The sequence below is a fragment of the Triticum aestivum genome, chromosome 3A, assembly GCF_018294505.1.
Source record: "Triticum aestivum cultivar Chinese Spring chromosome 3A, IWGSC CS RefSeq v2.1, whole genome shotgun sequence".
NCBI lineage: Eukaryota > Viridiplantae > Streptophyta > Magnoliopsida > Poales > Poaceae > Triticum > Triticum aestivum.
In genome coordinates, this window is record NC_057800.1 from 625,213,819 (window position 1) to 625,285,907 (window position 72,089).

Sequence of the window (72,089 nt, forward strand, 5' to 3'; positions counted from 1 at the left end):
GCAAAAATATCTACTGCCCTAGACGGTGGTACAGTGTAATCCAAGAGCTAGCTGGCCTGTGAGAAGAAAATACAGCTAACCTTACTGAGCTAGTCGGCAGGCTACGTACATGCATTACGGCAACGGTGACTAGATGGATGCATGCAATGCGTTGAGTACAGACCATGGATGTGGTGCATGCCATGCATTGATGCATGCATGTAAGTGTACGTGGATTGCTCAAGCAAATGCAATACTCCACCATCTTCTAATACAAAGAAAATCTACTAATGATTGGGATGCACCTATTGGTCTTAAGATATTTATCTCAAAAATTATTTATAAATACTAGCATGCCTGAGTTATTAGAAAAATGATAGTTAAGCAAAATTTAATTCTAAATGACAATCGATGCATTTTAATTATCCTTAAGTAACACACGGGTGTTACAGTATAGATGAAGACACCGGATCCCCATCCTTAGCCAAACCTTCAATTCAATCTAGGGCAACAAAGGTTTCATCAGAAAGGGATGGATGGCCTCCACTCACAGATCCACTTTCTTTCGGGGCCATCAATACAATAGAATAGTTATGTTCTTTAGCCGAAGTTTTTCCTTGCCGTCTATATCCGAGCGGTTCCCTTTGGCATATTGCACTTGCTTTGCTACTACGGTACCCGATCCCTGTAAAAATTGTGACGACATAATAAAGCTTACATGTTTGCCTAAAAAACAGGTGAATAGTAAATTAAAAAAATGCTAGAAAAAAGTAAAAATCTGAAAGTTTGGAATATCAAACTTGGTCGCCCATTCTACTTGTGTATGAAATTTTCGTGAAGGAATAACACCGGGGTATTCCATGGTGAAGAAAATACAATTCGACCTCACTATTCCTTCAAGCGGTGTTTCCGAATATAGCTTCCATGTTATCATTTTTGCCTAGAATGCCATGGGCTTCATTTCTTTGTGAAACTTCATACATGAGGAAAATGGTTGACAGTGTAACCAAAAAGAAAATCAAATTTTTTTGAATTTTTTCAAATTTACTATTCATAACGGGTGCATGTGAAACCATGTTTCATAATTCATGTTCGCCAAGTGTTTCTCAAAAGATAAATGAGCTGAACCAAATGAAAGAACCGTTCGGCAACATAAGCATATGCTGTGAGAGATGTGTTTTCTTTGGCTCATCGTCTACGCTTAAATAAATTCGTAATTCAGTGAGATAATGTGCATGTCATTGATACTGTGAAGGATGGAGGGCTTTCAGGTAGATCTGTTGCGGATGTCTTCTATATGACTATACAATACATGCTTCAGGTTGGTCCCGCATTGAGTTCAAACATTGTCCTAGGGAATGTAATTTTTAGAATTTTGTAACTGATGTGTGGGATGATGATCCACCTAGTTTAGTCCTGCCAGCAATGATAAACGATGTAATTGCGTTTATTGATCAATAAAGCTAGCCCAATGGCATTCCCACGGAAAAAGAGAGCCGGACTTTCCTATCCCTATACATACACTTTTTTACGGCGACCCTATAAATACATTTGTTCATGGAAAATTCCAATTAACTTTGTTTCCATTGTATCCCGGGACAACCGGGAACAACTACAAGCACCTAATCACAGAAGCAAATATGATTGAATTGGGAAGCTAGTTAGCAATTTCTCATTCTTTTTCTATGTTCAACATGTAAGTCGATCAACACATGTCCTAGCGCATTTACCCCTAGTGTCAACTGTGCTTGCACATTGAACATTACTGAGAGCTGACTCGATGAGACTCCTAACTTCCTAGTGTCGAGCCTTCTGGCTGATTGTCTTAAGAATGTCTTCGTTTAATAAAAGCTCTCTGAATTGCAAAAAAAAAAACAAATCTCATGACATGTGGTGAAATTCTGAGCAGGAACTTGAGAGGACTTGTACCGCCAATGCCGGCCTCACTATTCGCTAACAGGGTTTGCACACGCGTGGCCTCACTGTTGCAGGCTGTTCCCGGTCGATTCGCCGTGGACTCGCACCACGCCGCCGAAGACCGAGCACACCGACGACAGTGTTCCCGGTCGGCTCGCCGTGGATTCGCGCCACGCCGCCGAACACGCCGAGGACAAGCTGTCGGGCCGCGAACATCGGATCACCTGTCTTGTCGCCGGCCTGCCTCCATTCCTACTTTCGTCTTGCAAGCGGCGCCTACCGGAGCTGTAGATGGACTGAACTGGACGGAACGATGGTAGCAGCACAGTGGCCCTTGTGCGGTTGTAGCCTATGGAGATGGAGCAACCGCTCCCAGCCCATTTTGGGTCTAGCGCCAACCCGTCTCCATCACCTGAAAATCCCTTCCGCTCTCGTACGGATCACTGCCCGAAACCGGCCAAGTTTTCATGATTTGCACCGCGTCCACCATTTTTGGCTCATCTCTGGCTGGCCACTCCTCGGCGGTACCACCTGAAAAACTGTCATCTCGCTCGGCTTCCCCGAGGTACAAAGACTGCGATTGACAGGTACTCAGAGTTGTAACGAGTACCAAAAACATGTCGGCGTGCACATGTCATGACACATGCGTACATGCTGCATGCATCGGCATAGCTGTCCGTCAGCGCATGGCAGCAGCAGCAGGTCAAACCGGGTCCGGATGGCGCACATCGCCGGAGCCCCGGCCCCATCATGAGCCCTCTGCCTCGGCCCCGTCGGACGCCGCGCCGGCTATGATCGCTGATCAGGTGGCCGCAGCGGCAGCGCCGCTGTACTCGCGCAAGCAGCCGCATCGCCGCGTTCCTCGCGCCATGCAAAGCCGCAGAGCGTGCGACGAGCTAGGTGCCCGGCCGCGGCAGCCATGCGTGCGTGAAGAGCTCCTCGCTGCACGCACGCTCAGGCCTCCAGTGCCTTTTCGGGTTGTCCCTCTTGACCCGGCGCGCAGCGGCACAGCCACACGGCGCATGTGCACGCGCCATGGTTTTGGGGGTTTCCAACAGTACGTGCGTGGTAATTTTCTGTTTATCGCTCAGAGTCTCAGACGGCTGACAGTGTGTTCTGGCCCGTAGCAGCGGCGGGCGCTGGTCACGGTCATGGACAAATGTAATCATGTCCATGGCCGGAGAGTCAGTACCTCAGTGGCAGCATTCATGGAGATGGAGCCCCGGCGAGGATCGACCTTGCATGGGACGGCGCAAGAAAGCCTGCGCAGCTGCTGTTCCCTGGCCTCGCTTACTATACGAGACAAGCCTGGCCTCCGTGTGGACTGTGGCGATCTTTTTGGTGGATTTTGCGTCGGAACCCTGTGCTGGTTTCGCGTGGCCTGCCCTGCGGCTAAAAACTGCGGTTTAGTTCGAGGCTGTTTGTGACTAACTTTGCTAAATATTACCACATTTAAGGTTAGGCAAGTTTGATCAATTTAGGTGAGTGTTTGGTTCAAGCCACATCTTAGGCAAGCCACACTCGTACCCCACATGGCATACATACAAAAAATATGGTAAGATTCCCTTAGACTTGCCAACTTGTGGCTCTCATTTTGATGAACTAACCTTAGACAAATTTGGCAAAAATGTATGGTAAAATATGACAATGCTAGTCCTAGAACCAAACAGCCCCTTCATCTCCAACCTATCTAAGAACAACTACAGCCGGACGCCTTAAACACGTCTTAAATGAACGATTAGTGACCAGTCACAAAAACCCGACTTAGACGGGCTCCTCAAACGGGCCTCAAACGCTTGGGCTGACCGGCATCAAACATATCCAGCTCAAATCAAGGACCGTAGGGCGGATATGGGACGCCCGGGCGCGTCTGCCACGTCGGGCTGACAATAAGGTCCCACACGAAATCGTCCGAAAACCTGCCGGTATGGCGGACATCTCCTCCTTCGACGTCATTGACCTTAACCTCAACCTGTTAATAACCTTAACCTCGACAAGACCCCTCTCATGGTTACCACAAACCAATTACATCATTTACTGGGGAAGCCTTTAATCATGAGCATTGGGTGGACAAAAGGCCATTTTATTTTTTATCATAAGCCTTTTCAAAATATACTTTAAATAGCAAAGCATTGTGTTTCTTAAAACGAATGGAATTCATAGCTTCATGTAAAATAACTACACCTTCCATGATGATCTACCTTCCACAAAGGCAGTTTGAGTTAGAGAAATGACAGGATCAACCACCCTGCTTGATAGGTTCGTGAGCACCTTAGTGATAATCTTGAGACTAACATTCAGGAGATAAATAGGTCTAAAATTTTGAAATTTGTTTGGCATCATTAGTCTTTGGAACCGGAGTGCTAATGCCATAATTAAGCCTAGCAATATCTAAGGTCCAATTATGAAAATCATCAAGTAAACCTTTAAGGTCCCATTTTTACCACACCCCAAAATTCTGCCAAAAAATCGGCACAAAGTCCATCAGAACGTGGACTTTTATGTTTCTCAATCTAAAAGATTACACTATGTAGTTCTTCCAAGGAAAAAGTCTCAAATAAGCTTTTTAGCAAGACTGCGAGAGATTTGAGGCATGTCCTAATTTTGTAAAGGAATCTTAAAACTATCAGCTTGTACCATAAGACATACACAACTCCTATCCCTCAATTAACCCCTCCTCTTGTGTCAAATTAGCGATTCTATTATTTCTTCTCCAGCCATTTGCTACCTACTATTACATCTATCTTCCTTAATCTCTAGGCTCCTTCTATTCTTGTCTATCACAAGCATAAAGGCCAACAACTTAGCATTTTTTTATCAATGTTGCCTAATTTGGTCAGGATTTCAAGTTTAACCTTCCTATAACAAGTATCAACATTTCTATCCCACCCCTAACTTTTCCCTAAGTATTCCCAATATCTTTGCCATCTGTCTAGTTTAGATCCATAGTATTCATCACCTCAAATTTTGTGAAAAAATCCATAAGGCCATCCCCAAGCATCCAAGCATTCTCAAATCTGAAAATGCGTTGAGCAGTGTAACGATTTTTAGAGTCCTAAAACATAAGAGTATAGTCGGAGACTTCCCTAGTGAAGGCCTGCAGAATTAGATTGGACTATCTGTGCGTTGGTCAACTTTAAAAGGGGTTACAGTCAGATCCAACGGCCATGGGTTCTTCCTCTTCCCTTCGGTAGTGTTCATCATCCTCCTCGAGCCGTAGGTGTACCCCAGCCTTCCCGTGTGCCTCTGCAAACCAAGGCAGGCAAGCGCTGCTGCGCACCCTGCCCAAGTCGCTTCCTCCAACGGGTTGTCCCTACTCCCTACGTCGACCACCCCTCTAAGAGCATCTCTAGAAGGCCCCGTATAAATCACCGTAACGCCCGTTCCGTAAAACTTTTGCGGTGGCCCGAAAACGCGCCCCCTCGACCAGTATATGTGGGGGTTTGGCTGCTGGATACGGGCCGGAACCCTATCCCTTCGCCACCACAAAAATCCCCCAATCCCTCACCGCTGGTCCCTCAGATCTGTCGCCCACTCCTCAAATCCGCCACCGGCGATGGCCAAGTCCGCCCGCCATGCCAACAAGGACCCCGAGCGGGCGCGTCGCGTCAGATCTGAACGGGGCGCGGAAGCGTGTCGCCTTGCGGTACACACACCACGGGCGGTCGCTCCTCCGCCGCAAGGCGAAGGAGTACGACTGCGCACGCGGGCGCCTCTTCTCCAGCACCGGCAGCTCCTCCGGGGCGTCCAGCTCGCGCTCCTCTATCACTCTGGTGAAGAGGGAGCCGGAGGCTGAGGCGGGACCGGAGCAACGTGACGGTGGCGTCGTCGGGCCGGAGGACTTCCTTCCCTCGGCGCAGGCGGACGCCATTTTGCCCGCGATGCTAGCGCGCAGCGCGTGGGAGGAGTGGCGCCGCGAGGCCGCTGAGCAGGAGCGGATCTTCTTTGACGTCACCTCCGATGACGACTCCGATTGAGCGCCGCCGCTGGTCAGCTACTGCACGAGCTCCAACGAGCTCCATTTTGTCTAGTGCGAGGGTAGCGTAGCTCCGGTGAGCTTTTATGTAAATATATCTATGTTGTGTACGAACAATTTGCCCCTATATAAAGAATGATCTATGCTCCGGCGAGCTTTTGTGTTAAATTTCTCTATGCTCTGGCGAGCTTTTATGTAAATTTCTCAAAGTTTACGGTTTTGGATACAGATTCTGATCCGTCGCGGTGATTTTGAGCCTGTACAGACCCCACCGCGCGAGCTGTAAACTGCGTTTACAGTTTGACAGAATAGGGGGGCCGCTAGAGATGGTCTAAACTCCGCCCCGAACTGCAGTACCGATTACTTCCCCACACCCGAGCATTCAAGCTTCAATCGAAACCACCTTTATCTACGACGCCGCTACCACGTCGTCGTCGCCGCCCGTCTCAAGACTCGCTCTAGGCGAGACCTCTCCAGGGATACCGCGGGGTCCCGTCTCTCCCTCGGGGCTTCACTTGAAAATCGAAATAGACCGACGCGAATTTGATTTCGAGCCAACTAAGAAATACTATAGCAAAATCAGAAGTAGAAGCATGTAAAGAGAGATGTTTTGTGGAGCACAACTGATGAATTAAGGTGAAATTTGCGCCAACAAGTTACTACTTTCTCTGTTCCTAAATATAAGTCTTTGAAGAATTCCACTATAGACCACATACAAAATAAAATGAGTTACACTTAAAATGCATCTATATACTACATTTGTATGTAGTCCATAGTGGAATCTCTATAAAAACTTACATTTAGGAACGGAGGTAGTACAGCTTAATCATCATCATGCATCGTGACATCTAGCCAGAAAGGTCCATGCACTAATTAACGACGTACTGCAGCCCGTGGCTTGCGGTGAGGAGCTGTGTTTTCGTGCGAGGATAGTGCCAAAAGGACTCTCTGTCCAAAACAAGTCATTTTAGACCCCGAAAGATCGATGGTGCCAAGAGAGTCGGCTGACTTTTCAATGTTCAGCTGTCCCGTCTCAGCCATAGTCTGCACTCGAGTATGCACCGGACAGTAAAACTTCTGGCGGTGTGCGCTGAGCGGCCGTCGGTATATACGTATGTAAACGTTTTGCCGCAGATACGCCTTTTGACGGCTCGGAATGGAGAGGCACGCGCCAGCGCACAAGGCCAAACCGCGAAACCGAAAAAATGGGATGGTCCATCCAGACAAGAACGACAAACACGGCGCCGATGATGTGGGCAAAACAAAGCCCTCTCTTTGTCAGGGACGGCGACCATAAATGGAGGCATGAATGAGACGAGACACGTCGCCATCTTGAAATTTGAATGGGACGCATGCATGCATGCATGATGCGTCCTGAAGACCTGCAAGGCAGCGCTTGCATCTAATCTACTACTCCTCTCCCACCGGAGCGATGTCGAAGCGTGAAGGAAGATCATGGCGTCAAGGGACGAAGGGCGGGAGGCAGCGCCAGGGTGGGTGAGCTATCCATTTCACTTCACGTGCTCTCGCCTGAGCCAGGTCAGTCTGCCGGGGCCTGCACATACGTTTTGCCATGCACGGTTTTGCGGCGAGACTTGGCAGCGGCCAGCGGGCTAGGCTACGCTCTCGCCCTGACCGGTCCGGTTGCATCATGACCAATGCATCGCTGCTCCGACGTAACGTAGGCCACGTAGAGTACCTAGTGGCCCGCACGCCAAGCGATCCATCTTTTCACTCACGAATGGAGCCATCAGGTACAGTACAGGCCACACGTACTACGTGAGAGAACCAAAGTTGAAACAGTTGAGTTGCCCCCGCGGCGGCGCAGGAGGCAACGGGACAACGACGCAAGGGTACGAACGAGCTCACAAAAAAGGGCATGAAAGAGCAAGGCAGCCGGGGTCAAGCTTCTCCCATCTCTACGTACGACTGGCTACGAGGAGGGCCGGAAAACACTCGCCGGAAGGACGCGACCCTTTGCATGCTCCCGTGCTGAAAACCCCGGCCAGGTCGGGCTTCCATTTGCGAGGCGCGGTGGCCTTCCAGCTTTCGATGGCCGCGTATGTACCCGGGTTGTCATGTCCGGGTGTCCTGTCGCCGTTGCGTGCACATGTGTCGCGACGCCAATAGGCACGGGTTTTTCTAGTGCCACGCTTCTAGTATTTCATTTTGTCAGAAAGCTGAACTTGTTTTACTCTTCTAGAAAAATACCAGTACAAACATAGGCACACTTGTCATTATGAAAACACATGTACACCTTACCTTTGTTGGCATCTCTGAGAGATTGCGCCGATAAATTTTGAGATTGATGTTTGTAACCATGTATTTGTAGACAAGTTTCACATGAAATCATGCCAGAAACTGCATTTATGATTTTTTAATAAAAACATGAATGACCCATGCCTCACAAAACCTTGCAGGGCTCCACTTTCTCGTGGCGGACACCTATCTTCACGATTAGTCATGCCTATGTAATTCACCTATGCAAATCGTTTGTATGATGGTTACAGCTTTGAGTAATATATTAAGGTGGGAGAACCCCCCTCTCCCCTTGGATGATTCATGAAAAAAACATGCAGGGGTAAAATGATAGTTAGATGGTTAAGTGAGTCCATATATGTTTGGGAGAACAATGAACCAGGTTAGTAGTTTAGCAGGAAAAAAATGTATGTGTGTCTTCTGAATTTTGGCGGGGAGTCATCGGCATCTCCACATGGCTGTAGTGTAAGGAGATTGAAATGTTTCTGTAAGGAAAGAGGTTTGCGTGATAAAAGGTTAAAACCCTGCAAAAACGGTAATGTAGTTCTATGGTGGCTTAGTGTTGGTCCAAGATCCCCGCTTTGAAAGAAACAAGTCACGATATTGTTTAAAAATATGACGGGACGTTTTTTCTATTTGAAACTGAGCTAATATTTTCAAGGAAAGTGATTTTCTCGATGATTTTCATGGCAAACCATACAAGTCCTTACAAACAATGAAAATCGAACTAATGATGTGCTAGTGTTTTTCCATTTGAAATGGAAATGTGTATGTGTTCCAGTATTTTGTTTTAGGTGAAAAATACAGTGAAGCTCGAAAATTCTAATAGTGACCCGCTAGTGTTAGCGATTTGAAAAGAAATGAGCTAATTAGTGTTGAGTGTAGCTCTCTTAATATATAGATGGATGGGGTTTGTGATCTCCTTGCATGATTTTACGTATGTTAGCCACATGCATCATGCAAAATGATAATTTTACACTTACAATAGTGCACTACAAGAGAGACCTTGCGCCGAGTACTGCAAATACTCGACCAAGGCTGAAAAGAAATCGGCAAAATCTTCTCAAGTACTCCCTCTACAGTGATCTAAACGGTCTTATATTTCTTTACAGAGGTAATACTACACTCGGCAAAACCGTACTCAACATACACCCTTTCGGTAAAGCGAGCTGGTACCCGCTCCCATATATTCTGAAAGTTTGCATTTGTTGCATACGATATATGGAAACCAACAAAAAAATACTGTATATTAATTCTCCAAAGTCTTGACATAACCACGTAGGTAGGTGTATGCCAGTATGTGTAGGCCCTCTCCCCTCCCAGAGCTCATTTAAAACCAAACTACCACGGACGGCAGTCGGATATAATGGGTGCACCGGTTTTGAAAACACCATACGCACCAAAACCTTCCTTCATCCTCGCCAGTCGTCACTTGTCCTCCTCCGGGTCAGCTCCACTCCTGAGAGGCACAACAATGGTCATCGGGAAGCTGGGCCTGAGCTCCCTCTTCCACACGAAGCCCAAGGAGGAGGCCTCGCCGTCACCTCCTCGAGGCGACCCGGCCGCGGCGCCGGCGTGGGCATGGCCGTCCTGCAAGCACCCAAGAACGCGGTCCTTCCACGACGCGCCGCCACCGCCCGGCGCGAGAACGCTCGCCTCCATCTTCCTCGACTCCGCCGAGAGCTCCTTCACCAACTCCTCCGCGCGGCGCGACTGCTCCGACAGCCCCTCCACGGCGTCCGAGGCGTCGGCGGAGGGCGGGGGCGACGCCGTCACGGCCGCCGAGGACGCCGCCGTCGTGGGGCCGCTCCGCTCCTCCGACCGGCTCCTGTTCGACCCGGGGGCGTCGGGGACCACCAGCTCCATACTGGAGGAGAAGGTGCCGGCGGAGGCGTTCGTGGGCGGCCTGGCCGTGGCGTTCGAGTCGGCGGACCCATACGGGGACTTCCGGGCGTCGATGCAGGAGATGGTGGCCGCGCACGGGGCCGGCGGCTGGGGCTGTGGCTGGGGCTGGCTGGAGGAGATGCTGGGCTGGTACCTGCGCGCCAACGGCAAGGACACGCACGGCGCCATCGTGGCCGCCTTCGTCGACGTCGTCGTCTCCGTCGCCGACCCCGGCCGCGGCTCCTCCTGCTCGTCCCGGAGCTCCTCCTGCGCGTCCGTCGACGGGGATCAGTAAACTAACCTTACTTACTTCCGTGGCATGGTTAATGTGGTGAGGGTGTGGTAGATGAGTGAGTAGATCACGTACGTCGGTACGTGCCGAACACTTGGAGAACGTGCACGAGCATGAAAGTTAATTAATTTTAACTACTAGCTTCTTCGTGGTAGCTGAAATCTCGTGCCAACATGTGATGGGTCGATGTTTGCATTGCACGTATGGCAATGGGTTCACGACGTCGTCGTTCGAGATCGAGAGTACAGTAAAAGATCTTGTAGTTGTGCTCTACAGCATATACTTGGATTAGGTAGAACAAAAAGTTCATGCTCAAGACATAAATGTTGGTTGTTACAAAACCACACCAAAATAGAAATATAAAATTCGTCACTACAATTGAGACCAAACGTTAGATAAAAAAGTGAAAGTGAACATGGTTCAGGAAAAGTGAAAGATAATGTTCACTATTTGGGACAAAGTAAACTAGAGAAAAAGAGAAAGTTTGTCCTGAGAAGTTTATGCATATTTAAAATATAGAAAACGAAAACGAAATGGCATGGAAAATTGGATACAAAATCAATAGGTTAATTCTTCATGTAACAATACTGGAAAAAAAAGAGGAACATACTAACATATCAATGAAAGAACAGAGGAAAAAACATAGATGGATGAATAAAAAGAAAGAGGGAAATAAAAAATCATATATTATTTTTCTTTTGAAAAAAGTCAAGAATTTTTGTAGTAGATAAAAACAAGATGACCAATGTGATTCTTTTGGCAACTAATATGAAATACAACCGTTGGCTCTTAAATGTCCATGGGAGGTATGTCTCACTTTTTTTAGACAAGCTATATCCCGCTTAAAGTGAAACGTAGCTCCGGCACGCCCCTACGTTGAAGCTACTGGGCCAGCCCAGTGCTGTAGCTGCGGCTTGAGTTTTTTCTCTGTGCTTTCATTATTGGTTTTTTTCACTGTTTGAAGCTCTTTCCTTCTGTTATCTCTATTTTATGTTTTTATTTTTTCGTCAGTTTTCACCGGTTACCTTTGGGTTTCTTTCAACACATATCTATAAATTTTCTACACCAGGATTATTTTTTTACATGTTTAGCATTTTTCAAATACATGATTAATATTTTTTTCAAATTTATGATTTGATTTTTAATTTATTCATAGACGTGATTCATTTTGTCTGCATATAAATCATATTTTATACACGTTAAACATTTTTATCAAATCAACTTTTTGATAGTTTTCAGGAATACTTGTTAAGAATATTTAAATACTCATTTCAACAATTATTTCCATGATACCGACAATCTTGTAAACTATGCGAACGTTTCTTTTACATTGTATGAACATGTTATGATTTTTACCAACATTTGTTCGATGCGGCTAACATTTTTTTTAATTACACTAGGCAACATTTTACAATGCGGTAATTGTTTTCTAATTCACGGGGAATATTTTCTAAAAACTTAAGTTCGTGAATCTTTGAGGAATATATGTATTTATAATTCCAAAATATACATAAAATGAATAAAAAGAACAAAAACGGATGTCCTTGGTCCTGCTTGTTTATGGGCGGGCCCATTTACGGCTTCCTTGAGGTTAGATGTTCTTGTGGCTCGTTTCGGGCTGGCCAAACTAGCCCTATAAGCCCCTAAATACATTCCTGCCGGGGCCGTGATTATTCGATGATCCAACTTTAGAGCTTGCTTGCGGCATTTCCTAAACGGCGCCTTAAGCGCCCGGCTCTTTGAACCCCGCAAACGGGGCGCACACCCTCCCATCCACGCCGTGCCGGACCATCTTATTCTTTTTTTTTCTTTTTCTATAAGACCTTTCAAAAATTGAGCACCATGAAGATTCAAACACCGCACCCCACAGGCTATGTACAACCATGGTAACCACCCGGGAAAACTTTCCCTCTGTGCTTGTTTTCTTGTTTAAAAGAATAGAAAATTTTCAATATCGATGAATGTTTTTCAATTTGTGAACTTTTTTTAAGTCAATGATTTGGTTAAAGCAATTTCAAACAGACAGATTTTTAATACTACTAGAAAAACCGTTCTTGCTTTTCTCTCTGGACCAATAGATTTCTACATAACGAGCGAAAAAAGGGTGAGCTGTGCCGCTGTGCGAACGAACAAACGACAGGTGTCAGTCGTGTGAGGGAAGTCCTGCGAGGGAGGTACGAACTTGGCGATTCATAGGGGATCCGGCATGACTGCTCCTCCTCATGCTCCCATCCATGCTCCCACTTCATCCTATAGCTGTATTTTTTTTCTAATCTAATCATCTCCTCCCTGATTTGAAGGGAATGAGGCCGGACCTTATTTTGTTCCAATCAAATCAAGCCATGTACGCAGGAGCACGGATGAGCACACGCATAGGGAGTAGGCAAGTCTCATCCATTCATAGGCCGGCCCATGCCTGCACGCCCCGGTGCGTTGTACTCCCTCTGTTCAGAAATACCTATCATCAAAATGGGTAAAAGAGGATGTATCTAGACGTATTTTAGATCTAAATATATTTTTTTTATCTATTTTGATGACAAGTATCTTCAGACGAAGGGGCCGGTTAGGAGCTCCCATTGCTCGCGCTGGCAAACCGTGGGCCTGAGCATGCAGCGCGCAGACCATCAACGGCAAGCCTTTTCAATTCAGTATGTACGAGTTCGAAAAAGAATCACTACACATTAAAAAAGAGAATCAGTACTTATGCATGTCGTCCGAAAACTATTGAAAAATGGGGAAGAAAGGAGAACGAACGTAGCATCGTTAGATTTTATTAAAAATTGCGGGGTGTTTCATCTTGAGATTTACAACAGCGAGGAGTTGCTTACAGTTTGCCTCCGTTTAAACCAGAAACACTGAAACAGTGAGTAAGGAAAATGTTTCTAAGTAACATACGGGCAGTACATGGAAATCACTAATCAGTAAGTATATATTCATAACGCATAAGAGGAAAACGGGTCAACCTGACAGCAATCAGCAAAATTTCCCTAGTTGCAAACGGACGAAAGTCTCTACATCAGCACTTGCAAACAGTACATGTTGATGCTCATGCATGACTCTGTCAGGCCAATTAAATCACAGAACAACTCCACCCCGTGAACGAGACCATACCATTAGTGCACCCTGCTGCGTTCTTCAGTAAGGACAAGAAGAAACCCACAGCCACAGGAAAAAAAAAAACTGGACGGCGACGAGCCGCGGCCCATTAGGTCATTAAGATGCTCTCGGCGCGTGCCCTAGCCGTCACAGGATATGCCCGATCGGGATCAGCGCAGCGGGAAGTCTCCTCAACGGCACGGGTTACTCACTCGCCCCACAGTCACCCGGCGTGGTGGGCGGCGGCGGCCGGCGTACGCGCGCGTGTTGCCCGCCGCCCACTCCGGCGTCTCGTGGTCACGCGATTCGTAGCGTACGGCCGGGCCTCTCCCCGTGACCCCCCCGGCGTTAAGACCTTGTCAGCATTGATGGACGTGTTGCCTCCCCGCGCCGCTGCCCTGCCCCGTCGCGGCTGGACCGGACAAGGACGCCGCAGCGGGGAAAGAAAACCTTCCGGCTACGGCGGGATCCGGTGGGGCGCGCTCGCTCGGCGGCTTGCGCCGCCCACACTGACCGCTGTCAGGGTCCCGGACGACCGCCTGAGAGGAGCCGCCAGCCGGCCCGCCGGCCGGCCGACCGACCGGGCTGGCTCGCTTGCTGGCGGATGCGGACGAGGCGGCCTAGCAAGTTGCCATTCATTCATTCGCGGCCCAGCCTTGTCCCGTGATGGGGCGTACGCGTGCATGCATGCATGCATGGGCTCCACCGCCCGCTTGCGTGCTTCTTAACTTGGCCGCTGGTAAATCGTCGCCTGAGCTACGGCCCTACGTGTACGTGCACTTACTGGTAGTACATGTTACAAAGTGTACGCACGTTCGGTTCTGTACTGCACGTACGCGGACTTTTATACCTGGCGTACTGATATAGTACGGGGAAGATATTTGTATTGTACGCGCGCACATGTCGTGTCACGTCATGTCGTTCGCACGCACAAAGTTCAAGGCGGGCTGTTATACGACTACTATCACAAGGTTATGAACTTGACAGCGTAAATTTTCTGAAACATGGCAGGACGACAATGTTTCGTGTGGCGTAATGAACAATCTAATTTCCTCCGTGTCGCCTTGTCCTTGCTAAAAAAGAAAGCCCTCTGTTTTGAGTATACCTCAAGCATGCAAGAGTGGAAATAGTAGTATTTCGGCGGGTTCGTTTCATTTGTACTAAATAATAATAAAGTACGGATTGACTCCGTGGGTTCACCGTTACAATACGCTTCTTCCCGTGAATTTACACTTTCAGTTTTTTTTCACCTATAATATTTTCTACATCCGAAGTGGTACTATTGCTTCTTACCATCGAAAACTTAGTGCGGTACTGTCCAAACGAAAGCTGATACGCCACAACCAGCTAGCGTGGGCTCAGCCCATCAAACAAACCAACCAAACGCAATGGTCTTGGTGGGGATCGAACCCAGGACGTTTATTTCCATCTCTTGGCCTACAACCAATATCGCCATGTATTGCCTGTGCTAGGCCGTCCAGTTGTACGAGAATCAAGCAGCCAGTGGAAAAAAGGGACGGCCAATAAAAGAAGGACTCGGGGGACATGCATGGCTCTCCCTGCGAGAAGAGCAACTTAATTATATAGAGCCAAGAGCCATGCATGCCCACAATCACGTCCCAGCCACCTTGGAGTTTGACCAGGGAGTCACGATGTCCATGTCCGCCGTATAGAAGAGCTACGCAGCTGTAGTTAAACAGGATCAGCCACGAGATTTACCTATAAAAGAGCAGCTGAAACGACGCATCAATTCATCAGGACGACTAAACGAAGAAAGTCACTCACCTATAAAAGAGCAGCCGCATCAACAAACAAGCAAAGAGAGCCATATTATAAGAAAAAATCCGCTGCACAACACCGGCCGCTTGTAGGACATACGGGACTCCTTAAAAGAGCAAAAGGCGCAGCCCAGTCCCCGCGTGGGGGCGGGCACACGACGAGAAGACCTCATGCGGGCCGCTTGCTCAACATTTTTCTTGGTCACTGTCTCCCTCCAATCAGCAAGCAGTACATGTCTTAAGGAGTGCGGCGTTTCGGTGACCAGACTCATCTGCACCCCATTTCAAAAAAAAATTCAAAAAAAAATCAAAAGATTCCAATCTACTTTTGCGTGGTAGACAACTATCACATGAGGTCCGCTCCAAATTTTAGATCATTTGTACTTCTGAGAAGCTCTCAGCAAAAAGACAAATCGGGTCAGAACTCAGAACAATGCATGAACAGTAAATATTTTTACAGACTCTGAATTTGTCTTTTTTTGCCGAGAGCTGCTCAGATGTCCAAATGATTTGAAAATTAGAGCGGACCTCACGCATCAAATTGTCTACCACACACAAAAAAATTGGAAGCTTTTGAATTTTTTTAGTATTTGTTTTGATTTTTTCGTAAGGGCGGGTGCAACTGAGTCTAGGCTCAGAAGTGGATTACCGTGTCTTAAGTTACTTTTTTTTTTGCAGGAAACATGTCTTAGGTTACTATTTTTATTTGCCCCAATGACAGTGCCCTTAATATGCTACGTATATTGCCTCAGTGTCATGGAATTTCCTATTACGTGTGTGTATGCAGCGTGCTCCCATTAATTTGATCCATTATGCAATTTTTTCATGATTGATTCCGTAATGTACCTCTCCATACACAACAACAGGGCCGGGCCCTGGTGTATGGCCGAAGGGGCGACCGCCCAGGGCCCCGGCCGAAGGAGGGAACCATGATCTGGTATGCTTGTATAAATAGAAAAGAAAAAAATGGAGGAATCGAGATGGGCTAGGCCCAAAGAGTTGATTGCTAGGATAGGAAAACATGATTAGGTTTGGCTCAGAAAAAGAAAGAAAAGGAAAACGTGATTTGTTGGGAATAATTTAGGGTCTGTGGTCTACCCACTATTTCTCTGCGCTTATTCGCGGTGCCGCTCACACTTCGCATGTTTGCGGCTAGGGCCTCAAAAATCTTAGGACCGGCCCTGCACAACAAATAATAGCTTGTGAAAGTTCAAATTAAGTCCAAAAGTATTGAATTTTTTTACACTTGTCTTGCATAAGGAGAGTAGGTCGCTGAGTACGCAATATCAAATGGAAGGTATAAAGGAACAAATTAATTTGGTTGAGTTACGAGCTTGATCATGTGAATTTAAACAAGCGATGCGGATGTAGATTAAGTTTGAACTATATGACGTAAGGGTGAGAGCAGACTAAGTCTAACCTATATCTAGACTATATAAATGCATCAACCTCTTATTCATGAATCTCATGGTGTGTAGTTGGTAATAACGTTATTCCTCTCTTAAGTAAATGGTGTAGGTCTTGCCGTTTTAAAATGGAATTTTACTCCGCTTAACTACATCTTTTCCATTTACATCATGATTCCAACCATTTCGAAATGGCGCATCAACAATATAAACTCAAATTTCTTTGCCGATAAGTTATTTTGTGGCACAAACCAAATAAACTATAATTATCGAATACGCAACATTTTTCTTGGCAAAATTGAGTTGGACCGATGAGTACTTAATTTAACAAAAAAAAGACAAGTTAGCCATGAAGATTGAATGTTCACGTCCATCGTCAATATCGTGGAGGTTGTGTCTACGCCGGCGGCGACCATAGGTGATTAGGACTTCGATGGCTACGAGATCGGTCACTTGGATGATGGAAAACACTACGATGGATCAGAGCATATGCCATGAAGCACAAGAACAGGAAGTTCGTTCACAACACTGACCCACGCATCCATCAATGAAAAGGCCCTCAAGCCGACCTCGCCCATGCCACCATGTGTCGCATGCTATTCTTCGTGTCGCCAATGGGTCCATACGATTCATCATCAACGGCTACCTTCTCTTTGACCACACCTCCATCCACATCTCCATTGATTCACTTCGACCTTATTTGCACTTCTGTTGGCTCGTCGTTAACGATATCTATTCAGGTAAAGTTTGCTTTCTAGGCTGAGTTCCATAAGATCTCCACGGTTTGGATCGTTAGTGGTGTGTACGGATTTATTTCTCCCTTTGCAACACATAGTTTCTTTTACTATACCTACTAATATAGGGAGAAGTACTTTTGCCCATCCGTCGTAATTTTGCGGAAACCCCCCTGCCATTCTTTGAAATTAACCCGCGGTCCTATTTTAATCTATATCTACTCATAAAGGGAGAAGTGCATCTGCCCGTCAACGATTTGCTCTTCTTTTTAGAAAACCCTATAATCTTTTGGTTAATCAACCCACGGTCCATCCACTATTTTTGGGTAGATTCAAATGATTTTTAAAAATATCCATATATCTTTTAAACCTAACTCTAATTTTGCACGTTATATATAAAAATTGACTAGAAAAATATGTAGAATCTGAATATGATGTCGTTTTACCTGTTAAATATTTATTTAATGATATTTAGGATGCAATTTTAATCAACAGTGCACGATCCATCTTTCCTTCATACCGGCATATATCCGGATTGGAAATCAAAACCTCGGCAAAATAAATTTGGAGGCGAAAGAAATCATCTATTACCATGCATGCACGCCTTGGCAAACCTTCCAGGAAAAAAAAATAGATTCCTCATCTTATGCAGAGAGACAGACACCTTAGAATTGACCACATTCAAATGTGTTATGATTGTGTGAGCACAGCGGTCACCGTTGACAAGGGAAGAAAGAAGGATAAGTGGCAACACAGATGGGATGCACCGTGGATCTATTGGAGTCTTCAGCCATGGTTATTGTGTTAGGGAAGTGTAGTTTTTTTTCCTTGCAACGCACGGGCTCTTTTGCTAGTTTGTACTAAACGACAGCCTGACCAATGAATACGGTCATGCAGTCTGACATGTGTATGCATGCCAGTATGTATAACTTTGCTCCTGTGGCGGTCATAAACCAGAGACCGTCCATCGGTCGATCCACGCGTGCATGTGCAGCCAGCGCTATCCTACCAAGGACCCAGCGGAACACAGCGTCCAACTGTACGCACTTCACTATACGTATTCGTACGTACCTTCGGTTTTGTACGGCCTCACGTGGACTTTGATACCTGGAGAGCTACAGTACGCGGGTTCAAACGTATTCTCCGTACGCATGCACCACATGCGATGCACTTGTGCGTGTCCGTTTATCAGTCGGTCAAATCCCACAGCTCGCAGCTCCTTTTGAGCGAACACGGGCGAGGCGGGATGGGGATTCAGTTGCGCCGCGTCCTGTTACTGCCTCGGTACGTGCGAGTACGGCTACTTGGACCCTGAGTACCACGGTACTGCTGCTACTATAACTACTGTACCACGGGGTCGAAAGTTTTGCCTAGCGTAGTGAACAATCAAAATTCCTCTCTGCTCGCTTGAATCCGAAGCATCAAAAAATTTTGGCGTCCGGCTTTGGTTTGTAAATTGAATGATGGCCAATGAATACGATCATGCAATTTGACACGCATACGTATCGGAGTACTTGATAGTAGCAAAGTGTTCCTGTGGCGCCATAAATCAGAACCTAATGGTTCGATCGTCGACCGACCGACCGATGCCAGGAGCGGTTGGCATGCACCAGCATGCAGGCACAGTATTATCCTACTACTACTACTACTACGTAGCAAGGACCGCGAGAGAGCACGTACACGTAGACGCTTTATGACGGGGCCAATGAAAATTTACCCCCATGAATACGTTGAGACGAGCCGGCACTGTGGCTCCGTCGAGCTTTTGGGCAGCAGGCCTGCGGGCCGAGGCCCCGACGCAATGAAACCCACACAGTGCGAGGGCACTGTGGCGAGATCCAGCCGTTGATTCGCACGCCTGCTATCCACTCCAACCTCATCCAGGCCCCAACAGCGGCGCAGCTGCTTGTCGTTGCACCCGTCAGCTCGCCCGCACAGTGAAACAACTGGGCGCTGGAGCCAACGGAGGAGCCGGGGACACAAATCGGCCTCGGGCGCAGCAGCTTTTGCGCCTGGTTCACGGCGCGCGCGGTCGCACCAACCCACGCACGTACGCACGCATGCACGAGAGCGGAAAGGGCTTGGGCGGACGTGACAAGTGCGGCACGTAGTGGCACGTATATTTCACGAGTTGACAGGACGGTGAGCAAACGAATCGCAACAAAAGCGGCGGTAAAAATGGCTAGCTAGCAGCCCAGTGGCACTGTCGGTAAAAACAGTGAAAGATGACCGACAAGAAAAATGGTTGAGCAGTGAACGATTACATAGCTAGTAGTAGCACACGTACTACTTGATGCACAAACAACATGAGGAGTAGTGGTAGTTATATCATTACAACGCCATGCCGCCACGCGCACGCATCATTGCATTACATGCATGAATAATAACGGTTACATTGGCTTGGATTACACCATCATGCTTACTAGCTTGAGATGAAGACTAGGCGCATCTCGCCGGCCGGGATCTCCATTAATAACCTCCCCCGGCCGGCCATGGAGTGATGGACATGGAGGAGTACTACGGGTGGCTAGCTAGTTAACAGACTGACGGTCGATCAGGTGCTACTACTAGGAATTACAACACTAATGGTTACAGTAAAGAATAAACAGGAGTGGTACTGGTGGTAAGAGTGTGACGAGGGTGGGTGCGTGCGTGCATGGCGCCGTGGCGGTGTAATGCTGACCGGCGGCGGCTAGCTTTGAGCTAGGAGCAGGAGGGTAGCTAGAACTGGCACGGCGAGGGAGGGGAGAAGAGGCCGTTGCGGGTCCAGAGGTCGGCGAAGGCGTGGAGGATGAGCGGGTGGTGGCGCGGCGAGTTGAGGGTGAGGAACTGGGTGAGCAGGTCGTTGAGGTCGTCCCACGCGTAGATCTCCTTCTCCACCACCATCTGCACCATCGACTCCCGGAAGTCCTCGTACGGCTCCGCCGACTCCACCGCCACCGGCACGCTCTCCCGCGCCACGCGCCCGTGAGCCTCCGCCTCCTGCTCCCCGTGCCCAGCGCCGTCCCACGCGGCGCGCCTGCGACGCCGCCGCTGCCTCCGACGGCGCCGCGTGTCCTGCTCCGGCTCCTGGCCGCGGCGGCGCGCGGCGGCTGCCGGGTCCTCGTACAGCGAGTTGTTGGTGAAGGACGCGGGGCCCCAGGAGGCGGAGTCGGCGGAGGTGGCCGTGGTGCCGCTGCGGCCGCCGAGGGTGGTGGCCGTGAACGCCGTGGTGGTGGACGTGGAGGAGGCGTTGGGCGACTTGGGCTTGCCGCCCCGGCCGCCGCGGAACGGCAGGGAGGACGAGGAGAAGAGGCTGGAGAAGAGCTTCGGGCGGCGGCAGTTGCAGCCCACGTCCACCACCGGCGGCTGCCGCAGCGCGAAGCTGCCCCTCCTGGACGACGGCTTGCTCGACATGGCGTGCGTGGCAGCGCGCACCGCACCGCACGGCCCACCGGGCTAGCTCGCTTGGCTGGCGGCTGGCGGCTGGCTAGAGCGAGGAAGGTGCACCGTGCAGTGAGTGAGCTGGGAGTGCGGGTGGAGTTCTCGGAGCTTGGAGCGGGGGGCTGTGGCGCTATATATTAATGGGGCGCCATGTGAGGGCGTGAGCGAGGCCAGTAAACGGCGAGGGCGAGTAAAGAGAGGGTGACATGAACAGTGCGGCGAGCCCGGGGAGGAGGAGGACGAGCATGTGAAGAGGATAATTATAGTGGGACTGTCTATTCTACATCCGGATGAAATACAATTCGCTCTCATCCATATTTTCCATCCAACCGCAGGATGCCAACTGTCCCGTGTCCCCTGTTTGTCTTTTTTCTATTTTCTTTTCTGCCCCAACTTTTAAATAGACTAGCGGGTCCACATGCCCACTTTTCCAACCCAGAACAAACAGAAAAAAGCAGCTAAAAAAGCAAAACAAAGGGAGGAGATTAAAGGACCAGGATGAGGTCGCCTACAAAAATACATTGACAAAGAAGAGGTAAAATTAAAATCATATTACGACCTAGAAAATGAGTGTAAAATCACTAAATAGATACTAATTTCTACAAAGCCCCACTAAGAATTACAGTGTAAGATGCAATGAAAAAGACACTATAAAATCCACTAAAATGACACTGTAAATCCACTAAAATGACACTCCCAAACTTTACCAAAGTCAGTCAAAAAAGCAGCAGTAACAAAAAGGTGAAGAAGGGATAAATTGAGATACAAGGAACAAATGATCATTAACAAAAAATGGACCCTTGATATAGAATCAAAAATCTGCTCAAAATACGTACTGCAGAGTTACAGGCATAAAGACATGACACTACAATCAAAATGAAAAAACATACAGACCACTACTAAATCAAAAATACTGATATGCTCAGATTGCATGCTACTTTGTTCAGATTACATGCTACTAAAAAAAGAACTCAGCCACCATTTGTGCTAGGACCGCACACATGTTTAACCTCACCCGGCATTGCTTCTCCCTACACACAAATATTCAAAGAGACCCAGAATGTTAGTAAAAGAAACAAGAGGCTAAAAAGGAGAATAAGAAAATGTAACAAATGACAAGTAAAGAACATACATCACGATAGAAACCAGTTACGAAAGACTTGTCACAACTGTTCATGGGGCTGCAAAACATGTCATTCGCATATCTGATCCTAAGATTTGGAATGTCTGCACTGGAGAAAAAGTTTGCCATCTGAGTTCTTGGTGTGAATATCTCCATATACTTAAATGTGAAGACACCACATTCATGGCTGAAAAGATAAAAAGAACACAAATAAGAAAAATAAAGCTTTCATACAAATCTGTATAAAAATTAAACAAGAACATGAAAAGGCAGAAAAACTTAAATACCGATTATCTTGCTTAGGGACAGCTGGGTACAACACATGAAACTCTTCGAAGTTAATCATTTTCATGTTAGAAAGAAAATAAAGTACTATTGGTAGAATTAAGGTGCTTGTTACAATGAAGAAAATAAGGCTAAATCATTAGAGCAAAGCAAATGGATTCTAGTACAAATGGTTCTCAGATTTACAAGTAAAACCACTAAGAATTACGGTGTAAAACCCACTAACAAAGCCAGTAAATAGTTAGAGTGTAAATCCAATGATAGTTACACAGTAAAAATGCAAAAAAAAGTGTAAATCCAAAAATGAGAATTACACTGTAAATCCACTAAGATATTACAGTGTAAATAATTTGAGATTTACACTATCAAAACAAGATAATTACACTAGATCAAACAAGACAATTACAGTGTAAAATCATTTGAGAGTTACACTAAAAAATTACAGTGTAAACACTATGAGAATTACACTGTAATTACAGTGTGAAAAATTATAGTGTAAATACTATGAGAATTACACTGTAATCAAACAAGATAATTACAGTGCGAAAAATCCACTACAAATACCGTGAGAGAAACACTAAAAGATATTACAGTGAAAATACTTTTAGAATTACACTGTAAATCCACTACGAGAATTACAGTGTAAATCCTTTGAGAATTACACTGTAAAATTCAATAAGATATTACAGTGCAAATAATTTGAGATTTACACTGTAGCAAAACAAGATAATTACACTGCATCAAACAAGACGATTACAGTGTAAAATCATTTGAGAGTTAGACTAAAAAATTACGGTGTAAATACTTTGAGAATTTCGCTGTATCAAAACAAGATAACTACAGTGCGAAAAATACTAAAAGATATTACAGTGAAAATACTTTGAGAATTACACTATAAATCTACTAAGAGAGTTACAGTGTAAATCCTTTGAGAATTACACTGTAAAATACAGTAAGATATTACAGTGTAAATACTTTAAGATTTACACTGTATCAAAACAAGATAATTACACTACATCAAACAGATGATTACAGTGTAAAATCATTTGAGAGTTGCACTAACAAATTACAGTGTAAATACTTTGAGAATTACACTGTATGAAAACAAGATAATTACAGTGAAAAATCCACTACAAATACTGTGAGAGAAACACCAAAAGATATTACAATGAAAATACTTTGAGAATTACACTGTAAAATCCAATAAGATACAATGCAAATCCTTTGAGAATTACACTGTAAAACAAAGATAATTACAGTGTAAAATACTTTGAGAATTACACTGTATCAAAACAAGATAATGACAGTGTAAAAAACCCACTAAAAATACTTTGAGTGTTACACTAAAAGATATTACAAAAAACCAGAGACAAAGGCTGCTTCTTAAGATGAGAGAGGATCACATTTACGCTGCAGACACATAGATAAAAAAACTACTTATTAAGTATTACTAGTGTTTCAAAAAATCATTGCAAACACACATCAATCCACACAAAAATGCAAAAAGGCGGCCAGGTAGATGCAAACCACACTTCAAACACCCATTGGCAAAGGTCCGAGCATGTAGACACAGGCTCATATCAGTCACCAACTTATTTCAGAGCCACAAAGGCGAGCGAGACTCACCAATAAAACCACTAATAAGATAAGGAAAACACATTGCTATGGCACTAAGATTTACACAGTAAAACTACAAAAGAATTACGGTGTGACTACACTGGGATTTACGCTGTAAAAATACACTAGGAATCAACCGAAGATGCATTCCAAAATGCACTAAGAATTACATTGTAAATCCACTAACGAATTACACTGTAAAAATCATCTAAATACAGTCAAAAAACACTAGGGATTACACTGTAAACCAACTTACACATAACTGAATTTACAAAAGCAGATACAAAAGCACTCGAAAAATCACTGAAACTTACACATTGCTGACGCTTAACTGGTGAAAATTCAGTCCCAATCACTCTAAAATTGCTCAAAATTAACAGTACAACACACTGACAAAAACAACTGGCGTCATACACACATATAGTCCAAAACATCTAGGAGCTCATTCAAATCAGTTACATCCACGTATCTATGGGCTGTGCACATATAGGGGCACTGAACAACTGCAGCCGCATTAGGGGAGCAGAAAATTAAATGTAGACATGGGCGGAAATTGACCCCTACAACTACATGGACCAGGCGTTGCTGCATCTACATCTACTGAAATGTTGCTCCCTCTCCATCAACAACCGAAAAATCTAGGAACCACCACAAAACAACCTAAAAAGCGCTGGATCCACCACCGCACATGGGAACAAAAACGTCACTACGCCAGATCTAGCAAAATCCTATAGAAATTGCATCGAAATGAAGACAGGGGGGAGGATATTGGCAAAACAAACCTCGTTGGGGGAAGAAGGGAGACACGGGGCTCGGAGAACACCACAGCAACAGGAGGAGCGGCGCGAAATTAACGGTAGCAGATGAGATATCGCCGCGGAATCACCATGTGTCGACTTCCCCTCTTCCTCGACGCGCTTGCAGGAGAAGCAACAGGGGTAGGGGAAGGACGCCAACCACAGGCTCGCTCTCCGGAGATCAGCGGCAGAGCTAACCACTCAAATCGCCATGGCCCTCTCCTCTCTGCCTCCAAGATCTCGCCGCTCAAAATGGGAAAGGAAAACAGACAAAGTCACCGCAGGAGATAATAGGAAATTCAAAGAAAAAGAAAAACCCGCTAGTACACGGACCTGTTCGGAATTAACGGGTCTCCAGGGGCGTAGTTGCGGGCCCGGTAACAAAAAAACACCCGTGAGGCTAGAATCGAACGCGAATCTTGATGCAGGAAACAGACGGACAGAAAAACGGATGACCGTGAATTCTTTTCATCCGGATGAAAAATAGTAATTCCGTAATTATACGTCGGCCTGGGTGAAAACGGGCCGAGACCGTGCAAGTGAAGGTGAAAATGCATGCCGCGAGAGCTGCCCAGGCGTGCACGTACTACGTGTGGAATGCGGCAGGCTACGCCATTGCTTTGCCATGCGCGTGAGCGTCGTCGCAAGATGGTATCCAGATTGGATCCTGGGAATGACTGGGAGGGACGAGCGCTGGCTGCATGCATGCATGCATCAATGGCTCCCTGTGAGCGTGACTGGACGGTGGGTGGTTAATTTCTGCGCAGCGAGGTCAGAGCGGCAGGGGTACTACGTCGGACGGCATGGAGCGGTAAAAAATGACAAGCTGGCCATGCTGCTGGCGGGTGGCCCGGCGGAGCGCCAATCTTTCTCTGTCGAGTCTCTGCTCTAGAGATCTTTTCTTTTCCCAACCCGCCACAGTACCGATTCCTTGAGAAAGAAAAACTCGCAACAGTACTTGGCTGAACAATTGGCTCTTTTTTAAGATAATAAAATATGTCTGTCGCATCATTTCAGCGTTATTCTGCTATATATGTATTCTTCCCCTCCTCGGCTGCTTTAAAGAATTATTTACTTTCTGCCACTGGCTGGCTAGCTAGCTGACAAAAAACCTAACCAGGCCTTGTTGCAGGTAGCACCACGTACGATCGGTACATAGCCGCCGGAAATAAAACCTTTTTTTTTGATAGAATGGAAGCGTGAACTGCCCAAGAAAACTGCATCTCGGACCCTCCCGGAATATTTTACTGGACGTCTGTACATATGATATACCGAGTCAAATGAATTGAAATAGCCACATACTTGATCTGCAACTCTGCGGGGATTTTAAACAATACAGGATGTATAAGGTAAACTGATGTATCTATGGGTGTCCTTTCTCCCTTCTATTAGAAGTGGCGAGGAGAAATGCGCAAACCGCCGATGTTGTATAGTAGGGTCATCTTTCATCGCAGGACGCTTAAGTACGCGCTTAAATAGATCAAATACCAAAATTATACACTCAAAAAAACGAAGCTACTCACTCCCGAGTCCTGACTAGCGCAGTGCGCTAAAAGGAGGCGGTAAACACCAACGACCAACCCCTCTGATTTTCATGACGCAAGCCAAAAAATAAGAAGCGGGCTCCCGTGTCGCTCCCGCGGGCGGCTTGGGAGCAAACCTATCCGCTGCCGCCAGCAACCCACTACCACCTCTTCCTTCCCTCGCCGCCGCCGGCAGCGGTCGCCGGGCAAAGCCCGTGCGGCTCGGCAGCGGCGGGCCCCTTCCTCCTTTCGCTCGGAGGTGCTGGCGCGGCCGGTGGATTTCGGTGGGAGCCCGAGCGGCTGCGTGCGCTCGGGTCGGCGCAGCATGCCGGCGGGGCCGCGCACGGAGGCGCGGGCGCGCAGGCCGCAGGGCGCGGATCTGGCGCGTGGCGTGGATCTGGCGTGTGGAAGTGACAGGGGGAGCTCCTCCGCCTGGGGAGGTGCTGGTGAGAGGCGCGGGCGGGAAGGCGATGATGGCGGCAACGCGTCGTGCCGCATACTGGAGCACACGGGGTTGAGTTGGGCGCGGTCACGCCGCTCCATACGAGCTCCAGCGGGAGCTGTGGCAGATCGGGCCCCGGTGTCCTACTCTGCGGGTGGCTGCGATGGACGTCGGGCGCCTGGGGCTGACGGCCTTCCGGCGTGGACCGGCAGCAATGGTGTAGATCTGGGACCCGGCGTTCAGATCTGAAGGTTTCGATGGACGTGGGTGTAACACCCCCAGTGTCATGCTACAGTAATCACCTATTAATGGTGCCAGGTCACCATGCTTACTGAGTTAATTGTCACTTGATGAAAAATTGAAGTCAAATTTCAAATTCAAATTCTGAGGGAAATTCAAAATTGCTCACACATGAAATCCAAAATGTTCGTCATGTGGCAAATAATCCTTAACTAATTTTACTGGTGGAACCATTTTTTAGAAGTGTTTAAATGCCCTTTAATAAGGAAAACAAAAAAGGTTTTTTGTTTAAAAAGGGGAAAATGCTAAAAAGGGGAAAAGACCCCCCCCCCCAACGCTGGACCGAACGGCCCAGCTGGCAGCCGCATCGGCCGGCCCACCAGGCCCAGTCGGGCCTCCTTATCACTCCCTCCCAGTAACCCTAACTCCCCCCACAACACCCCACTCCCTCTGCTCGACCCCCCCACTCCTCCTCGTTCCCCACTCCCCCTCCCTCACCCGATCCCGTCTGGATCAGGCCAGTTGCTCCGGCCCCGTCGAACACCGTCGGCGCCGCCCCACCGCCGTCCTCCTCGCCTCCCCCCTCTCCCGATCTGGGAGCCCCGACGGCGCGCCCGACCCGCCGTATGCCGCCGCCTCATCCTTGTTCACCGCCGCCCGGAGCTCCACGGACGTTGCTGGAACCCCGCGCCACCCCGACCTCGTTGCCTCCTCTCTGTCACACCGTCCCCGTCAACCTCCCCGAGCACCGCTGCCCTTGTCCCTACGCGTCGCCGTGAGCTCTCCTCCTTCCCTTCTGTCGCTGGCGCCGTTCACAGCACGCATGCACACACCACACCATACGCGCGCCGAGTCGCGCCCCGAACGTTGCACCTGCCCGCGCTGAAGCTCGCGCATCCCGCCCCTGCTGCTCGTTGTTCTGCTGCCGGTGCCGCCGCTAGCCGCTGTCCCACGCCGTGGCCTCGCGCTCACCGCGCGCGGACCACGCCCGTCCGCGTCCCCTCGCTCCCCTGATGGCCTCGTGGCCGCGCGCGCCGCGCACCGGCGCCCGTGTCCCGCCCGCGTCGCCCCCCTGCTTCAGCTGCTCTGCTTCGCCTGCGCCGCGCTCGCGCCCCTTGTCCCCGTGCGCCGCGCCGCCTCGTTCCTACTTTGCCTGTACGACGCGCGCATCCGCGCCCAGTGGCCTCCCTGCGGCCTCCCAGGAGCCAGACGACGCCACTGATGACTACTGCTACTCGGAGGATGCCAACTACTACATGACGACCGCATGACGATTTGGAGTAGTTAGGAGGTTCACAGGCAGGAGGCCTTGCCTTTTCGATCGTTGTTGCTTTTGTGCTAGCCTTCTTAAGGCAAACTTGTCCAACTTATGTCTGTACTCAGATATTGTTGCTTCCGCTGACTCTTGTGTATTCGAGCTTATGTATTCGAGCCCTCGAGGCCCCTGGCTTGTAATATAAAGCTTGTATTATTTTAATTTGTGTCTAGAGTTGTGTTGTGATATCTTCCCATGAGTCCTTGACCTTGATCGTATACATTTGCGTGTATGATTAGTGTACGGTCAAATCGAGGGCGTCACAGTGGGGCGCATGGGGCCGGCGGCCGACGGACGGGTGGCTGTGGTGGTGGACTGGCCGGGTTGGTGGTTGTCGGCACGCCGTGTGAAGACCTTGCTGCCGGACTTGGAGCCGGGGCAGGCGACGGCGACGCCTGCGGGCGCCGCTTCCTTCTAGAAGGCGTCGCTGAGGCGTCTTTGCTCGCTCCACTACACAAGAAGTTCAGGGGAAACCCTCGATCCCGTGGGATCGGGCGATGATGGCGGCGTGCGTCACACCTCTTGGGGCATCGTTCTAGGAGCTTCTTGCCGGCCAGGGAGACCCGTGATAGGTGGGAGGTGTTTCTTGCTGCTGGTCGTGTTCGGTTGGGCTTCTTTGGCAACGATGATGGTGGTGAGCAGTTGGAGGCGTGTCATTGGTCGTGGTAGTCAGCTCTTCTCTGGCGTGTCCATGAGTTTACCTCGAATGTCTGTTGCTGTGAAGTTGAAGCTGCGGTGCAGGGCCCCGGTGGCGTACGATGACTGGCGACAGGTGGTCCGTTCGGCAATCTTTGTGACGCCAACCTTGTCTTAGTTTCTCTGTAGTTCTTCACTAGAGTCGGAGCTGTGTTGTTCTTTTGTGGGTGGAGGGCGATCCACCATGTAAGCGTAGTGTTGTTCTGCAGCCAATAGGGTTGCCGTTTTTCTTCTTTTTTCTTTGATCTTCGGATCCTCCCTATATTATTTTTCCGCTGCTTTCTGCTAAATCTAATTGAAGTCAGCAATTTGCTAAATCTTTCAAAAAAAAAGCGCCCAATCCTATTTTTTGCGTTGACACCATATATAAGAGATCGGGATTCTACCTCCAAACTGCTCACCAGCTAGGATCAAAATCCCGACGCCCATGTTTAAGGTCTGCCTTGTGGATGCTCCAATATTATGGTATGAAGATGCCACATAAAAAGGTTTCTAGTGATGAGTAGAAATGAGAAACCTGCTAATTATAAGTCAGATCAACGCATTGCTCCGGGTAAACAAGACGGTGGGATTCGGTGGCGGCAAGTTTTGCGGAGTGCGTTGATATTAGTTCTTGATCGGGAAGGACATTTATAAGCATTGTCCTCATTTTTATAATCAATCGGCTCATGTGCTAGCGAACTTTGGCTTTTGTAGTAAGTCCTTTTTTAGTTGGTTGGATGAGCCTTCTATTGACTGGTCAGTAAGCTCGTAGACGATGTAAATGTTTTTTAATGTTAATAAAGCTACACATGATGGCATTCCCTAAAAAAAGTCAGATCAACACATAAGCATCATTGATCGTTCCATCAACTTCATTGTGCATTATATCATGCTCACGTTGCAATTCTAGATGACTCCCCTTCATGTCATTAAAAAGTAAATATTTCCCCAATGGAAGAGCGGACATGGATTCTATATATTGCCGATTGGTCTATTTAACTTGGAAACCCAATAGGATTTTAAGGTTGAGTAGCTGAACTCATATAAGATGTACTCCCTTTGTAAAGTGATATAGGACCTTTACAAAGGTAGTAGCAAATATTCATTTAATCCCATTTTGTATAAATATAGCATGCCACATTTACAAAATTGATCTTACGACGGATGCTTTGAGAAATCGTATTAACATGCCAATATATTTGCTATGTTATATCATATCACATAGTAATTATGAAGCGCAAATAATATTTTGTAGAGGTGTGCATATACATTTTATTTCCAGAAAATTGTCAAACAAGAGAAATAACTCGGTGTGAATTTAAAAAGTGTTTAATATTTTGTTCAGAATGAAACATCTTAAAGATATATACTAGTTAGGCTGAATCTACAAATTAAAAATGTTTATTGGCCTGCAATAACAAATGCAGGAACTTCAACCAACTACTAAGTTCTATTACTTTGTTATGTAAGGACGTATAGATTTCTATGTAAACAGAGTATCCTATTTCCATAGGCTCGAATGACCCCTTCTCATAATAAGAATGTGCATCGTCTGGTTCGGTATGGAATGAACTTATAATCTGATGACCGAGTCGATTCCATGATTATAAGTTCATAACCCTAGCGCCGAATGTGTTTGTTTTTATGTTATTTTTGTGAAGGAATGAAAACAATTCTATATAGAATGGGTTAGGAATTATGCCTAGATCCTGTGTAAATGGAAATCTCATTGATAAGACCATATGTGTGTTTCAGATTCTATAGTACTCGGTTCTTCTGTTCGACGAGTTCAGATTTTCCTAGGTCTAATAATATGTTTACTGGTTCGTTTTCACCGGAGGAGGCAGCTAGAAATCATGTTTTGTCAGTAGGTTTGCGTACAAGGAGGATAAAGGAAAGCCAGTTTGTAGTTCAATTCGTTAGAACCAAATGTCACGTTGAGAAACGAGAACTTCCACATGCCGAGCATCATTACCGCACTGGTGACTTCACCACCTGTTCAACTATTAGCTTTCTTGCCTTATCACAATAGAATGAATTGAGACAAACAGAGCAACTGGAACTACTACATCTGAGAGAAATGAGGAACCTAACATATGGTGAAAGCCGAAAGCCTTACGCATTGCTTTAAGAATGGGTCTAGCGGGCGTATTGAATCCATGACCCCTATCTCTTCACTTCTGATCGATTAGGGAGGGGGACACCTCTTACTCAAATACACCTTTTGGGGTTGTACGTTGTCCAACCGGCTGGTTGGATCCTTCTTCTATAGAAATTGGAAACATGAATCCCTGTTATTGCGGAGGTTATATTCAACATCTGAAACAATCTCATTAATGCATAAATAGTAATAGGTTATTTAATGGCGGGAATCATAATTCGAAGATGGCGGTAAAGCATAAGACTGTGGAAGTGAAATCACACTAATCTAGTTGGCCAAAGCAAGGGAAGTTCATCTCTTTCTTATTTTCCTACGACGCATAGTGAAAGGCATTCTATCGATCCGCCATTAAGCTTCGATCGATCGCCTACTTTCATTCCTAATCTATCTCTAATGCTTCGCTTGCAGCGAGAAAACAGATGCGTAACGGCTTCCGAGTAACAAAGAGCTGGTTTTGCCTACCCCTTGAAAGCTCGAAAGGCGGGTAAAGTGACAAATAGGCTAGATTGTCCTATTAAGACAGACCATGTGCCAAATAGAAGGTAGTCCCTTGATCCATTCATGCGGACGAGATACATCGGTTGAGATTCAACAAAACGAAATCAGTTGCATGCATAGACGCCAAAAAAGGAGATCAAAAGAATCTTTCGAATCGATATAAATTATATAATCTGTAGAAGTACAAGATTTGGAAAAGAGGGCTCAGACACGGTCGTGAGAATTCTTCTTGTTCCCGCTCAATGAAATTCTTGAATTCAAATACCTCGACTTTCCAATATTGATAGTTCGCGAAAGAACTAAGATCTTCAAGGCTATACCAACTGAGCTATCCTACACTTTTGACTCAATTGATAACTGGCTTATGTTCCATTCTATATGGTCAATGTTGCCTTCTCACTCTTACCAACAGTTCCTACCGTGGTCTCAAGCAAGAGCGGCTGCACACTCCTCTTCAATGCCGGTTCTTACGAAAAGAAAGCAAGAAGCATGCCAGGCAGTTTCCACTTTCTTATCGGGCGAAGGCAGTGAATGGTTAGCTATTTGAATGGTTTACTTTACTTTGATAATGGCATTCTTCTTTAATTAATTCTATTTCACAGGTGGAATGAGGAGAGCAAGAGGTGAGATCCGATTGCACCACAAAGTAGATCTGCACATGGCGAAAAACAAAAAATCTCATAGATAGACAGAGATTTCAGGAAGGATTCAACAGTTGAGTGATCTGGTTATCCTTGGGAATCCGGAATGGTACCTGCATTCTAGGTCTAGGACTTCGAGTTCCCTTTAGAAGTAGTTTTCCTCTTCTTCAATCCCGAATCCCGAAGGGGAGGCATGACGCCTCTACCCGCCCTTGGTGTTCGTAGATCGGTTTTGCCAGTTAGGGTTTGTGTGGTGGGTTTTGATGATCTCGGGTAGCTCCTCACTTGGATGAGGAGTGGGGAAAGAAGATTGCAGGAGAGATCGGTGAAGAAGTGGAACTAAAGGATACTATAAGCAAAGCTTAAAATGGGGGGGGGGGGTGAGGCTGATGTTGAGCCGGGTGAAGAAGCAACTTCACCGCATCAAGAAGCCTAGTGAGCGGCATACTTGATTGACTCTTTGGGGCTCGCGAGAGACATTCATATTACTACGTTCTGTGATCGTAGATCGTCAGGATTCATCATTGTATATCCGAGATCTGAAAGTGTGGCAAATGGATTTGAAGGCATGGAAAGAGGCCGCCCTCGTGCAAGACTTCTTTATTCTCCCTATTTCCCTCCTCTAGTTGAATTGACACGAAAGTCCAGTGATAATGTTGAAGTACTTTAAAGAGTCCCTTTCAGCCCCCGCTTTATCATAGGAAGAAGAAGAGTAATCTAGTTTAGGGGTAAGTGCCCTTATGTTTCCAATATCTAGAGTCCTGTTGTGTCGATAGAGCTCGGAAAACTCCTCTTTTAGTGATGGATTCTAGTAGCCCTATGCCTATATTGCCCAAGTACTCATCACTTCTTGGGTCGTAATTACTATCTTGCCAGGTTCAGTTGTCATAGTTGTTCGGAATCCACAAACCATCCCAACCGACGAGATTGAAAAATAGCCCCCAAGACATTATTTTTTATTATGTTGAAATACATCTACGAGATATTGAGAGGATATCCATTGGATTAGCCTTGCTGTTAGTGAAACCATCTAGTAGACATTTATAACTAAAGTTATGGACGTAAACACAAAATCCCTAAACTGCTTTTGGATGAATAAGTCTCCAACATAAATACATCATCCCAATGCAACAAAAGTTCAAGAAATTAACCGGACTAGGAAAGGCTAGAGCCTGGCCGGAATAGATTGTAGGGGAAAACAAACGTTCCTCTCCACCGTTGGTGGCCAGCGCCGGCCTTTTTCCCCAATCGAAGGAGTGTCCCGGAGTGCCGGAGTAGCACATCCAATCTGTCCTGTGTACTGATTCCATATGCGAAGATCTTGGATCAGAACACCATACGCGATGTCATCAGACAATACCTGCAAAGAAATTGGAGGATCGTCGACCATATAGTCATGAGAAGGGGTTTGATGCATATGTGGATTGATGTAGAGTTCCAAAGCTATGGATTTGGTGGTACCTTCCTTGCATGGTTCGTCGGAGGTGGAAGAGTCGCGGAAGATCGTGCTGCAAGAGATGGCACTGCCAGGGAAAGGACAATGCTCGGAAGAAGGGGTCTCTATCTTGAATTTCATCAATTTGCAACAATCAAGAACAATTCGACGATACATATAATGCTTCCAAACAATTAGAAGATAAATTATGCATGACAAACAGTTCAACATGTGAGTACTTTAAATTAAGTTCATAATCCGGATTCAAAAGATCAAATTCATAAATTTGCACACGGAGATAGCAGAAGCAGGGGTGGTGTCTGAGGTGGGTGGAGCAACAACAAGGTGCTAGGGAGCGGGGGGGGGGGGGGGGGGGAAGGGGGTGGAGAAGGGAGGGGGAGGAAGAGGAGGAGGGTGGAGTCTTGGTGGGTTATTACGCGTGGGTGGCACCGACATGGCTGACAATCTGGACTCTCCTACTCCTCCCCTTCATTTGGGCCCGGGGTGAGGGATATCATATAGTTCACGCCGAACAACTGCAACACACACCACATGATCCAACAAGAACCAGTGGGACATAATCTTCACACGCCCTCTACCAATGCATGACGCAGCGCGAGAGCAAGGATAGAGCGATAAATACAATACTCCAACTCGAGGGAACAACCACCGCCTCGCCACCATAGAACAAACACAGACCTAACTAAAAAAGGAACATGAGCCCTTCCGTCGGCGAGGGACCGGGTTCACGACAGCTCCAAGGCCGGGCGGATTGGCAACGCCGTCGACGAGAGGCATGGATGGTTGGACATGATGAGATCGGCGTCGAGATTGGCTTTGGGAGAGTGGGGAGAGCCACTGCTGAATCACTTGAGAGATTACTTAAAGAAACTCAATATATCCCTTGGTTGGACAATTGGCTCTTTAAAATTAAATCTATGGCGTCATATCTGATTTTGTTTCTGCTACATATATTCCCCTAAAAAATTAACATTTTTGAACTGGACCTTTTCGTTATTATTTTTGTAACCAAGCAGGAGAGCTGCGTGTACCCCTCAAAAAGAAAAAGGAGACATGCATATGATTGAATAGATAGAAAGAAATATAAGCAGTTTCACGACCAGTACAGTACTAGAGACTAAACGAATATACTTTACTCTATAATCTGTCCTAAAATTTCTATATGTACACTTATTCGTGGACAGAGGGAGTAGGAAAAATAAACTGACAAAAACTGAAAAACGACTACAAGGAGGAAAGCCCTCCGATCCAAATTAAATGACACTTTAATATAGAATTGAGGGAGTACATATGTCCAGTCAAATGAACTGAAATGACACATAGTGGATCTACAACTCTGCTGAACCTTGTTACAACACCCAATGCATTCACTACCTCGTGGATAGTACATAATTCGCAGCACCACTTTCATTTTTACCAACAGTGCATGGTTAGATTTCTGTCACCGGCCGCCTGGCATTGCCCTTTTCTTGTGAACGTACGTGCAGGGAGAGCTGTGCCAGCTCATCATGCCAGGCAAACTGTAGAGTACATGCACCTGCAACATAAAACCCGTTGCTGTTGCCACCTGCTGCAACACATGGACGACAAGCTCTAGCACGAGCGTAAATGTGGGAGAGGAGCAGAGGGAGAGGAAATCTCCAACGCGATCTACGGCATTGATGTACGTGGGCAGGGTGCACCGATCGATCTCTGCGTGCGCGCCTCGAGGGAAATTATGTGTCTTAGAACTGCACGCTGCGCGTACTACCACAGCGGCCTAGTAGCTTATAGCTGCTATACTACATAGCAGGCCCTGGTAGCTATGCTATGCATGCTGGAAATGTGTGTATGCACGCGCCATTTCGCAGGCAGGCATTCATCTCCAAACAGTGTGTGAAGTCACCTTTTTTCCTCCTTTCCATGGCCGGCCAGCGGGGAAAGACGACGAGGCTGTGCGCGCATCAACCTTGGCCGACAGTCCATTGATCTCATTGTTCTCAATCTCAGCAGTCTCGGGCTGTTCACTGCATCCGTCGCTTCCTTTCATGTGCCGGGAAAAGAATAAAATCGATCGGGACAGCGGAAATACGCAGCGCACACACGTACCGATATTGACATAAAATCATGCCCACATGCGCTAATCATTCCCAGATCCAAAGGAATTTGCCAGCGGATCGGCGAATCTGATCTGAGCTCTGACCCTAACCGTGCAGTTAACCAGGCCACGGCAGCAGCTAGGGTTTTCGGATTAACCTAATGCGCGCGGGATTTGAGAGAAGTCAAAGGAGGCAGCCAGAGCTGGCCGTCTGGGCGAGGCAATGCGCATGCTCGGGAAGGTACACGCAGGGATTATAGAATTGGGGCAGGATGGAATAGGATATGCGGAATAGAAGCCTCCATTTGTCAGTGCGCCTCGGCCGGCGCGCGCGGTGTAGGGTTTCCAGTCGCCGGCCGGCCGGGTGCTCGATCGGCTTGGTTAATGAGCTGTCGGGGCCGCGGAGCTCGATGCCAATGGCCTGGCCGTTCAAACCGGCCGGCCGGGGAGCACGCGCGTACGGCGATGGCGCAGGCAGCGAGCATGGGGCTGAGAAAATTACTCGGCGTCGTCCTCTCTCTGCGGCCAAGACCGATCGCGCGCGGTCCTCAGGTTTTAAGACCCGATCGACTAGCCGATCCCGATGCGCTGCAGCGTCCAAACAAACAAGGCGCGGAATTCAATGCCCCTGATGGCCGTAGGGGGTTATTCAAAGCGATCCTGATTAATTAGTCCTAGTACTACTACTACGACCTCAACAGTTGATCTGATTATTAATAACTGCTCCTACTGCAGTAGTAGTAGCTGATGCATCCATGGCTGTGTGAGTACTAGCTGCGGTTTTGAAATGCAAGTGTGCGCGGCGTCCATGGGTATAGATGGAAGGGTAGTGTGCGCGGTAGGGGGTTTTTGTTTCAGGTTTTTTGCTTTCATTTTTCTAAAGCCATATTTTCGTTTTATTAAATGTTCAGTATTTCAAAAAATACCGATCGTCAAATTTTGTTCACCATTCAAAGCTGTTAGTATTTTCAATAATTTTCCAAAATTATAAAATTGATCATGTATTTGAAAAATGTTCTTGCTTTCAAATTTTGTTAAAAAATTTAGAAAGCATCCGCATTCTCAAAAAAATGTATACCTTTTTTGAAAGGGTGTGGCTAGATGTCAGTCGACTGAGACTTAACCAAGTCTAAATCAAGTGGCATAACATGTAAGAAAGAAAAAGGAAAAACTATTTTTTTGCACGGATCTTCACATAAAATCTCATGAATATATCACCGACTAAGACTTGGCTAAGTCTCAATCGACTGAGATTTAGCAATCCCGTTTTTGAAATTGACTGGAATTTCAGAAAATGTTACCTTTTGAGGTTAGTTCATAAGTTCAAAAAATATTCGTGTTTTATAATGAAATGTTTGGAGTTTCAAAAAATATTTCCCATTTTCAAATTTGTTCAGCAATTCAAAAGAAGTTCATGTTTTCTAAAGGAAGTTCAGGATTTTTCAATACAAATGTTTGCTACAGTGGTGCTACAGGGGAACCGGGAAGTACATGAAACCCCGGGTCTTTGTAGTACCAAAACCGGTCGCTACTGTCTATTTTTTTTAATGACAACCTGGCGCTACTGGGAAATAACAACCGAGTCATTACAGGAGGTGAGCACTCTACGAGTGGGTCGTTCAAGGCGACCGCCTATTCCAAATTGCTTGGCATTCTGCCGCAGCCAGCGGCGCATAGGGCTGCCCTCGTTTTCCCCTGAAAAAACTCTACTTCATTTTTGAACCCCGATTTGTTATTTGCACACACACTCACCCTTGTGAAGGCATACACGCACACTCTATCCTTATAAGCATCTCCGAAAGACTGAGTCGGCATATCATCTTGAGATTTACGAAGTCACCGTAGGCGTCTCGTCGTCGACGGAAACGTCTCCTCCTATTGAATGCGCATCGCCGAAAATCTTAAAATAAATCCAGAAATAAATGCGAGCATCAGGATTTAAACCCCGATGAGCTGGAATATCACAGTCACTCTAGCCATTCAATCACAGGTTGATTCGCTTAGTAGATGTGTTGATACATCTCATATGCCTGCTTCAACAACTGGTCTCTTACAAATTACAGAAACAGCGCTTGGCAGCGCGCTGCTCACCTGATTAGCACAACGGTGCGTAAAATAGGCTGCAATCGGTGCTGCAAATTAACATATGAAAATTGCCATGCTCTTAATAATAAAATTACCATGTGCAAAAGTTGATTTCCCCCAAATTTTCCATGAAAAAAATGATAAATTTTTCCAAAACTTGCCATGGCAACATCACAAAAACACCTAAAAATGCCATGTTTGGGAGAGAAAAATGTTATGAATTTGTCATGGGATCATGAGAATTATTTTCTAAATTTTTCCATGTGTTGAAAACAAACTGGGCACGTGAAACATTACAAATAAAATATTTTGAGTTTTATATGTGACAAGTTCAAATCTGCCATGTACCCTTTTTTTTGCATATTTTTGCCACCGAGAAAAATGAAATATTAAAAGGAGGAGCTGAGTTTCAAACCCAGGTCCTTTGGGTTGAGGCTTTACACACTAAGAGCATCACCAGCCGCGCCCTTTTTTATCACCAACGTCAAAATAACGGTCCAGTCGCGCATCCAGAAGCCCAGTTTTCGCCGGTTAGGCCTGACTTTGGCGTTGGCGGACCCAGGCCGAACCCAACACGCTGGGGGGCCGCCCGGGGAAGCGCTTTTAGAGTGAAAACCCGGTGGGGACGCCGAGTCAGCGACCAACCTCATCTCGTCTTCCTCATCGCCTCATTTTCCCATGGGGAATCAATGCCAAGGCTGCCGCCGGTCAGCCTTCCATTGATTCCTCACGGGCGACGCAGTGCGGCGACACACCTTCCCTCCCGCCATGCGTACACACGTTCGCCACCTCTCCCCCGCTACCATAAAAGCTGACCCCTCCCCTCGCTGGTGGACACACTCGCCCCTCTCTTGGCGCCGACGCCCCCGTATCGTCTCCCTGTCTCCCCGTCTACAACCACCGCGAGTACGCCCACCGATGGGAGAGTGGTTACCCAGCGATGGAGAGGCGGCCAACGGCTTCGGTCGCCGCCACCTGCACGAGTGGCAGGCCCACCTCCTCCATCAGGCGAATTACCCAACGCCGCCTAACATGTGCGTGCCGGGGCAGTGGAGGCTCAGCACCTGAGGCGTGCCCGTCCCCCCGCAGCCCATCGACGCCGGCCACTTCCACGACGAGATGAAGCGCATTCGGGCCTCCCTGCCGGAGGAGGTGCGGGGCCGCCCGAAGTACGTCGCCAACAACCACGAGCACTGGGCGGCATACTTCCAACGCCACCACGAGGAGCAGCTCGCCTCCACCAACAACGCGTCGGTGAGGGGGCGCCACAACACCGACGACCGTTGTTTGTGGTGGGGCGTGCTCGGGCGCACGCTCCACTTCGTTCTCGAGCACCTCGAGGGAGGCAACGAGCCGCCGCTCAAGTAACCGGCGGCCCCAGCGCCGGTCCCCCGCCTGAAGTGGCGGGTGAGGGTGTCCTGGACTAAGGGGTCCTCGGGCGTCCGGCCTGTTAACCATGGGCCGGACTGATGGGCTGTGAAGATACGAAGACCGAAGACTGCACTCGTGTCCGGATGGGACTCTCCTTGGCATGGAAGGCAAGCTTGGTGACCGGATATGTAGATTCCTTTCTTTGTAACCGACCTTGTGTAACCCTAGATCCTCCCGGTGTCTATATAAACCGGAGGACTTAGTCCGGATAGGGGAGACTCATTATCATAGCCATACAAGCTAGACCTCTAGGGTTTAGCCATTACGATCTCGAGGTAGATCAACTCTTGTAATACTCATATTCATCAATATCAATCAAGCAGGACGTAGGGTATTACCTCCATAGAGAGGGCCCGAACCTGGGTAAACATCGTGTCCCTTGTCTCATGTTACCATCGACCTTAGACGCACAGTTCGGGACCCCCTACCCGAGATCTACCGGTTTTGGCACCGACATTGGTGCTTTCATTGAGAGTTCCACTGTGCCGTCGACAAAAAGATCGATGTCTCGCCTTGTTTTCAAGGATAATATCACCACCGGAGGAATGCTGGCTCCAGGCCAAACCCTTCGGCTGGGCAGCTTTACCATGACCGCTCGTTCGGTCATTAAGCCGACGATGACCTCTCGGGTCATCGAAAATCCCCTTCGTACCGACTCTGAACACTCCAAGCAGATGGATCCAGCGGAGCTTTCGTCTTTAAACGAGCTCCTAGATCGCATCGCCGCCCTGGGGGTCGCTACAGACTACGATCGGATTGGGCTTAGACCCGATCAGAGAGAAATCAAATCTCCACTGATCACCCACCAGATAGCGGTAGTCGAGGAGCGAGTCGATAACTCTCCCTCCATATTAAGGACGGACTATGTCCGGATCTCCGGTCTCGAAGAGTCGGACACCTACCCGCGAGGTGAAGCATCCTGCCCTCCGAACATAGAATCGGACGACGAACCTAAGAAAGTAGCGGACATCCCGGATCTCGATCTGCTAAGTTCGGAAGACCTTCAGACTCTGGATCCGAAACTGGGGCAGGGTTCAGATTTAAATCCACCCACCTACCCGAATACAAGCGCTCTCATGAGCATAAAACAACAGTCTCAGGAAACGGTCCACCACTTCTGGGCCAGATTCCTTCTTGTCAAAAACAAGATTAAAGATTGCAGCGACGAGGAGGCGATCTCAGTGTTCCGCAACAATTGCAGGGATGAAGGAATCCTCAACGCCATCAACCGCCGTCGCATCCTACACTTTGCTGACTTGGCAACTATCGTACAGAAGTACAGTGCAATGGAAAGTGCCTGGAAAACTCAAGCAGCTCGTTGGGAATCATCGGTCCCCACTCAACCCCTCATTCAGGCGAAAAGGGCGCACCCTTGCAACATGCCCAACTCAATAGTAAAGAAATACAGGTCCAGTATGGGGCGCGGAACCATTCTGGAAGAATGGCTCGATGGGCCATGCAAAATACACGCAACACCGGATAACATACCAACACATAGCCTTAGAGCATGTTGGATACTCCGGCAAGTGGCCAAGAGCGGCGAGGATATCCTCACCAAGAATAACCCAGAACAACACCCCCCAGAAGACAACGACCCCAAAGTACTAACAGTCTTCGAGACATTCGCCTCAAACAATAGGCGCAAGAGAGCACTACGCGGACTCGCCGAAGTCTGTCAAATAGCAGCGATAAACCCTTGGAACGGCGCGTCTATAACCTTTAATGCCGCCGACGAGCCAAAATATAGGACAGTCCAAGCACCAGCCGCCTTGGTCCTCAGTCCAATCGTGGACGACTTTCGGCTCACCAAGGTCCTCATGGACGGCGGCAGCGGACTAAACCTCATTTACGAAGATACACTCCACAAAATGGAAATAGACAGGAGCCACATTGAGCAAAGCAGCAAGACCTTCCAAGGAATTATTCCCAGTCGGGAGGCGCGGTGTGTGGGAAAAATAACACTCGACGTGGTATTCGGCAGGCCGGAGAATTATCGGTCCGAAGAAATAACCTTCCAAGTGGCCCCTTTCAACAGCGGATATCACGCCCTCTTAGGGTGAGATGCATTTATGCGCTTCCAAGCGGTACCCCATTATGGATACATGAAACTTAAGATGCCTGGGCCCAACGGTATAATCACTCTAGCTAGTGATCCGGACATGGCACTCCGCGCTGAGAAGAAAACCGCATCCTTGGCTCTCGAAGCATTATCGGAAGCCCTCGCGGCAGAAGAATTAACCGCGCCGCGCTCCATGGTGGACAGGGATGATGTGGTCCTAGACAAACGACCCAAATCCACCTCCTTCAAACCAGCAGAAGAAATAGTCAAATTCCAAGTCCATCCAACGGACCCCAAGAGGACATCATCCACCGAAGCACAATTAGACCCAACGGTCGACGCCGCGCTACTAGAGTTCCTGCGCAAGAATTGGGATATATTCGCCTGGCACCCTTCTGATATGCCAGGAATCCCACGCGAGTTGGCCAAACACAGCCTCGATATATTAAAGGGATACAAATCGGTCAAGCAAACACTGTGGCGCTTTTCCGAACCCAAACGTCAAGCTATGGGGGAGGAGCTAGCCAAGCTAATTGAGGCCAAATTCATCAGAGAAATAAAACTTTCGGACTGGCTGTCAAACCTGGTGATGGTACCAAAGAAAGACAAATCCTGGTAGTTGTGCGTCGATTTTAAAGACCTCAATAAGGCTTGCCCTAAAGATCCTTTCCCCCTCCCCCGCATTGATTAGATCATTGATGCTACCGCAGGACACGACTCACTGTGCTTTCTTGATGATTATTCCGGATACCATCAAATCAAAATGAAGGAGTCCGATCAAGCTGCAACAGCATTCATTACCCCATATGGGCCATTCTACATCAACACCGTGCCCTTCGGGCTCAAGAACGCCGGCGCCACATACCAACGTATGATTCAAACATGCCTGGAGAAACAGATCGGCAAGACAGTTGAAGCTTACGTGGATGATGTCGTCATCAAAACCAGGCGTGTCGAAACATTAATAAACGATTTACGTCTCACATTCGATAACCTCTATGCATATGACATCAAGCTCAATCCTGAAAAGTGCGTCTTCGGCATCCCCGCTAGAAAACTGCTGGGCTTCATCGTTTCCAATAGAGGAATTGAAGCAAATCCAGTCAAAATCCGAGCTTTGTCACAATTGGCTATGCCAAGAGACCTCAAACAAGTCCAAAAGCTCGCGGGTTGCGTGGCTCTAAGCCGCTTTATCTCCAGATTGGGAGAAAAGGCACTGCCACTCTATTGCCTTCTAGGACGAACCGATCACTTCGAGTGGACGGACGCGGCAACAGCCGGACTAGAGGAAATAAAAACCCTTCTTGCGAGCAACCCAATCTTGGCTGTGCCAAACGTCGGCGAACCGATGTTGTTATACATATCGGCAACACATCAGGTGGTGATCGCCGTGCTCGTCGTCGAACAAGAACAGGACGAACACAAATTCCCGCTTCAGAAGCCAGTATACTACGTATCCACTGTCCTTACACGATGCAAATCCTGGTACCCCCATTATCAAAAGATAGCATACGCGGTTTTCATGGCATCCCGAAAGCTCCGCCACTACTTCCAGGAGTGTATGATCACGGTGGCTTTCGAAGTACCACTCAATGACATTATAAAAAACCACGATGCCACGGGCCGGATTGCCAAATGGGCCATTGAGCTCCTTCCATTTGATATTACATACAAACCACGTCGAGCTATTAAATCCCAAGTACTAGCTAACTTCGTCGCTGAATGGACAGAGGCCGAACTCCCTAAAGAGTATGGCGCATATTCTAATTGGGTTATGTATTTCGATGGCTCCAAAATGCTGGCAGGGCTAGGGGTGGGCGTCGTCTTAACGTCACCAACTAGAGACATCGTTCAGTACGTACTCCAAATATTATACACAGACTCCAACAATGCAGCCGAATACGAGGCCTTATTGCATGGTCTCCGGATGGCCGTCTCCATGGGCATACAACGCCTGGAAGTGCGTGGGGACTCAAACCTTACAATATCTCAAATAAATGGAGACTTCGACGCCAAAGATCCAAAGATGGCATGTTACCGTAATGCCGTCATAAAAATGTCGGCCCGGTTCGAGGGGCTCGAGTTCCACCATGTGGCTCGAGAAAGTAATCAGGCGGCGGACATTCTTGCTCGCATCGGCGCTAAGAGCGACCCCGTTCCACCTAATATCTTCCTGGAAAGGCTTTTTAAGCCATCCGTGGTGTGGCAGGGGGAAAACGACAACACTAGTCCGGATCCGAACATAACCCCAGATTCCAAAAACACCGACATCATTGGAGGCTCAACCACCAAAAAAACACCGTCGGTGCATCTTATCATGGCAGTCATTGCCCCATGGACCGAACCCTTCGTGGCCTACCTTAACAGGAAGGAGCTTCCTGAGGACCAGAAGGAGGCCCGCTGCACTGTTCAGCGTTCGAAGGCCTACAAGGTTCATGACGGAGAGATCTATAAGAAAAGCGCTATGAGAGTCCTTCAAAGATGTATCTCCGAGGAAGAAGGGTGGCAACTCTTGGCCGAGATTCACGCCGGACTCGGCGGTCACCATGCCGCAGCTCGGGCCCTTGTTAGCAAGGCCTTCCGTACATGGTTTTATTGGCCGACGGCCCGAGCAGATGCACAGGACCTTGTCCAACATTGCATCGGATGCCAACACTTTGCCAACCAAAGCCATATGCCTCCACTGCCTTACAAACAATACCCATCACTTGGTCTTTTGCGGTCTGGGGACTTGATATGGTCGGACCCCTTAAAGGAGGAAGCCATAAGAAAAAGTATATGCTGGTCATGGTGGATAAATTCACTAAGTGGATAGAGGCCAAACCAGTCAAAACAGCCGAAGCGGGGCCAGTAATAGATTTCATATCCGGCGTGGTACACCGTCATGGTGTCCCACACAGCATAATAACCGATAACGGATCTAATTTCACAGCCGATGAAGTGAAAACCTGGTGTGCTAATCTAGGCATTAAGCTTGATTACGCCTCGGTCTATCACCCGCAGACAAACAGTCAAGTCAAACGGGCTAATGGTCTTATTATGAGCGGCATCAAACCTAGACTAGTGCAGTCTTTGAAAGAATCAGACAAGCACTGGGTGGAGGAACTTGACTCCGTACTCTGGGGGCTGCGGACCACACCCAACCGCACTACTGGATATACACCTTTCTTCATGGTGTACGGTGTAGAAGCACTATTACCCTGTGATATTATTCATGACTCACCTTGAGTGCGCATGTACGAAGAGAGAGAGGCCGAGCTTGATCGACAGGACAACCTAGATGCCTTGGAGGAGGAGTGCGACGTCGCAAAAGCCCGTTCAACATTTTATCAACAGTAGGCTCGCAGGTACCAAAGCAGAGAAGTGCGAGCCAAGACTTATAACGTTGGTGAACTCGTTCTACGCGTGCGGGCGGCGGACTCCCGCTGGAGCTCGGGGACGGGTGCGGGCGCGCTGGGCCGCTGCTGGGCTGGGCCGGCTGGCCTGGCGCGGGGGAGAGAGAGAGAGAGCAGTGCTGGGCTTCGGCCTAGCACTGTTTGAAGAGTTAAAAAACATTTTTCACAGACAACAAAAATAACAAAAACAAAAATAAACTAAAATATTATATAGGCATATGATATATCAAAATTTTCAGAAAAAGATTTTTGTACGACATGAACATTTTTCTAGCATTAAATAAAATACACACAAATTCTAATAATTCAAAGAGTGCTACTGGTCTATTAAAATCCAACAAAAATCATTTAAAAAAACCAAAATGATTTCAAATTAATTTTTTCTCCAATTTTCTATTGTAGGGAATCATGTTACCCTGTTTTCCATGTATTTTATTTTTGGAGAAAATAATTTGAATAAAACTCAAATAACTCCAAATTGAAAATAAATTCAAAAGACTTTGAATTTAATTCTTTGAAACTCCCAACTCATATTTCATATAATTTGAAGAAGTCATTTTATCTTCTCTCATGAAAATCATTGAGCTGCATGAAGTTTATGAATTGAAATATTCTCAAATGAAATTCAAATATTTTCAACACCCCTTGTCATTTAAATAAATGGAAGAAGTCATGTCATCTTCTCTCCAGGGTTTTGTGTTTGAAAAGAATTTGAATTCATGGAGGTCAAAATGCAAAATGAAAGTTTGGGAAAGTCCTTTTATTCCCTCTTATTTAACTTTCAAAAGTTTCAAATTTCACTCACTTTTAGTCAATCAATCAAATCTATCTATTTATTATAACATTCCAAAATTTAGAATTTTTGGATGTTACAAACCTACCACCCTTAAAATGAATCTCGTCCTCGAGATTCGGAGAGGCTAGAAAGAAAAGGTTAGGGTTTGGGGGTCTCCTCTAAATCCATCGATCATCACAGGGGTCTGGGGTGCTACCTCCCTTAAAAGCATGGTTACGTTTCCCTCGAAACTCATATACTTCATCCATATTGTTAACAGTGTCGGTCTTCTTAGATCTTCAGGATAATTCCTTATCCGGGCTCTTCCGGTAACTGCATAACCTTTACCACAATTTTTTTCTGTCCTTTCATCTTGCTAAGGTTCTTCGATGACTGGGTCTTCTTAGCTGACGGGTCTGGCGCCATTACTAAACAACTATCGATAACTCATGGTGGTCAACCATTTATGGTTTCTCCTACAGGAAATGGGTCTGGTTGATCCTCACCGTATAACCTACGGTTGGCAAAATCTGCCTTGTACAAGGGGAAAAAATTTCTTATACCATCCTAAGGTTTAAACAAGGTTTAATATCGTTGTCTCTCTGCTATAGGTAAGTCACTCAGATTTACCATCCCATATAGCAAGGAGAATAATAAGAGTAAGTCGGTATGGTGATCAATCCATCCCGCACCAAAATCATTACTTTGTATACGGTTTAGCAAATCTCGCATTCTAACACTCGGTCATCCTCACAAGCATTGCAGAATTTCTCTTGTCAACGAACCAAGGTTCGGATAAATCCATTGATTCTGCAAACCAAACAAACATCTATCGTTCCTTCACAACTCTCAGGTTTTGCGTTACTCCTATAAAATCGTCTGCCGATAAACATCGTATCGTCCTCCAGGGTTTTTCCTTCAGCAAGAATGTGCTTGCTTCTTGGCAGGTCCTGGGGCCTGTGGGTTATGGCCCATCTCATCACTTGTAGTCCTTGAACTTATCATCGGGCAACTGATCATTATTCCAACTTCCAACTTCCTAGTATTCTTAAATCCATCCAATTGTATTGTCTTCCTTCCTTCTATTGGCACCAAACTAAGACATGATTACTCAGACTCATCATGGAGTTTCCATTGATCCATATTTCCGGCATCATACCTCCTTTATGTCTAATAGTAATTTATCTCTTCATCCTCGTGGGATATCCCTCATTCCGAGATAAAAACTTATACTTATGAAGTCCATATTCCACTTCGTGGAACATCATTATCCTTTCCAGGGTCAAGCGTCCTTACAGGGGAATATTGGCCATCTCTGCATGGCACTTCTTCAACTGGGAAACGTGAAACACATCATGAACTCCTGACAGTCCTTCGGGTGACTCCAACTTGTTGGCCACTTCTCCCATACGCTCCAAAACTCGGTATGGTCCTACAAATCTCGGGGCTAACTGTCCCTTAACTCCAATCCGTTTAACTCCTCGCATAGGGGACACGCGAAGACATGCTCTATCTCCAATTTCATAGACTACCTCCTTGAGTTTTTGAGTCTACATAACTCTTCTGTCGGTACTGAGCTACCTTCGGTCTATCTCGAATCAACTTAACATTCTTTTCTGACTCCTTGATCACATTTGGTCCAAACAACTAACAGTCTCCAACTTCATCCCACATACTCTTGGGGCATCACACATATCGAGACAAAACTCGTATTCATTTTGTCCGAAATCCACTCAGTGGAGTATCCTTATCTTTTCCAGGGGTCAACGGTTCTTACAGGGTACTACCACCCTTAAAATGCACAAATCTTCCATAGACCATATTTCTCATATCCTCAAAAATGGTCAAAATTCTTCTTCATAGAGTAACAACTTATATAATCCATATCAGTACCAATGATGCTAACTTTATTCACTCTCAATTGATTACAATCTCTCGCTTTTCCATTACATGTCTCAACTCAACACCTCAATATAAAAGAAAATGTTCTCACTTCTACAACTCCATTTCTTTTGTTGCAAACTCAACTATCTGGCAAAAGTCTCCTTCTCCTTAGGGCATCCTCTGGCAAAGTGCCCTGCTCTATTACAACGAAAACATATTGCTTCTGACAAGTCTCGAGGTTTCCTTTTTGGCAACTGTTGAGGTAATGCCCTGACTCCTTGCACCTGTAATAGGTGATATGGCTCAGGTTCTTCCTGGAATCCAATCTGCTTCTCTTCCTGGACCTTTCCATGCCGATCATGACTTCTATTTCTTGTGGGTCATATTCTACTTCCTCTGTCAGGAATTCTACTTGATCCCCATTTAAACAATTTTGGGAGATGTGTCCTTCTTCTCCACATGAATAGCATGACTTGGTGCAGGGTTTAATTGGTTCTTCTTTGGGTGTGTCGCCCACCTTTTCCTTCATCAAAGTTTCTTCTTAAATTTCCATGAGGGCTCCTTTCATTTCTTCTTTCTTCTGTTGGATGGTTCGTTGTACCATGGGGTAAATGTGACACTGAGCAGGATAGTGGGTAGTCCCTTCACACAAGAAACAAGAAATCTGCCTAGTTGGGCCTTCTTCAACTGGGTGACTTCCTTCACAATTAGGGCATTCATCCTTGTATTCTTTATGGGTGTGTCCTATTTCTCCACAAATCTTGCATGCACAAGGTTTCTTCATATCCTTTCCATAAGGCTTCAACTTCTGGGACACAAGGTGAGATCTTTGCAGAGTCAACTTTAATTCTCTCCAGGTGGTTACTCCTTGCCATCCATTGATGGTTTGGTACATCCTCCACCAAGTAGCAGCACCTCTTTCAAAGCACTGAAGAGCATGCTGGGTCATATCCTTTCCGACTATAGGGTTATTCTCCATGTGATCCTCCATGTTCTGAATCCATCGGTCTGTCTCCAACTGACTCATCGGTCCAGAAAATATAAGCTCATCTTCATTCATCCGCTATACGGTCCATGTGGGTTTGGGGTAAGATAAGAGAGAGGGAGAGGGATACACACAATACAAACAAAAGTTTTGAAAAGATAGATTTTATTTGTGGCCGTCGGGAAAAACATCAAACAAATGACAGCTCACAAACGTCGCATCTAACGTAGGTATATAACAGGGGTTTGGTCTTCTAAGGTCAATAAATCTTCAACGTCTCCAAACTCTTCAAGCCTTGTTCATGCCTCCAATGGCTTCTTCCAATCATGCTTGTCTTTCTCAAGTTCTTTTGCCAGATCAACTCTGTTGACGCGAAGTCTCTCGTGAAGTCCTTTAATATTCTGGAGTTGCGTTCCAAACTTCCGGGTTTCAACATCCTTGACATGAACCATTGGCACTACGGTCCTTCCGTTCCTGACTAATCTCCTGTATCTCGAGGTTTTGCTCCTCCAGCTTGGCTACTTCAACTTCTGGGTCCTGAGTTTCCTCATGAAATACTTCCTTGTCAAAATACTGCTTCTTGGAGCTCCACCTTAAACTTCTTGATGTACTACTCCAGATCCTGGTGATACACCGGCTAAGGTTAAAACTTCATCTTACTGATAGGTGCTCCATCAGCCTTCTACCATGCAATCCTTCCATGCATATGCATGCTTAACTCAGCACGGTGACAATAGCATAAGCGGGCGATAACATCATGGATATCCGTGTTTCTGCTCTTGTCATTCCCATGAGCTATCATTCCATAGTTGATATCTCCTGCCTTAGGTTTGAGTTCTCATGCTCCTTGTTTCAGTCTTTCTCTGATACACCTTGATCTCGGGCATTGACAACTTCCTTAATCTGTCAAGTTCCATAGGGGTAGCCTTCCTAGGTCATACAAATCTGGAAATTCTTCAGAGCCTTCAAATTCTTCCTGTCTTCGGTCCTCAACCGTTGTAGTTTCCATTTTTCAGATGCACGGAAAATACTCTTCACTCCGAAGTGGCTTTAGTTGTCCGATATCTTGTACTTCTTGGAGTGGTCTCATCAGTCGAATCTTCGTGTGGTCAAAATGGGAAAGGGGTATGGTCTCACTAAAGGGAATTTTTTGAATAAGTTCAGAAGAGAAGAGAGGTAAAAGATCTTTTGAAAGGGAAAGTTGTAGAGAAAATCTTTGCTATGGGCTTGCCATTTTCTAGGGTCACGTCCTACAGTCAACATGTGCTCTGATACCATCTTGTAGCGACCCGACCCGAATGGATCAAGTCTCTGTGCTGAAGTGTCATCCCTGGATCGGTATGCTGACACACACACTACTCAAGGATTTATAACAGAGGTAAATCACATGTATAAGTAACGTAAATACTATTACCTCAATCCAAATAGCGGAAGTAACAAGGTTGTGGATTCCCATCAACACCAACGGCACAGTTGAGTGTAGAAATCGTAACCCTAACGTATCACTTACTCATCGTAAGAAATCCTGCAACATGAGACGTTGCGGCCATAGAGGGTCAGTACATTGAATGTACTGGCAAATTCACACCATAGAGAATGATGAACAAAGGCTATCACTACATGCATATTTGGCTGGTGGAAAAGCTCTATGGTTATAGTTTTTGCGAAAAGCCAATTTTTCCCTACTACAAAGGAATAAATTTTATTTAACTATCATGGTGGTTGTTGATCATTGAGAATGGTTGACAGCATTCTCAATCCCAATTAAGTATCATCATTAAAACCCAGCAATATTCATTTAAAGTAACGTGATGAGATTCACATGATAATCCAGGTACTAGATACTCAATATGTCCATAACCGGGGACACGGCTAATCATGATTAGTTTATACACTCTGCAGAGGTTTGCGCACTTTTCCCCACAAGACTCGATCTCCTCCGTTGGATTTCTCGCACTACATGGTGTTTGAGAAACGGATGACCGAGACATAGTATTTCAGAAGCATTTGCACCTTACGATGGGTAGACCGTACCACCTACAACCCCTACATCTGCTAGTCTACCACTGTAAGAGTTCACACGACTTAATCAACTATGCTAGAGCCCATAATAGCTTGTGGCTGCACACGGAAGTTTCTAGCATGAATAATCTCATGATCCCTTTGAGCCTGGGTGGCGGTCCATAAAAAAACAGGCAATCCTGGTCTACCCCGGTGCCTAGACAGGCAATCCGAGAATACCCAAGTGCCTCAATCCACCCAGATGTGTGTTTAAGTTGCCACCTTAAGTAAACCATTAATTAACAATCTCACAGCTGACATGGATACTCTCAAAACCCAATCCACGTCTACGAGCATAGCATGGCACTATAAGCATAACGTAATAGTAACTCCCAAGGTTTGAATGCAGAGCAATAGGTTCCTACCTCATCAACGACTTCCTAATACCCACAATTTAATTAGATCCTAATCATGCAATGTTTGAGGTTTGATCTAATGCAATAAAAACTGGGTATGAAAGAGGATATGATCAAAGTGTGAACTTGCTTGCAATGTTGATGAAGATGATTCGCACTCAAAACTCTTGATAGATCTACTCGTCACACTCCGGTCAATCTATCGTAAGCAAACAATAGTAACCACACATAAGTAATCACTCAAAAGATCAGAAAGAATGAAGAAGACGATTCGGAAACATCAAAACCAACCAAATAACTCTTGCAACATAAAACATTTTCTAACAGTACCAAAATTATGTGAATTTGGCCTTATTAGAAGGTTTAGGTCAAGAGCTTCGATTTGCAAAAAGAATCAACTCAAACGGAGCTATGAAACTCAAGTTATGATCAAACGAACTTCAAATTCAAATCTGATCTAATTCAAATTTTAAACTTTTCAAAAACATGTTTGAGTTGGATTACTGGATAGAAGAGATCATAACGAAGACGTGGGTGTTGGTTTCGTTGGATTTGGATAAACGGGTAAAAAGTTGTAGAGGTTTGAAGCAGAGGGACTAATCTGTAAAGAAAATCCTCACATATAGGTCGCTGGCCGAAATTAATAAGAAAAAAAGAAAAATCTATCGAGCGAACGCTCGCTACAGAACCTAAACCGACGAAAACCGTTCGCTAAGGAGATCTAAACAGTGAACGTTCGCAAAATAACTAGATATATAAAAAATGGGTTCTTAAACAAAACCGAAGAAAACCTAAACCTAAAAGAAAACCGGCGAACCGGGGGCGGTTTTATACCGGTTCGGGGCGGTTCTTCGGTGTAAAACCGGAGATTCTTCGGCGAGGTTGCGGACTCCGGCGAGCTCCGGCGAGCTCCGGCATTGGCGGATCTGACGCGGCAGCGAGGCGGCGAGGGCAATGCGGCGGGGACGCGGTGCGGCGGCGGCGGCGAAGGGCGCGGCGAGGCGAGCGGGCGGCGCAGTAGCAGGAGGCAGCAGCAGCTTTCGGCGATGGTGTGCGAGGACGGCGGTGCGGGAGTGCGAGGGAGGAGGGAGAGGCGGGGCGGCTCCGCTATTTAAGGGCCGGGGTGGCAGACGACTTGCGGGAGGGGCAAGGAGAGAGGCGGCGAGGAGTTCACGGCGGGGACTGCGTCGCCGGCGATGGCGTGCGGGCGACGGACTCCCGCTGGAGCTCGGGGACGGGTGCGGGCGCGCTGGGCCGCCGCTGGGCTGGGTCGGCTGGCCTGGCGCGGGGAGAGAGAGAGAGAGAGCAGTGCTGGGCTTCGGCCTGGCACTGTTCGAAGAGTTAAAAAAACATTTTTCACAAACAACAAAAAGAACAAACACAAAAATAAACTAAAATATTATATAGGCATATGATATATCAAAATTTTCAGAAAAAGATTTTCTACGACATGAACATTTTTGTAGCATTAAATAAAATACACACAAATTCTAATAATTTAAAGAGTGCTACTGGTATATTAAAATCCAACAAAAATCATTTTAAAAAACCAAAATGATTTCAAATTAATTTTTTCTCCAATTTTCTATTGTAGGGAATCATGTTACCCTATTTTCCATGTATTTTATTTTTGGAGAAAATAATTTGAATAAAACTCAAATAACTCCAAATTTGAAGAAGTCATTTTATCTTCTCTCATGAAAAGACTTTGAATTTAATTCTTTGAAACTCCCAACTCATATTTCATATAATTTGAAGAAGTCATTTTATCTTCTCTCATGAAAATCATTGAGCTGCATGAAGTTTATGAATTGAAATATTCTCAAATGAAATTCAAATATTTTCAACACCCCTTGTCATTTAAATAAATGGAAGAAGTCATGTCATCTTCTCTCCAGGGTTTTGTGTTTGAAAAGAATTTGAATTCATGGAGATCAAAATGCAAAATGAAAGTTTGGGAAAGTCCTTTTATTCCCTCTCATTTAACTTTCAAAAGTTTCAAATTTCACTCACTTTTAGTCAATCAATCAAACAATCAATCAAATCTATCTATTTATTATAACATTCCAAAATTTAGAATTTTGGGATGTTACAATCAAGCTCGCCACATATGCATTTTTCCATATGTACCTTTTCTTCGCCATTATATGCATCGATATGACTTAAGTTTTGGCCAAGCAGGGTTGCCTGTCTCCTGTGCTTATGCCCTACGTTCCCGTTAGTTCGGCTAGGGCATAAAGGGAGCACCTCTGCGATTGTTACTTCCGGATCATCCGGACGTGTACCTCAGACTGGGTGAAGCCGAAAGCTAGCGTTCTTAAGGGAATATTTGGTCGGCGAATTAAAGATGTTCCCGTATTTATTCCATTATGAAACCCCAGAAGTTACTTACTCTATGATTTTTTCAATCACAGTTCGGACATGCACATTAAACGCATGCACACCCAGGGAAAGGAACCCTTAACGGAACTATTCTCTCTGGAAGATGTTTCTTACATAATGTAATATAACATAACTAGCCGGATACACATTGTCTGTTCAAGCAACTATGACCCCTACGCCTGGTTCCCATGCATGCCCCGGTATATTCTACCGTTAGGGTATTCGGAAACACTCCGCACCTTCGGGTCCAGAGGTCGAAGCGAAAAGGTCGGCCATGACAATTGTTCTTATTCTCCAGCTAGAAGGAAAGTACATAGTCACTTAGTGTTGGGGAACATAGTAATTTCAAAAAAAATTCCTACGCACACGCAGGATCATGGTGATGCATAGCAACGAGAGGGGAGAGTGTCGTCCACGTACCCTCGTAGACCGTTAAGCGGAAGCGTTATGACAAAGCGGTTGATGTAGTCGTACGTCTTCACGATCGACCGATCCTCAGTACCGAACGTACGGCACCTCTGCGTTCAGCACACGTTCAGCCCGGTGACGTCCCACGAACTCATGATCCAGTAGAGCTCGGGGAAGAGTTTCGTCAGCACGACGGCGTGGTGACGATGTTGATGCAGCTACCATAGCAGGGCTTCGCCTAAACACCGCTACAGTATGACCGAGGTGGATTATGATGGAGGGGGCACCGCACATGGCTAGGAGAGATCTTTGTGATCAACTTGTATGTCTAGAGGTGCCCCCACCCCTGTATATAAAGGAGCGAGGGGGAGGCCGGCCGGCCCTTGTTGGCGCGCCTAGGAGGAGGAATCCTCCTCCTAGTAGGAGTAGGATTCCTCCCTTTCCTACTCCTACTAGGAGGGGGAAAGGCAGGGAGAGAAAGAGAAGGAAAGGGGGGCGCCGCCCCCCTTCTCCTAGTCCAATTCGGACAGGGGGAAGGGGGCGCGCTGCCTGCCCTAGGCTGGCCCCTCTCTCTTTCCCTTATGGCCCAACAAGGCCCATTAGTACCGAGAGGGTTCCGGTAACCCCTCCGGTACTCCGGTAAAATTCCGATTTCACCCGGAACTATTCCGATGTCCAAATGTAGGCTTCCAATATATCAATCTTTATGTCTCGACCATTTCGAGACTCCTCGTCATGTCCGTGATCACATCCGGGACTTCGAACTACCTTCAGTACATCAAAACATATAAACTCATAAAACTCATTGTCACAGAACTTTAAGCGTGTGGACCCTACGGGTTCGAGAACTATGTAGACATGACCGAGACACGTCTCCGGTCAATAACCAATAGCGGAACCTGGATGCTCATATTGGTTCCTACATATTCTATGAAGATCTTTATCAGTCAAACCACACAACACTATACGTTGTTCTCTTTGTCATCGGTATGTTACTTGGCCGAGATTCGATCGTCGGTATCCAATACCTAGTTCAATCTCGTTACCGGCAAGTCTCTTTACTCATTCCGTAATACATCACCCCGTAACTAATTCATTAGTTATCATGCTTGCAAGGCTTATAGTGATGTGTTTTACCGAGAGGGCCTAGAGATACCTCTCCGACAATCGAAGTGACAAATCCTAATCTTGATCTATGCCAACTCAACAAGTACCATCGAAGACACCTGTAGAGCACCTTTATAATCACCCAGTTACGTTATGACGTTTGGTAGCACACAAAGTGTTCCTCCGGTATTTGGGAGTTGCATAATCTCATAGTCATAAGAACATGTATAAGTCACGAAGAAAGCAATAGCAGTAAACAAACGATCAAGTGCTAAGCTAACGGAATGGGTTAAGTCAATCACATCATTCTCCTAATGATGTGATCCCATTGATCAAATAACAACTCATGTCTATGGTTAGGAAACTTAACCATCTTTGATCAATGAGCTAGTCAAGTAGAGGCATACTAGTGACACTATGTTTGTCTATGTATTCACACATGTATTATGTTTCCAGTTAATACAATTCTAGCATGAATAATAAACATTTATCATGAAATAAGGAAATAAATAATAACTTTATTATTGCCTCTAGGGCATATTTCCTTCAGTCTCCCACTTGCACTAGAGTCAATAATCTAGATTACACAGTAATGATTTTAACACCCATGGAGCCTTGGTGCTGATCATGTTTTGCTCGTGGAAGAGGCTTAGTCAACGGGTCTGCAACATTCAGATCCGTATGTATCTTGCAAATCTCTATGTCTCCCACCTGGACTTGATCCCGAATGGAGTTGAAGCGTCTCTTGATGTGCTTGGTTCTCTTGTGAAATCTGGATTCTTTTGCCAAGGCAATTGCACCAGTATTGTCACAAAAGATTTTCATTGGACCAGATGCACTAGGTATGACACCTAGATCGGATATGAACTCCTTCATCCAGACTCCTTCATTCGTTGCTTCCAAAGCAACAATGTACTGCACTTCACATTTAGATCCCGCCACGACGCTCTGTTTAGAACTGCTCCAACTGACAGCTCCACCGTTTAATATAAACACGTATCCGGTTTGCGATTTAGAATTGTCTGTATCAGTGTCAAAGCTTGCATCAACGTAACCATTTACGATGAGCTCTTTGTTACCTCCATAAACGAGAAACATATCCTTGGTCCTTTTCAGGTACTTCAGGATGTTCTTGACCGCTGTCCAGTGATCCACTCCTGGATTACTTTGGTACCTCCCTGCTAGGCTAATAGCAAGGCACACATCAGGTCTGGTACACAGCATTGCATACATGATAGAGCCTATGGCTGAAGCATAGGGAACACTTTTCATTTTCTCTCTATCTTCTGCAGTGGTCGGGCATTGAGTCTTACTCAACTTCACACCTTGTAACACAGGCAAGAACCTTTTCTTAGCTTGATCCATTTTGAACTTCTTCAAAACTTTATCAAGGTATGTGCTTTGTGAAAGTCCAATTAAGCGTCTTGATCTATCTCTATAGATCTTGATGCCCAATATATAAGCAGCTTCACCGAGGTCTTTCATTGAAAAACTTTTATTCAAGTATCCTTTTATGCTGTCTAGAAATTCTATATCATTTCCAATCAACAATATGTCATCCACATATAATATTAGAAATTCTACAGAGCTCCCACTCACTTTCTTGTAAATACAGGCTTCTCCAAAAGTCTGTATAAAACCATATGCTTTGATCACACTATCAAAACGTTTATTCCAACTCCGAGATGCTTGCACCAGTCCATAAATGGATCGCTGGAGCTTGCACACTTTGTTAGCTCCCTTTGGATCGATAAAACCTTCAGGTTGCATCATATACAACTCTTCTTCGAGAAATCCATTCAGGAATGCAGTCTTTACATCCATTTGCCAAATTTCATAATCATAAAATGCGGTAATTGCTAACAAGATTCAGACGGACTTAAGCATAGCTACGGTTGAGAAGGTCTCATCGTAGTCAACTCCTTGAACCTGTTGAAAACCTTTTGCAACAAGTCAAGCTTTGTAGACAGTAATATTTAACGCCAGCGTCTGTCTTCTTCTTGAAGATCCATTTGTTCTCGATGGCTTGTCGATCATCGGGCAAGTCAACCAAAGTCCACACTTTGTTCTCATACATGGATCCCATCTCAGACTTCATGGCCTCAAGCCATTTTGCGGAATCTGGGCTCATCATCGCTTCTTCATAGTTCGTAGGTTCGTCATGGTCAAGTAACATGACCTCCAGAACTGGATTACCGTACCACTCTGGTGCGGATCTTGCTTTGGTTGACCTACGAGGTTCAGTAGTAACTTGATCTGAAGTTTCATGATCATCGTCATTAGCTTCCACACTAATTGGTGTAGATGTCACAGGAACCGGTTTCTGTGATGAACTACTTTCCAATAAGGGAGCAGGTACAGTTACCTCATCAAGTTCTACTTTCCTCCCACTCACTTCTTTCGAGATAAACTCCTTCTCTAGAAAGGATCCATTCTTAGCAACGAATATCTTGCCTTCGGATCTGTGATAGAAGGTGTACCCAATAGTTTCCTTTGGGTATCCTATGAAGACACATTTCTCCGATTTGGGTTCGAGCTTATCAAGTTGAAGCTTTTTCACATAAGCATCGCAGCCCCAAATTTTAAGAAACGACAACTTTGGTTTCTTGCTAAACCATAGTTCATAAGGTGTCGTCTCAACGGATTTTGATGGTGCCCTATTTAACGTGAATGAAACCATCTCTAAAGCATAACTCCAAAATGATAGCGGTAAATCAGTAAGAGACATCATAGATCACACCATATCTAGTAAAGTACGATTACAACGTTCGGACACACCATTGCATTGTGGTGTTCCGGGTGGCATGAGTTGCGAAACTATTCCGCATTGTTTCAAATGTAGGCCAAACTCGTAACTCAAATATTCTCCTCCACGATCAGATCACAGAAACTTTATTTTCTTGTTACGATGATTTTCCACTTCACTCTGAAATTCTTTGAACTTTTCAAATGTTTCAGACTTATGTTTCATTAAGTATATATACCCATATCTTCTCAAATCATCTGTGAAGGTGAGAAAATAACGATACCCGCCGTGAGCCTCAATATTCATCGGACCACATACATCAGTATGTATGATTTCCAACAAATCTGTTGCTCGCTCCATAGTTCGGGAGAACGGAGTTTTAGTCATCTTGCCCATAAGGCATGGTTCACAAGTACCAAGTGATTCATAATCAAGTGATTCCAAAAGTCCATCAGTATGGAGTTTCTTCATGCGCTTTATACCAATATGACCCAAACTGCAGTGCCACAAATAAGCTGCCGTATCATTATCAACTCTGCTTCTTTTGGCTTCAACATTATGAATATGTGTATCACTACTATCGAGATTCAACAAGAATAGACCACTCTTTAAGGGTGCATGATCATAAAAGATATTACTCATATAAATAGAACAACAATTATTCTTAGATATAAATGAATAACCGTCTCGCATCAAACAAGATCCAGATATAATGTTTGATACGTCTCCAACGTATCTATAATTTTTGATTGCTCCATGCTACATTATCTACTGTTTTGGACTATATTGGGCATTATTTTCCACTTTTATATTATTTTTGGGACTAACCTATTAACCGGAGGCCCAACCCAGAATTGTTGTTTTTTTCCTATATCAGTGTTTCGAAGAAACGGAATATCAAACAGAGTCCAAACGGAATAAAATCTTCGGGAACGTGATTTTCTCACCGAACGTGATCCAGGAGACTTGGACCCTGCTCCAAGGAACAAAAGAGGCGGTCACGAGGGTGGGGGCGCCCCCCCTAGGGCGCGCCCCCTGCCTCATGGGCCCCTTGTTGCTCCTCCGGTGTACTTCTTCCTCCTATATATACACACGTACCCCCAAACAATCAGAATAGGAGCCAAAAACCTAATTCCACCGCCGCAACTTTCTGTGTCCACGAGATCCCATCTTGGGGCCTGTTCCGGAGCTCCGCCAGAAGAGGGCCGTTATCACAGAGGGCTTCTACATCATCATAGCCTCTCCGATGAAGTGTGAGTAGTTTACCTCAGACCTTCGGGTCCATAGTTAGTAGCTAGATGGCTTCTTCTCTCTCTTTGAATCTCAATACAAAGTTCTCCCCCTCTCTCGTGGAGATCTATTCGATGTAATCTTCTTTTCGCGGTGTGTTTGTTGAGACCGATGAATTGTGGGTTTATGATCAAGTCTATCTATGAATAATATTTGAATCTTCTCTGAATTCTTTTATGTATGATTGGTTATCTTTGCAAGTCTCTTCGAATTATCCATTTGGTTTGGCCAACTAGATTGGTAGTTCTTGCCATGGGAGAAGTGCTTAGCTTTGGGTTCGACCTTGCGGTGTCCTTACCCAGTGACAGAAGGGGCAGCAAGGCACGTATTGTATCGTTGCCATCGAGGATAACAAGATGGGGTTTATTTCATATTGCATGAATTTATCTCTCTACATCATCTCATCTTGCTTAAGGCGTTACTCTGTTTTTAACTTAATACTCTAGATGCATGCTGGATAGCGGTCGATGAGTGGAGTAATAGTAGTAGATGCACAATCGTTTCGATCTACTTGTCACGGATGTGATGCCTATATACATGATCATGCCTAGATATTCTCATAATTATGCACAATTCTATCAATTGCTCAACAGTAATTTGTTCACCCACCGTAGAATACTTATGCTCTTGAGAGAAGCCACTAGTGAAACCTATGGTCCCTGGGTCTATTCTCATCATATCAATCTCCATCACTTTAATATTGTTTTGCTATTTACTTTGCCTTTACTTTTTACCTTGCATCTTTATATCAAAAATACCAAAAATATTATAACTATCAGATCTCACTCTCGTAAGTGACCATGAAGGGCTTGACAACCCCTAATCGCGTTGGTTGCGAGTAGCTATCATTTTGTGCAGGTACGAGGGACTTGAGCGTGGCCTCCTACTAGATTGATACCTTGGTTCTCAAAAACTAAGGGAAATACTTACGCTACTCTGCTACATCATCCCTTCCTCTTCGGGGAAAACCAATGCAAGCTCAAGACGTAGCAATGTTCATGCTTAAAGCTGGCACCAAATAACAATTACTTAGGTCTAAAACTAATCCCGAAGGTAGATGTAGAGGTAGTGTGCCGACGGCGATCACATCGACTTTGGAACCATTTCCCATGCGCATCGTCACCTCGTCCTTAGCCAATCTTCGCTTAATCCGTAGTCCCTGTTTCGAGTTGCAAATATTAGCAACAGAACCAGTATCAAATACCCAGGTGCTACTGCGAGCTCTGGTAAGGTACACATCAATAACATGTATATCCCATATACCTTTGTTCACTTTGCCATCCTTCTTATCCGCCAAATACTTGGAGCAGTTCCGCTTCCAGTGACCAGTCTGTTTGCAGTAGAAGCACTCAGTCTCAGGCTTAGGTCCAGACTTGAGTTTCTTCTCCTAAGCAGCAACTTGTTTGCCGTTCTTCTTGAAGTTCCCCTTCTTCTTCCCTTTGCCCCTTTTCTTGAAACTGGTGGTCTTATTGACCATCAACACTTGATGCTCCTTCTTGATTTCTACCTCCGCAGCCTTTAGCATCGTGAAGAGCTCGGGAATAGTCTTATTCATCCCTTGCATATTATAGTTCCTCACGAAGCTTTTGTAGCTTGGTGGCAGTGATTGAAGAACTCTGTCAATGACACTATCAACAGGAAGATTAACTCCCAGTTGAGTCAAGTGATTATGATACCCAGACATTTTGAGTATATGCTCACTGACAGAACTATTCTCCTCCATCTTGCAGCTATAGAACTTATTGGAGACTTCATATCTCTCAATCCGGGCATTTGCTTGAAATATTAACTTCAACTCTTGGAACATCTCATATGCTCCATGACGTTCAAAATGTCGTTGAAGTCCCGGTTCTAAGCCATAAAGCATGGCACACTGAACTATCGAGTAGTCATCAACTTTACTCTGCCAAACGTTCTTAACGTTGTCAGCAGCATCTGCAGCAGGCCTGGAACCCAGCGGTGCTTCCAGGACGTAATTCTTCTGTGCAGCAATGAGGATAATCCTCAAGTTACGGACCCAGTCCGTGTAATTGCTATCATCATCTTTCAACTTTGCTCTCTCAAGGAACGCATTAAAGTTCAACAGAACAACAACACGGGCCATCTATCTCCAACAACATAGATAAGAAAAATACTATTAGGTACTAAGTTCATGATAAATTTAAGTTCAATTAATCATATTACTTAAGAACTCCCACCTAGATAGACATCCCTCTAATTATCTAAGTGATCACGTGATCCATATCAACTAAACCATAACCGATCATCATGTGAAATGGAGTAGTTTTCAATGGTGAACATCACTATGTTGATCATATCTACTATATGATTCACGCTCGACCTTTCGGTCTCAGTGTTCCGAGGCCATATCTGCATATGCTAGGCTCGTCAAGTTTAACCCGAGTAATCTGCGTGTGCAAAACTGGCTTGCACCCGTTGTATATGGACGTAGAGCTTATCACACCCGATCATCACGTGGTGTCTTGGCACGACGAACTTTGGCAATGGTGCATACTCAGATAGAACACTTTTATCTTGAAATTTAGTGAGAGATCATCTGATAATGCTATCGTCAAACAAAGCAGAATAAGATGCATAAAGATAAACATCACATGCAATCAATATAAGTGATATGATATGGCCATCATCATCTTGTGCTTGTGATCTCCATCTCCGTAGCACCGTCATGATCACCATCGTCACCGGTGCGACACCTTGATCTCCATCGTAGCATCGTTGTCGTCTTGCCAACTATTGCTTCTAAGACTATCGCTACCGCTTAGTGATAAAGTAAAGCAATTACAGGGCGATTGCATTGCATATGATAAAGCGACAACCATATGGCTCCTGCCAGTTGCCGATAACTCTGTTACAAAACATGATCATCTCATACAATAAATATAGCATCATGTCTTGACCATATCACATCACAACATGCCCTGCAAAACAAGTTAGACGTCCTGTGATTTGACCTATGAGGAGAAACTAGTTAAGATTCTTGAGTATGCCAGCCGAGTCACCCGCAGAAAGGTTATTAAGTTTTGTAAAGTTCAGTGGAGCCACCACATGGAGGATGAAGCCACCTGTGAACGAGAGGAAGATCTGTTGAAGGACCACCCTCACCTATTTTCTAGCCAACCCGAATCTCGAGGGCAAGATTCATCTTAAGGGGGGTAGGTTTGTAACATCCCAAATTTTCAATTTGGAATGTTATACACTAGATCATCATTGCACATCATATTTTATTGCATTTTGGTTGATCCTACAAATTCTACGCAACTCAAGGACCCTTGGAGAGAGTTGGGGATTTTGTTATTTTCATATTTGAGTTTTCTCAAATTTTGAAAATAGGATCATTTGATTTTATTTATTTTATCTTCAATTATTTCTATTATCAAAATTATGAGAGAGGGAATAAAATGACTTTCCCAAAATAAAGAAATGTTGAGGATTTAATAAAAAAATCAAATAAGATTTTATTTTGGATTTATTTGCTATTTTATTTGAATTTAGGAAAAATGCGCGTTTTACAAAATTGCATTTAGGCCCCAAATAAATGTTCATCCTGTGCGGCTTCATTTTAGAAGCCGGGTAAAATTTATTTCGGGATTTTTGGAGTCTGTTTCGTATTCCTTTTGTTTTTTTTTCTGAGTGTAATTATTTAAAAAAAAATCCGAACTGACCTTGGGCCGCCCAGCCCATAGCCGCCGCCCCAACCCTAGCCGCCCCACACCGCCCGCCCTAGTCACCGCCGCCGCCTGCGCCGCCACCGGAGCTCGCCGCCGACGAGGTTGACCCGCCGCCGTTTTTTAGAAAACTGTTGGTTTTCATTGGGTTTTTTTTCCGGGTTTTTAGATTCGTTTTTAGATAGATCATTTTTTCTTTTCTTGGTTTAGTTAATTAGCGAGTGTTTGCTCGTTCATTCGTTTTAACGAACGTGTTCATCGTTTAGATCCAGATAACGAACGTTCGTTCGTTAATCTGTTCGTCGTTTTTCTTTTTCTCGGATTAAATCCGCGATTTTTCTGATCGCGATTCCTGATCCGATTTTCGTTCTAGTATAAATTTTCGCTCGTTTATCGGAATCAGGCGATTCAAGCGCCTGGAGTTTCGTCTTGAAACCGTCTTTCTGTTTAACAAACTCAAACAAGTTTTTGCCTCTGTAAAATTTGACCTAGATCCAGAATAGTAAATGAAGCTTGTTTTTTATCGTTTGTCTTTCGTTGCTTTGTTCGATTTGATTATTTTTGCCAACCGGAGTTCTTAAGTTGAACTTTCTGGTTAGATCTCTTATTTGAGTTTTACCTGTGTAGTAGTTGAGTACTTATTGTATGCTTGTTTGTTTGCGATAGAGTACCCGGAGTGCACCGCTTGCTACTTCGAATCGCTAGGTTTTGCGGATCATCAGCAAGGCAAGTAACACTTTGATCATACCTCCTACTACCCAATTTTTATTGCATTAGATCAATCCTCACACATTGCATGATTAGGATCTAATTAAATTTTGGGTTTGGGAAGTAGATGAGGTAGTACCTATCACCTGTTATTATCAAACCTATGGGAGTTACTTCTACGTTTGCTTATTATGCCATGCTATGCTAGTAGACGTGGATTGGGTGAGTGAAATCCATGACAGATGTGAGTTTGTTAAATTAATGGTTTATCTAAGGTGGAAACTTAAATACACATCTAGGTGGATTGAGGCACCTGGGTATTCCAGCGATTGCCTGTTTTTCTTTTGGACCGCCACCCAGGCTCAAAGCGATCATGAGATTATTCATACTAGAAACTTCCGTGTGCAGCCACAAGCTACTATGGGCTCTAGCATAGTTGACTAAGTTGTGCGAACTCTTACAGTGCTAGACTAGTAGATGAAGGGGAAAGTAGGTGTAACGGTCTACCCGAATGTAAGGTGCTAGTGCTTCTGAAAGACTATGTCTCGGTCATCCGTTTCTCAAACACCTTGTAGTGCGAGAATCCCAACGAAGGAGATAGGGTCTTGTGGGGAATAGTGCACAAACCTCTGCAGAGTGTATAAACTAATCATGGTTAGCCGTGTCCCCGGTTATGGACAACTTGAGTATCTAGTACTTGGATTATCATGTGAATCTCATCATGTTACTCTAATTAATTTGTTGGGTTTTTAATGATGATGTTTAATTGGGATTGAGAGGGTGTCTACACTCTCAATGTTTAACAACCACCATGATAGTTAAATAAAATTTATTCCTTTGTAGTAGGGAAAAATTGGCTTTACGCAAAACTGTAACCATAGAGCTTTCCACCAGCCAAATATGCATGTAGTATAGTCTTATTCCTTCATTGCTCTCTATGTGTTACATTGCCAGCATATTCCATGTGCTGACCCATTTCGGGCTGCAACGTTCATGTTGCAGACTTTTCAGACGACGAGTAAGGTGCCTTTAGGTCGTGGTTCTATACTCAGTGATGCCGTTGGAGTTGATGGACTCACTTATCTTCCAAGCCTTCCGCTGTTATCGTTATTAGATGGCCTTAAGCCATATTTATTGTAATAAGTTCTCTTTTGAGACACTCGATGTAATAAGTGTGTGATTGCTACTCTGTTATAAATCCTTCAAGTACTATGTGGTGTCAGCATTACTGATCCAGGGATGACACCGGAGCACAGAGATTGGACTGTTTGAGGTCTGGTCACTACAAAGTTGGAGAAACTGACACCCGCCAGCCACCTGTGTACAAAGCACGTTGGTAGAACTAGTCTCGCGTAAGCATACACGTAATGTCGGTCCGGGCCGCTTCATCCAACAATACCACCGGACCAAAGTATGACATTGATACGTCTCTGTCGTATCTACTTTTCCAAACACTTTTGCTCTTGTTTTGGACTCTAACTTGCATGATTTGAATGGAACTAACCCGGACTGACGCTGTTTTTAGCAGAATTACCATGGTGTTATTTATGTACAGAAACAAAAGTTCTCGGAATGACCTGAAACTTCACGGAACAACTTTTCGGAAAATATAAAAAATCCTTGCAAAAGATGAAGGCCTGGGGGCCCACCACCTGTCCACGAGGGTGGGGGCGCGCCCCTACCTCATGGGCCCCCTGGGGCTCCTCTGACCTCGACTCCAACTCTATATATTTGGTTTCAGAGAGAGAAAAAAATTAGAGAGAAGAATTCATCGCGTTTTACGATACGGAACCACCGCCAAGCCCTAAAACCTCCCGGGAGGACTGATGTGGAGTCCGTTCGGGGCTCCGGAGAGGGGAATCCATCGCTATTGTCATCATCAACCATCCTCCATCACCAATTTCATGATGCTCACCGCCGTGCGTGAGTAATTCCATCGTAGACTTGCTGGACGGTGATGGGTTGGATGGGATCTATCATGTAATCGAGTTAGTTTTCTTAGGGTTTGATCCCTAGTATCCACTATGTTCTGAGATTGATGTTGCTATGCTTAATGCTTGTCACTACGGCCCGAGTGCCATGATTTCAGATCTCAACCTAGTATGTTTTCATCAATATATGAGAGTTCTTGATCCTATCTTGCAAGTCTATAGTCACCTATTATGTGTTATGATCTGTTAACCCCGAAGTGACAATAATCGGGATACTTACCGGTGATGACCGTAGTTTGAGGAGTTCATGTATTCACTATGTGTTAATGCTTTGTTCCGGTACTCTATTAAAAGGAGGCCTTAATATCCCTTAGTTTGCGTAAGGACTCCGCTGCCACGGGAGGGTAGGACAAAAGATGCCATGCAAGTTCTTTTCCATAAGCACGTATGACTATATTCGGAATACATGCCCTGACTGTTACATGATGAACCGCATCCGGCATAAGTCTCCATCACCGATCCATTGCCTACGAGCTTTCCATATATTGTTCTTCCCTTATTTACTTTTCCGTTGCTATTGCTATCATCACTACAAAATCCCAAAAACATTACTTTTACTACTGTTACCTTTTGCTACCGTTACCACTACTATCATATTACTTTGCTATTTACTTTTCCGTTGCTATTGCTATCATCACTACAAAATCCCAAAAACATTACTTTTACTACTGTTACCTTTTGCTACCGTTACCACTACTATCATATTACTTTGCTACTAAATACTTTACTGCAGATACTAAGTTTCCAGGTGTGGTTGAATTGACAACTCAGCTGCTAATACTTGAAAATATTCTTTGGCTCCCCTTGTGTTGAATCAATAAATTTGGGTTGAATACTCTACCCTCGAAAACTGTTGCGATCCCCTATACTTGTGGGTTATCAAGACTATTTTCCGGCGCCGTTCCCGGGGAGCATAACTCTATTCTTTGAGTCACTTGGGATTTATATCAGCTTATCATTATGAAGAACTTGAAAGATCCAAGAACCAACATTTATCCCTCAACTATGAGGGGAGCTAAGGAACTGCCATCTAGCTCCGCACTTGATTCACCTTCTGTTTTGAGTAAGCTTGCGACACCTAACCTGCTTCTGCTATTCGTTCTGATATGTCGCATGTTATTGATGATGCCACTTCTGCTATACATGATACTCATGATGAAACTACTTCTACGCTTCATACTACTGTGCCACTTGGTGAATTTCTTGATGAACAACTTGCTAGGGCTAGAGAGAATGAAATTATTGAATCTAATAATACTGATGAAAGTGATGATGAAGACTCACCTATTATTCCTGAGGGTTATGTTTTTGATAAAGAAGCTTCTTTAGCTATTTTAGCTTGCAAAGATAGATACGAACTCAAGAGGTTATTAGCTAAATGGAACAAGCAATCTCTAAATGCTAGGATGAAACCTGACCCTACTTTTGCTACTTCACCTATCTGTGTTACTGATAAGGATTATGAATTCTCTGTTGATCCTGATATAATTACTTTGGTTGAATCTGATCCTTTTCATGGCTATGAATCTGAAACTGTTGTGGCACATCTTACTAAATTAAATAATATAGCCACCCTGTTCACTACTGATGAGAGAACTCGTTACTTTTATATCCTTAAAATATTTCTGTTCTCATTAAAGGGTGATGCTAAGATATGGTTTAATTCTCTTGATCCTGGTTGTGTGCGTAGTCCCCAGGATATGATTTATTACTTCTCTGCTAAATATTTCCCTGCTCATAAGAAACTAGCTGCTTTAAGGGATATATATAATTTTGTGCAAATTGAAGAAGAGAGTCTCCCACAAGCTTGGGGGAGGCTTCTCGAGTTACTTAATGCTTTGCATGATCATTCTCTTAAGAAAAATGAAATACTTGATATCTTTTATAATTTACTAACCGATGCTTCCAGAGATTACCTGGATAGTTGTGCTGGTTCTGTTTTCAGGGAAAGAACACCGGATGAAGCTGAAATTCTATTGAATAATATGTTGACAAATGAAAATAATTGGACACCTCCAGAGCCAATTCCTGAGCCTGTTCCTAAACCAACTCTGAAGAAAAGGGGTATTCTATTTATCAGTCCTGAAGATATGCAAGAGGCAAAGAAATCTATGAAAGAAAAAGGTATTAAAGATGTAGATGTTAAGAATTTACCTCCTATTGAAGAAATACCTAGTCTTAATTTACCGCCTGTTGAAGAAACATATGATGTTAATTCTTTACCTATTGAAGAAACTCGTGGTCTTGATAACCCGACACAGGTAGTAAAGGTAAATTCTCTCTATAGATTTGATGAAGGTGATATCCCTCATTATAAGTCTGCTAGACAATGGTTAGATGAGTTTGACAATTTCATTGTTAAACAAGAAAACTTTAATGCTTATTTTGGTAGACAATTGAAATACAATTCAAATATGCTTGAACACTTGGGTGATTATATGGCTAATGTCAAAGGTGAACTTAAACTCATTAGTAAACATGCTTCTATAGTTACCACTCAAGTAGAACAAGTACTTAAAGCTCAAAATGATTTGCTCAGTGAATTGAATAGTAAGAATAATGACAATGCTGTTAGAGTTATGACTAGAGGTGGTAGAATGACTCAGGAACCTTTGTATTCTGGAGGCCACCCTAAGAGAGTTGAGCAAGATTCTCAGAGAAATAATGTGGATGCACCTAGTCCTTCTAAAAGGAAGAAAAAGAAAAATGATAGGACTTTGTATGCCTCTAGTGAGCCTATTACTGAAACACCCGTGAATCCAAATGATATTTCTATCTCTGATGCTGAAACACAATCTAGTAATGAACCTGAAACTAGTGATAATTGATACATCTCCAACGTATTTATAATTTTTGATTGCTCCATGCTATATTATCTACTGCTTTGGACTATATTGGGCTTTATTTTCCACTTTTATATTATTTTTGGGACTAACCTATTAACTGGAGGCCCAGCCCAGAATTGCTGTTTTTTTGCCTATTTCAGTGTTTCGAAGAAACGGAATATCAAACGGCGTCCAAACGGAATAAAATCTTCGGGAACGTGATTTTCTCACCGAACATGATCCAGGAGACTTGGACCCTGCTCCAAGGAACAAAAGAGGCGGCCACGAGGGTGGGGGGCGCGCCCCCCTAGGGCGCGCCCCCTGCCTCGTGGGCCCCTTGTTGCTCCTCTGGCGTACTTCTTCCTCCTATATATACATACGTACCCCCAAACGATCAGAACAAGAGCCAAAAACCTAATTCCACCGCCACAACTTTCTGTATCCACGAGATCCCATCTTGGGGCCTGTTCCGGAGCTCCGCCGGAAGAGGGCCGTCATCACGGAGGGCTTCTACATCATCATAGCCTCTCCGATGAAGTGTGAGTAGTTTACCTCAGACCTTCGGGTCCATAGTTAGTAGCTAGATGGCTTCTTCTCTCTCTTTGAATCTCAATACAAAGTTCTCCCCCTCTCCCGTGGAGATCTATTCGATGTAATCTTCTTTTTGCGGTGTGTTTGTTGAGATCGATGAATTGTGGGTTTATGATCAAGTCTATCTATGAATAATATTTGAATCTTTTCTGAATTCTTTTATGTATGATTGGTTATCTTTGCAAGTCTCTTCGAATTATCCAGTTTGGTTTGGCCAACTAGATTGGTAGTTCTTGCCATGGGAGAAGTGCTTAGCTTTGGGTTCGATCTTGCGGTGTCCTTACCTAGTGACAGAAGGGGCAACAAGGCATGTATTGTATCGTTGCCATCGAGGATAACAAGATGGGGTTTATTTCATATTGCATGAATTTATCTCTCTACATCATCTCATCTTGCTTAAGGCGTTACTCTGTTTTTAACTTAATACTCTAGATGCATGCTGGATAGCGGTCGATGAGTGGAGTAATAGTAGTAGATGCAGAATCGTTTCGATCTACTTGTCACGGACGTGATGCCTATATACATGATCATGCCTAGATATTCTCATAATTATGCACAATTCTATCAATTGCTCAACAGTAATTTGTTCACCCACCGTAGAATACTTATGCTCTTGAGAGAAGCCACTAGTGAAACCTATGGCCGCCGGGTCTATTCTCATCATATCAATCTCCATCACTTTAATATTTTTTTGCTATTTACTTTGCCTTTACTTTTTACCTTGCATCTTTATATCAAAAATACCAAAAATATTATATCTATCTATCAGATCTCACTCTCGTAAGTGACCATGAAGGGCTTGACAACCCCTAATCGCGTTGGTTGCGAGTAGCTATCGCTTTGTGCAGGTACGAGGGACTTAAGCGTGGCCTCCTACTGGATTGATACCTTGGTTCTCAAAAACTGAGGGAAATACTTACGCTACTCTGCTGCATTATCCCTTCCTCTTCGGGGAAAACCAACGCAAGCTCAAGACGTAGCAAGAAGGATTTCTGGCGCCGTTGCCGGGGAGTCTACGCAAAAAGTCAATATACCAAGTACCCATCACAATCCCTATCTCTCGCATTACATTATTTGCCATTTGCCTCTCGTTTTCCTCTCCCCCAATTCACCCTTGCCGTTTTATTCGCCCTCTCTCACCCTATCCTCCCTCTCTATTTGCCTCTTTGTTTGCTCGTGTGCTAGTTTGCTTGCTTGTCGTTATGTCTGAAATTGGGGAAGTTATCGCCAATATGGGCGATAACAATATCATAGAAAATTCTGATGCTCCTGCTAAAGAACCTACCATCTTTCATACAAAAAAATTCCGTGTTGGTAGTGGTAATATTATTGGAAAAGGAGTCATTCAAGATTTCTTTACTTGTGCCGGTGCTTTACCTTCTATGGGTAGTTCTATCCTTCACAGAACTAGTAGTCTTGCAGACGCTATTGCCATGCTTGTAGTTGAACTTGAAAGACAATTCATGCACATGCATCCTTCCATACAAAGGATTTTTCTGGAATTTTCTAATATTGAACATTCATCTGTTAAGCGTGCCGCTACTATCTTTTTGGCTCATGAGTTTAGATTTATAATAAGAGAAGCCAAAGAAATCTTTGCGCATTATAGGGTGGACGCTTGACGTCCTCCCATAGAGGCTATCCTCTTTGATCAAGAAGAAATAATGCGTTTTCAATCTCTAGATTATGTTGCTTTTAATGAAAATCTTAGAAGAAGGGTTCCTACCAATGTTTTAGTTGATAAAATTTCTGAACTTAATGATGATTTGGCTATTCGAAATAATGAACTAGGATATTCTCTTGAATATAGGCTCACAAAGTTCTGTCAAAAGAATGCTTATAATGATGAATTGGTTTTGCATTATGAAGGACCAAAGGAGGAACCTATACCTCCCAAGGTTGATCTTGGGGACTTTTGTCCCATTAAATTTAGTCCTTTTGATTACTTTTGCTTGCCTCAAAGAAAACTTGCTGCCGAACATAGAGAATATGAAATGAGTTTCACCAATCTATCTTATTACTGTGGCAATACCTAGATCTATTCTTGCTTGTTATGCCTAGCTAGGGGCGTTAAACGATAGCGCTTGTTGGGAGGCAACCCAATTTTATTTCTAGTCCTTGCTATTTGCTCCTGTTTAGTAATAAATAAATTATTTAGCCTCTGTTTAGGTTGTGTTTTTTGTGTTTAATTAGTGTTTGTGCCAAGTAGAACCGTTGGGAAGACTTGGGGAAAGTCTTGTTGAACTTGCTGTAAAAAACAGAAACTTTAGCACTCACGAGAACTGCTGTCATTTTTATTTGAAGAGTGATATTTAGTTAATTATTTTTGCAGATGATTAATAGATAAATTCCTCACGCCCAGAATTTTATTTTAGAATTTTTGGGGTTCCAGATATTGTGCTAGCTACAGATTACTACAGACTGTTCTGTTTGTGACAGATTCTGTTTTTCGTGTGTTGTTTGCTTATTTTGATGAATCTATGGCTAGTAAAATAGTTTATAATCCATAGAGAAGTTGGAATACAGTAGGTTTAACACCAATATATATAAAGAATGAGTTAATTACAGTACCTTGAAGTGGTCTTTTGTTTTCTTTCGCTAACGGAGCTCACGAGTTTTCTATTTTGAGTTTTGTGTTGTGAAGTTTTCAAGTTTTGGGTGAATTCTTTTGATGGATCATTGAACAAGAAGTGGAAAGAGCCTAAGATTGGGGATGCCCATGGCACCCCCAAGATAATCCAAGGACACCAAAAAGTTAAAGCTTGGGGATGCCCCGGAAGGCATCCCCTCTTTTCGCTCACTTCCATCGGTAATTTACTTGGAGCTATATTTTTATTCACCAACATGATATGTGTTTTGCTTGGAGCGTCTTGTATTATTTGTGTCTTTGTTTGCTAGTATACCACAATCATCCTTGCTGTACACACCTTTTGAGAGATCCATACATGAATTAAAATTTGATAGAATACTCTATGTGCTTCACTTATATCTTTTGAGCTAGATAATTTTGCTCTATGTGCTTCACTTATATCTTTTGAGCTAGATAATTTTGCTCTATGTGCTTCACTTATATCCTTCGAGTTAGATAATTTTGCTCTATGTGCTTCACTTAGATCTTTTAAGAGCACGGTGGTGGATTCGTTTTAAAGAAACTGTTGATCTCTCATGCTTCACTTAAATTAATTTGAGAGTCTCTTAAATAGCATGGTAATTTGCCTAATAATAATATGCTCGGTATTCAAGATTTGTGAAACTTTCTTTTCAGTGTGTTGAATACTAAGAAAAGATTGAAGCATGATAATTGTTTTGAGATATGAAGGTGATAATATTAAAGTCATGCTAGTTGAGTAGTTTTGAATTTAAAGAATACTTGTGTTGAAGTTTGTGATTCCCGTAGCATGCACATATGGTGAACCGTTATGTGATGAAGTCGGAGCATGATTTATTTATTGATTGTCTTCCTTATGAGTGGTGGTCGGGGACGAGCGATGGTCTTTTCCTACCAATCTATCCCCCTAGGACCATGCACGTAGTACTTTGCTTTGATAGCTTCTAAATTTTTGCAATAAGTATATGAGTTCTTTATGACTAATGTTGAGTCCATGGATTATACACACTCTCACCCTTCCACCCTTGCTAGCCTCTCTAATACCGCGCAACTTTCGCCGGTATCATACACCTACCATATACCTTCTTCAAAACAGCCACCATACCTACCTATTATGGC

The 72,089-nt window shown here is 45.1% G+C and overlaps 2 protein-coding genes across 2 annotated transcripts; one reads left to right on the forward strand and one right to left on the reverse strand.

The window, feature by feature from the left end:
* Positions 1-9,512: 9,512 nt before the first annotated feature.
* On the forward strand, positions 9,513-10,547 carry LOC123058823 (transcription repressor OFP13-like). Its single transcript, XM_044481496.1, has one exon. The coding sequence runs from the start codon at positions 9,606-9,608 to the stop codon at positions 10,308-10,310; it is 705 nt and encodes a 234-aa protein (XP_044337431.1). The 5' UTR covers positions 9,513-9,605; the 3' UTR covers positions 10,311-10,547.
* A 9,016-nt stretch (positions 10,548-19,563) lies between these two features.
* Positions 19,564-20,989, reverse strand: LOC123062698 (transcription repressor OFP8). The gene has a single exon (XM_044486332.1). The coding sequence runs from the start codon at positions 20,715-20,717 to the stop codon at positions 20,043-20,045; it is 675 nt and encodes a 224-aa protein (XP_044342267.1). The 5' UTR covers positions 20,718-20,989; the 3' UTR covers positions 19,564-20,042.
* Positions 20,990-72,089: the final 51,100 nt, after the last annotated feature.

Bases quoted from the DNA above. Each gene is read 5' to 3' on its own strand.
- LOC123058823 (XM_044481496.1), top strand. From the start codon at position 9,606: ATGGTCATCGGGAAGCTGGGCCTGAGCTCCCTCTTCCACACGAAGCCC.
- LOC123062698 (XM_044486332.1), bottom strand. From the start codon at position 20,717: ATGTCGAGCAAGCCGTCGTCCAGGAGGGGCAGCTTCGCGCTGCGGCAG.